The sequence below is a fragment of the Triturus cristatus genome, chromosome 5_2 (assembly GCF_964204655.1).
Source record: "Triturus cristatus chromosome 5_2, aTriCri1.1, whole genome shotgun sequence".
Lineage (NCBI taxonomy): Eukaryota > Metazoa > Chordata > Amphibia > Caudata > Salamandridae > Triturus > Triturus cristatus.
In genome coordinates, this window is record NC_140588.1 from 1,101,861,940 (window position 1) to 1,101,934,028 (window position 72,089).

Genomic DNA, 72,089 nt, shown 5'->3' on the forward strand with positions numbered 1-72,089 from the left:
GGGAGGCCTTCTATACTGCCAGGGCCTGCTCTGCCACTGCCTGATCCTTTGCTGGTTTTGTCTTGAGAGATCTGCATTTGCACCACCTGAATTTGGGCTCCAGAGAGTCTGCGCACTCAAGTCCTCGGGTGGAGTGCATACCAGATCCTTAGCATAAAGCCAGGTCCATACATATTTTTGGGAGTGGAATATGTAGGTCACTCTGAGTTTTGCTGGAAACAGAAAGGCATATTTAAATGACAACTCTCAGAGATGTTGCTTAAGCTTAACCTTAACCTAAGAGCCCTGGGGCCGCTGTACCTCCATATTAAAATCAGGAAGTGTGGTCATGGGTTGAGGGCAGATATTACTCTCCAGGGTGCTGTTAGGGAGTAGGAAGGGCCTGTACAGCCTGTCTTCAATGGGCAGGACATATGGCATGCTAACGCTTGGGGAGCGTGGGCCCTGACGGTCTCATACAATATGACTTCTGGGCAACCAGTTCTTGAGTAACAAGGCAGGCCCAGCTAGGTCTGGACTCACCTTGCCTGAGGCAGCTCCTCGCAACTCTGGGCCGACAGCCCGGGGGGAACCAAAATTACTGCATCCCTTCACAACAGTGCTGAGTCCAGTCCTAGCTGAGGCAGGGGGGCAACCATGGCAGAGTTGGGGGCCCCATAGCAGGGAATCAGAAAAACAGCAGCGGGTGTCAGTCCCTCAGGACTCACTGGCATGCCCGCAATGGTACAGAGGCAGGCGGGCACATTTACTCTGACTCCAGGACAGATGTCACTCTGCATAGAGGGCAGGTCCAGCCAGGCCGGCTCCCTTGCCAGTAGACTCAATTGGCCTTCAGGGCTCCACGTGCTATGGTAGTGAAGGGCATGGGCATCTCCATCTCCAAGGCGCGCTCTGCTGCTGCTGATGGTAGTGCTAGTGCACAATGCTCATTGGGTATGGAGATCACGTTGTTCGAGGCTTCCCACAGGGCCTGCTTCGCCACGTGGCACACCGAACCAGGGCTGCCCCTCAGCATAACCAGTGTCAAGCAGTTCCTCTTCACTGTGCAAGGTGCCTGGGTTGCTTTTTGTATAGAATTTCAGTTGTATGGGACGGATGATTGCAGGATAATAGATGGGTCAGCAGGAGAGCTCTTACAATGCCTCCGACCATGTTGGCCATACTGGATGCCTCTTATGATTATCACAATATGTTTAATGCACTAGTGAGAGTACCATCTACTTCACCAGTCAGTGTGATGCTTTATAAGGGAGAATTTCAATATTCACCAGGTCCTTTTGAGATAAAATCGAGAATTCCTTAGAGTTCATGAAGTCATTAGCAAGTAGACAGCCCAGACATTACATTTCTTCATCCCCTTATTGTCAGATTGTTTATTCCTTATGTTTAATTAACCTGTAAACATCAAAATCACATTGAATTTAGCTTCTTCTGAATCTGTGCCAATCAACCCCATAAAACAGAATAAAATTAGAATTTGGCAGTACATCAACATCTGCGACTATAGAGAACACTAATGCATCTTTCTACAGAGCTTTCAACAATAGATTTGTAGAGTGCTGCTTGGCACCCATGAGGGTATCCAGCTGCCGAGGAGTTGAGGGTAGTTGTGTGGTGAGGCTGGGCCTAAATACAGTCAGTCTCAATGGTTCTGCAAGAAGGCTAATTGAACAGAGAGGAGTTCCGCTTCTTGCAGAATTTAAGACGTGAGGAGGCTGCCCTGATGTGTTAGGGTAGGTTGTTTGAAAATGATCGACCTCCCATTCTCCTTCTGTTGATGTAGGATGTGTGTGTGTGAGTGAGTGATGCTGAGCAAAGTTGTCTGGTAAGTTGGTGGAAGTGAAGACAGTGATTGAGGTATGCGGGCACCATGTTGTGTAAGGAATTGAATGCATGTGTGAGAAGTTTGAACTGGCAGTGCATCTGGACAGGGGGGCCAGTGATGCTCAGTGAGGAGTGATGTGGTGTGGCTTCAGTGCAGGAGGTCAAGGAATGGAGTTTTAGATGGTTTCAAGTCTCTGAAGAAGATGAGTTGGGTTACCGGCATAGAGTACGCTGTCATAGTCCAATCTTCTCGTGAATTGGGTGTGCGTGATGGTACATCTGGTGTCCAATGGGAGACACTTGAAGATTTTACATAACATGCAGAGGAACTAGCTGCCCTTCAAAGATTGTCATCCAACATTCAGACTATCCTATTTAATCATCCATAGAAACCTATTCAGCTGCCATCATGCACACTCAGTTATCAGTCCCTCCTCCACCCTCAGAATCCTGCCTGCTCCTCATCCCTGGTGGACCAGTGGGAGAGCACTCTGCTCTTCTGCTGTTCCACCTCTCTTGTCATTTTCTGTGCCCTCTTTTCTCTTTTCTCTCTTGCTCTCTTTGGAACAGCAGAACAGCAGAGTGATCTCCCACTGGACCACCAGGGATGAGGTGCAGGCAGGATCTTGCGGCTGAAGGAGGGCCTTGAACACCCAGCAAGAAGGAGAGCTCAGGACCTCAGAGGGCAGCAATTACTGGTGGAGCTGCTTGAGGGATAGCAGTCACACTGACTGGTGCATTCCAGGATGACATAATACATGGGGATATCTGGTCTGTTTTAATAGTCTCATGCAGGTGGTGTTAAAAAGGTAGCAAATATTTGGAATAGTAAACAATGAGAAAACATTTGAGATTGCCACAAGTACGATAGAGTATTAAGGCAATGTAATTTCTGAAAAAGGGGTAGAGCCTATTCCTGGGTTGGTGGAAGCAATCCCAAAAAGCAAAGAGCATGCAGCATAATTTCTCAGAGTTTGTAAATTCTGTGCTAAGTTTATAAGACAATTATCTGTGAAAACTGTAAATCTGAGAGAACTACCTAAACAGAGAAAGAATAATGATGGGAATGATGCCTATCAAGATGAATGTGTTGCTCTGGGGAAGTACGCTGCATCTTCAGGAGTGTTGACTCATTGCAATCCCACAAGGGAGTGTATCATAATAGTAGATGCAAATAATGATGGACTGGGTGCTCTGCTGGCACAAAAGTGCTATGCTGGAAATTAAGTAACTGTGGGATTTGCTTCCAGGTCATTGAAAGAAAATTAGAAGGTATTGTCTGTAATAGAAACAAGATTGGCTGACTTTTGTTTGGCTGGGAACATTTTAAATGATTTTTTCTGGGGAAGAAGGTTTTCTCTTAAAAAATATCAAAAGCCTTTGGTAAATACTCTAGGAGTCAGAGTCATTAGGGACCACAATCATAGATTTGCCAGATTGACATCTACACTTTTGCAATATGATTTTGAAATAGAATACATCCTACTGGATAAGAATACTAGAGCACATTACTTGTCATGCTCCCCAGTCAGATTGGAAGAAAGTACAATGTTGTGCGAGGAGGTTGATGAGGAATGTTTAGTAGCTCCCATTGATGTTTGCCATGAAAATGCAGGACGAGTGGAATGGCAAAATGTTGGAGGATGAAGATTTATGGTGAGCTTGAAAAAATATGTGAAAGAGGAAGGGCCCAGGCAGAGAGTTTGTCTGTAAGGATGCAGGCTTATGTCAAGGGGGCAGAGGAGATGTCAGTTGAAAGGAATGGGAAAAGATAATTGTAAGTGAGCATGAAGGACACCTAGGAAAGCCATCACCAAAAAGAAGCTCAGGGAAAGTTAGTGTTGCCCAGGAATGGACAGCCAAATTGTCACCAAGGTTGAGGTGTATGTTATATGCAGCAAGAGTCACAAAGGCATACAAACAGAGGTGACGCCTCTTCAGTTCCTTGGAGAGCCATGGGTCAAACAGGTGATAGACTTCATAGGCCCACTCAACACTGGGTGGTAGAGTTCATGGAAGACCCCAACACTTTCAGTTCTAAAACTTTTAAAGAAACTGTTTTTGAGGGAAGGTTGCACAAAAGAAATTGTATCTGACAATGGGAAGCAAATTGCAGCGAATGAAATGAGGGGAATTTTGCAAAATAAAATTGAATAAACAGAAATATGTAGGATTGTATCACCCCTAGGCCAGTGGCCTTGTGGAAAAAATGAAACGTACATTGATAGAGTGCATTCAGTGGGCTGTTCAAAACAAAATTGAGATGAAGGAAGCAGTATTGAGTATGGTATGGTGTCATTGGTGAAATTTAAATGCAGTCACAGGTGTGTGTCTCTTTGAAATCAAATTCTATTATATTAAATTTGCATAAGCATATTATGATAACGTGGGGAAATAAAATCACACTCAATTTCAATGCGTTTGCAATTTAGCAATACATGAACATTCTATACACACTTTTGTTCTCAAAGTTTTGTAAATTTAATATAATAGAATTTGCTAATTTGGGCATAACCATATACTTTATATCAATTCTGTAATGGGGATGTACTCAAAATGAAAATGTCGCAATTTAAGACTATCCATTAATTTTGAGATTGACATGATTGCGAACAATGTAATAACAGCTGAGCCATTTTCTACTATTTTTATGACTTTAATTGTTGTGACCACAAATCAATTGCTAGTTATTAATTATCTAAGCTTGAATTGCTTTTAAATACAGCAGAAGCTCCATAAAACAAATTGTAATGCAGGTTGTCTAAGAACTACTAGTCTGTCTTCTTATGCACTAGGGGGCAGATTTACAATAACTGGCGCATCCCTGCATATCAGCGGGGATGCACCAGTTATTGTGCGACACGGCTCCGCCACCATGGATGCGCCACATTTACAATGCGGTGCACCATGGAGCAAAAATGGACAGATGCGTGACGCATCTGCTGCCGTAAAGGCGGTGTATTGCTGGGGCTGTGTCGCAAGCGCAACGCAGCTCCAGCAAGGTTTGGGGGGTGCCCTATCTTTAAAATGCTGCTTCAATCCTTATGCCTGCTTCAAGCAGGCACAGGGTTTTGATGCAGCACGGCCTTAAAACTGGCTGAGTGAAATCTTGTAGATTTCACTCAGCCACTTTAGGAGGCAGGCGTTCCTGTGCTGGAACGCCCCCCCCCGCCCCGGAACGCCTACATGTGGCGCAGGGCTTTAAAACGTGATGCATCTCCCAGATGCGTCACGTTGTAAGTACCCCGCACCATGGCGCTGGCTTTGCGCCACCACTGCGTCACAAAAGTGACGCAGCGGCGGTGTAAAAGAGGCGCAAGGGGCTTGTAAATCTGGCCCTAAGTTTGTATTTTCACGAATGATGATTCACGCACTGCATTTAAAATGGCTGAAAAACTTTATTAGTTTGTTGGTGAGCAAGCCTGCAGGTCAGGTGAAACACGTCCAACAGCCGGCTGATTAGCCAGAAACCGGTTCCAGGATGCTTGTTTCCGGTCCAGGGTAGACATGGCTTAGCAGTTCGGGCTGGACTGTTCCCATGAGGCACAGGGTCAGACTGATTTGCATATGGCCATGTCTGAACTGGGGTGGCGGAGTGAGCTAAAGAATGATGATGGATTAAACCCAAATCAGTTGACTGGGGGTGAGTGCTTGCAATGTTCAACACTTCGTCCATCATCCCCTTTGGTTTTGCTTTGCTCACTCTAAGTTGGCAGGGTATGCCCAGACGTGGGTCCCTTGCTTACTTTGCCACTGGATTCAAGCTAGCCTGGCTGATGACGGCTGATTAGCCAGAAACTGGTCCCAGGATGCTTGTTTCTGGTCCAGGGAAGACATGGCTTGGCAATTCCGGCTGGACTGTTCCCATGAGGCACAGGGTCAGACTGATTTGCATATGGCCATGTCTGAACTGGGGTGGCAGAGTGAGCTAAAGAATGATGATGGATTAAACCCAGATTAATTGACTGGGGGTGAGTGTTTGCAATGTTCAACACTCCGTCCATCATCTCCTTTAGTTTTGCTTTGTTCACCCTAAGTTGGCAGGGTATGCCCAGACTTTGTCCTCTTGCTCACTTTGTCACTGGATTCAAGCTAGCCTGCCTGATGATGGCTGATTAGCCAGAAACCGGTCCCAGGATGCTTGTTTACGGTCCAGGGAAGACATGGCTTGTCAGTTTGGGCTGGACTGTTCCCATGCGGCACAGGATCAAACTGATTTGCATATGGCCATGTCTGAACTGGGGTGGCGGAGTGAGCTAAAGAATGATGATGGATTAAACCCACATCAATTGACTGGGGGTGAGTGCTTGCAATGTTCAACACTCCGTCCATCATCCCCTTTGGTTTTGATTAGTTTTTAAAATGTGCCAATTTCTTCGGAGAATGTTTTTAAGAGAGTCAGCATCCTCTAAATAGGTAGTGATCATAGATAATTTGCCCTCATCCTTTCTCATTTCTCCTTCTTTCATGTCTTTGCCTTTCAATAACTTTTCTCTCGAGATATTCTCTACTTTCTTCAGGGTATTCTCTAGCAGATCGATTTGAGAAGTTATCCTGATATATGCTGTCCACTAGTTATAGTGGGCACCCTGTTTCAGTCCAAACAACCCCTTATTGGTGTTAGGTTAAAGACAACCTTTATTGCAAGCTATCCTAGTGGTAGCTATGGAGAGGAGCCTTCAGGTTAAATCTTGAAGGAATGCAAAGCAGCTTGTTTTACCAGTCTATAATTCCTTAAGTCACTAAATGAAAGATATCCACACCAGGTATAAATATAAAATATATGTATTTATTACTACACACACCCTCCTAGTCTCTTTATGAGACTAGAGGTCAAAAGTTACACTTCAATAATCACAATAAAATAGCACAAATACACGTCAGGCCCTAGGGGTGAGCCAAACCATATACTAAAATAGTGGTATAAGAAACACGACTTAACTAGACACAAGGACTAGAACCTCTAGAATCGCTGGGACCCCAAGGAACCACCGAAGGTAGTGACACAGGGGACCCACGGGGGCCGTGTGCAGTGTGTGAACCCAGCCGCGAGCTCCTGTTAGCTTCAATGGGGAAAGTCACAGTTAGATTTTTAAAGATTAGGGACACTTAGAAATGAGTCAGGACCAAACTCTTTTGGACTTAGGAAGTTCTAGGGCTAGCACCCATGGGAGCACTGGAGTACTCGTGTTACCTCACCCAGGGAAGCCGGGTGCATAGGTGTCTTTTGGTGTCAGGTCACATCGTCGATTTCAATGGGAGCTGGCAAAGAAGTGCTGCTGCCGTGAAGATGCGAAATGTCCGAAGAGATCCAAGCCTGGATCGAAGATGAGAAGAACCTGAAAGCAGAGGGGACAGAGTCTGGGTCACTTGCCAGCGACCAGGAAGGTGATGAGCAGATGCCCACCGATGTCGGGTGATTTCAGGTGAAGGAGGTGAAGTTTGACTCTTCAGCCACGAAGTCCAGGAGGCATCGAGGATGACCAGGAGCTGGATTTGAGCTGTCCCACAAAGGTTGTCGAGTGGTGCAGCGTCCGTGCCCTGATTGGACACAACAAGCTTTGGCAACAGCAACCCACTCAGAAATGAGAAAGATGCTTTGGTGCAGACCAGCAAGGTCTGTGGGACTCACCACTTGGTTGGGAGTCAGTGCACATCTGGAGCAACCAGGAAAGCCCAAGGAAATGCAAAGTTACCCCCTCAGGGACTCACCAGTCAACCGACCAGGGATCACAAAGGGACCTCCTTGACCCCAAGTGAGATTTATTCAGTCCTCTGATCTTGAGCAGAGCTTCGATGGTCCAGGATTCAGCTTCAGAGTTTGGTCCAGGGTAATCTAAAGTCCTAAGGACAGGGGTCCCATACTTATACTAAGGTAGGGGGTTGGACATACTCTGGGGACCCACCTATGGGAGGCTTTTGAAGAAGTGGTGGCTACACCCATTTCCTTTGTCCAGTTTCACGCCAGAGCAGGGGCTGGAAGCCCCTGAACTCGTTTGAGTTGGACTATGCACAGGGACACCACATGTGCCCCCAGTGCAGGACTTCAAAGCACTCAGAGAGTGCTTCTACCCAGCCCCAATACACATAAGTCTTTCTGGGAGGTGGTTACACCTCCCTGTGACAGGAAACGTATTGTTCAGGCCTCCCCTGCCGGAGATTCGGTCAGCAGCAGAAGGCCAGACCCATGTCTGTGGCTGCAGCATCCATTTTGTGATGCCATGGCTCTATTAAGTTTCTAACGGGTATACCAGTGCTGTCATGTCTCTCCCTCTAGAAGGGCGGGATCATACTCCCACACCAGTTACTGGTGTTTGGGGTTTGATTCCAAGGTGTTTCACACCAAACACAACATGTTTCCGTGCATCCAGTCCAAAGTTAGCATTTACCGTTTGCTTATAATGCACTTAAGAGTATATGGTCAGGCTGCACTACCAACAGCATCAGAGAAGGGTCTCCAAACGCTGCAGAGGGGCTTTGCTCATGCAGGGGCACCCTCTCACATACGAGCCAAGAACTCTTGTCGGGGATCTTTAGAAGAAGCCGTATGGGTGCGTGTGGGTGTGAGGGCTAGGTAGTGCACAAGGTAAGACGTGAATAAAATAGGTATAGAGCCGTCCTACTTGATTCAATGATTTAATTGTTGAGGTTGCTCCAGCCTAATTAAAACTATATGGAAGCCTTTGTATAGGAGTAATGTTCCAAAAAGGGCTAATCAGTGGTGAACGTGGTCAACATGTTTCGTGTTCCGGGGCCCAGAGTGAGGGTAGGACTCCAGCAAGTTGCTTCGCCAACTCATATATCGGAGCAACCAAAGTGCTTAATTAGGCTGGAGCTACCTCAACAATTAAATCATTGAATCAAGTAGGACGGCTCTATACCTATTTTATTCACTTCTTACCTTGTGCACTACCTAGCCCTCACACCCACACGCACCCATACGGCTTCTTCTAAAGATCCCCGACAAAGAGCCCCGGTTTCTGGAGCCCGTCAGGCATTGCAGCGCCGGCTTGACGAGGGGCAAATGCCCAAATGATGAAGCATGACATCCCTTGGGGTGTGTGAGGGCATTTTGAAGAAAGACCTGTTCTCCCCCCCCCTCATAGTCTGTTATTCCTAGGAACTGCTCACTTCTTACATAGTACTCTCCTTGGTGCCTGTAGGAGAGTAGGGTCTGCTATCCTATGGTCACCCCAAATTTTTGCTTTTTGCTTCACTGGTTTTTGACATCTTGAGGCTCTGGGCCTGCTAATCTGACCCCCAGCCTGCTGTTCTCTCTGCTAAATTGACACTATGCACTTTAGGTGCATAACCCATTGGGACTAGATCACCCTGTCAGCCCCTGTACTAGTGTACACTAGGTACCCAGGGCATTGGTGTATCTAAGGCCTACCAGGGGCTGAAGCATGTATTGTGCCACCCCTGGACTGGCCTAACAAATTTGACACAACTGGCTGATCACTCAGCTGGGGTAAGTTGGTGTAGCCACCTCTTACTTAGGTGTAGTACACCTATACCTAACCTTAAATGGGACACATGTTAACCTATAAGTCACTCCTATGGCAGGCCTTAACAATCCTGAAGGCAGAGTGCTTGGTTTCATGTGAGATGGTGCTCTGGCATGAGCTGAGCCTGTCTGCAGTGGTCGGAACAACTTCCTTCTACCGTTTCCAGATATCGCCAAACCATAAACGCTTAAGTGCATTATGAACCTCGCGGTTAAATGCTATCTTTGGTTTGGCTTTATCAAAACATGTCGAGTAAGGTGTCATACGAATTGGAATACTAACCCCTCACCAATTCTGGTGACGGGGTTAGCATTCCACCCTCCTAGAGGGACACGACATGTACAGAACCTGAAACCCGGGTAAAATCAGACATAGCCTCAGCTCCACAAAATGGACGCTGCCACCCCAGACACAAGTCTGCCCTCCTGCTGCTGGGAGTCCTTCCAGCTTGGGAGACGTGGACAAAGGGTTTCCTGCCAGGGGAGGTGCGAGCACCACCCCAGACAGGATTTTGTGTATTGGTCAGGTAGGGCTTGAAAGGAAACAGACATGCCTGAGGCTCACAAGGAGCCTCGGTGCATATGCCAGTTCAAACCGGTCCTGGGGCACACCAGCCCCGGACCTGGGGCGAGCTGGACAAAGGATTGGGGGTGTAACCACCCCCCTTCCTTTTCCCACCCTTAGGGAGGGACCTAGCAGGTAGTCCGGCCCCTAGAATCCGCTTAAAGGTAGGAGCTGTGTCCTAAGACTTCAGACATCCTGGAATCAACTTAACTAAGAAGAAGACGGGAACTTCGACGTTCTGCTGCACAGAAGACTGAAGGAAATCTCCCCTATGGTCAGGGAGTGACCATCTTGCTAACGCAAGCACCATCCAGCAACTCGACGTCTGCTTTGCCGCTGCCTCCCACCAGAGCCCGAGCCCAGAGACCGACAAGAACTGGACCTCCAGACCTCTCACAGCCCGATCCACAGTCCCTGCAAAGAAGTAACCCATGGAGGCACCGAGACACGTGGAGCCAGCCATCTTGGAAGGCACTCGACAAGCTGCAAGCGCAACAACAGAGGCTCCCTCCGAGTTGTGCTTTGGGTCCTGAGAAGCCCAACATCCAAGCAGCATCTGTACCAAAGGTGAGCCCTCCAGCATCTCCACGATCTGCGTGGGGCCCCTCTGCACTTTGCAACTCGACGCGCCTAACCGGTTACTGGCCCGTTGGCTAGTGGCCATCTTGGTGACCCTTTTGAAAACTACAATGCTGGTCTGGTGGCTCCAGACTGGCCCCTGCTTCCCTCCAAAGGAGCAGCCCCTCTGACCTTGCTGGTCAGAGCTAGAAGCTTTCTTTGATTCCTGCGACTCCTGCTTTTGCCAAGGCTTGTTTGCTTCCTTTGAGTCGCCGACACCGCCGACAGCGAGAGCCTGCATGGGACAGCTCGTGAACCGACTCCTGGACATCGTCGACCTTCAGGGACCACGTGGCTGCCGAGACAAGCTACATCTCTTCACCTGTTTGCACCCGACATCGCCTGGTACCTACCTGGTGCCACGCCGGTCACTGGCTAGTGACTGTGAACACTGTCCCCTCTGCTTACAGGTCTTCTACACTTCAGATCCACCCTTGGATCCACCGCATCTCTTCTGATCCGACCGCCTGCAGCATCTTTGTCATCATGCTCCATTGAACAGATAGACGAAACCCGACGCACTTCGAGCCCTATGCACCCGCTTCCTGTGGGTGAGGTAAAGCTGGCACTCCAGTTCACAAGTGTAGAGTAACATCTCTAATGTCTAGGTTTGAAGTCTAGAGTTCGTAGTCCAACCAGAAGACCCTTCTAGCAGTAACTTTTGAACTTTTACGCACCATTTGAAAACCTATGGGCGCCCGCGTGTAACTTTCCTGACTGCACACGCGACCCGTGGACCTCCTGGTCACTAACTGAAGTTAGCTCCTTGTAGGCCCTGCGATTCTAGAGGCCCTAGGCCTTTTCCCTTTCCTGTCCGTGGTACTTATACCACTATTTTAGTATATGGTTTGAGTGGCCACCAGGGCCTATCCATATAAAGTGCAACTTCTGTATATTGTGATACTTTCTTGTTTAACGATTTGTGCTCCTGTGCTCATAAAGAGTCTAGGGGATACTTTGAGTAATAAATACATATATATTTTGAATATATACCTGTGTGGTGTCCTTTCATTGGTATAAAGGGGGGTTACATATGGTAAAACAGCTTGCTTCACATGCCAAAACGAGTTTAGCCTGAAAGACTGCTTAGCCTACGCTACCACTAGGGCAGCTGGTCCGAAAAGGTTGACTTACAACCACACCATAAGGGTTGCTTGGCATGGTACAAGGTGGTCACTTTAAGTAGTGAACATCATATACCAGGCCAACTTCTCACATTGGTGAGCAGCAGTTGGATTTGAGCTTGCTGTGTTTTACCTCTGTAATCTCTTTGTTACCAATTGAAAGATCATACAGGTACATTTAGGCACATATAAAACAAGATTAGTTATATACTTAAGTTCTACTGAACTTAGTTGTTGTAGAGCAAAGGGAGTAGCACACCCTGACTACAACTACTAGATGGGAAAACCCAAGTGTAGGTAGTTGCAACACATCCACCCACACTTAAGAGCAATGGCTGGGGCAGAGGGGTCCAAGGTACCCATCTCTGTCGAGAGTGACCCCCAGAGGGCACCATCCATCTTTGCTACCCTAAACCAAAATGAGCTCAGGCAGTTGGCTAATTCCAGGGGCCTTAAACAGCCCAGGAACCCTACCTCTGCTGAACTCAGAGAACTCTTACAGACTGATGAAGATCAGAGAGCTCTCAAGAAAGCCTCCCAGTTAGGCCCCTTAGGGACTGGAACAGGAGGCCCTCCTTCTGAAGATGCTACTGAAGCACCCCTTCCTAACAGTCACCCCTTAGGTGAGAATCAGACTACAGATGATGAGGATCAGCATAGGGATGAGAATGACAAAGGGGGTGAGTCTGATAGTAGTAGCAATTCTGATGGGAGAAATAGCCCAGTGCCCAGTGTTATACTTAGCACAGCTAACTTAAGGCTATTTGGGAATGACGATGGGTTCCCCCCATTGAATCTCCCCAGTGGACTTAACCAGGGGTTTGGGAGGCAGAGGAATCGCTCAGGTGACTCTAAGGCTTCTCATACCTCTAGAGGCTCTCAGGGTCACTCCAGAAGGAGAATGACCAGCCCTCAGAGGAGGGAGCATGAGGCCAGAATGCAGGAAGCCCAGCTGAGGATCAGGAAACAGGAGCTAGAAGTAGCCCTGATGGAAGAGAAACTGAGCAAGGCTAGGCAACCTAGAGAGAGTGGGTCTATGCCCACTGGTGGCAGCATTGTCCCAAGGGACAAAGATAGGGTCTTTGATAATAGGAACCTGTCCAAGGTTGTGCCCCCCTACAAAAGTCAGGTTGATATCCACAAGTGGATGACTGCTCTTGAGAGAGCCTGCAAAGTGCAGCAGGTTCCTGAGGACCAGTGGGCAGCAATCTTATGGCTCTCCTTTGAAGGTAGAGGCAGAGATAGACTCCTCACTGTTAGAGAGGAGGATGTCAGAAACTACAGAGTCCTGAAGAGTGTCCTGGTTGATGGGTTAGGCTTAACCACTGAACAGTACAGGTTAATGTTCAGAGATACCCAGAAGACACAGACTCAGGACTGGTCTGAATATATTGAATGTGCCACTAAGGCTTTGGAGGGTTGGTTGCTGGGAAGTAAGGTGTCTGATTATACAGGATTGTACAATTTGATGATGAGAGAACAGCTTTTAAATAACTGTCAAAACCAGCAACTGCATCAACACTTGGTTGACTCGGATCTGACCTCTCCCCAAGAATTGGGAAAGAAGGCAGACAAATGGGTCAGAACCAGGGTTAAGCAAAAGAACCAGAACCAGGGCCAAGGGGGTGATCAGAAGAAAACAGACCAAAAGGGTGGTGATCAGAGATCCAAAGACCAGAAGTCTTCAACAGGGCCCCAAACTAGTACTAATGAGGGTGGGTCCCAACAATCCAAAGGGAAGAAGAAAGAAGGTCCAAAGAAACCCTGGTGCAAGTCTTGCAAGAATACAACTCACTGGACTAGTGATTGTAAAAAGGGTGGAGCCCCCAACACTGTTGCCCCTAAGGCACCTGCTCCCAGTAGTACTGTTAGCAGTGTTGGTCCCCAGACAAAGGGTGTAGTGGGAATCACTATGGGAACTGAAGGAGATTCTGACTTAGACAGAACCCTTACACAGGCAGTCTTGATCTGTGATGGGGACATGGATTTGTCCCTGACTGTGAGCCCCAGTAACCTGGGCAAGTACAGACAGACTCCATTGATAAATGCAAAAGTGGCTCAAGCCTACAGGGACACATGTGCCAGTGTCACCATGGTGACCCCAGGCTTTGTGGATCCTGGACAGTACATACCAGGTGAAAATTACCTGGTGACCAATGCCAGCAATGCCACTACTTCACATAGTGTGGCTGTTGTTAACTTCTCATGGGGAGGGGTAACTGGCCTCAAAAGGGTTGTGGTTAGTGCAGACCTCCCAGTAGAATGTTTGTTGGGCAATGACCTAGAGAGTTCTCTATGGTCAGAAGTGGAGTACAGGACACATGCAGAGATGTTAGGTATATCACCACATGTCCTTGCTGTGACCAGGTCACAGGCCAAAAAGTGCCTTACTGAACCTCAGGTCTTGGATCCTGGAACAATGGACCAAGCACCTTCCAAGAAGAAGAACAGGAGGGTTAAGGCTGTGCCTTCCCCCCTGCCTCCAAGTGATGATCAATCTTCCCAGGAGGATGATCTTGAGAACCCTGAAGGAACTGTCCTTGAAGAGCTTGAACCTGACCAGGTTGAGTTTCTGGGGACAGGGGGACCTTCCAGGGCTGACTTGGGGCAGGCTCAGTTATCCTGTCCATCTCTTGAACCCCTCAGACAGCTGGCTGCTGCTGAGGCTGCTGGGAATGCTCAAGGTACCCATAAAGTGTATTGGGATGATGGGCTCCTTTATTCAGAGGCAAGAGACCCAAAACCTGGTGCAACCAGGAGGTTGGTTATACCTCTGCAATTTAGGGGCTTCCTTCTTACCTTGGCCCATGATATTCCTCTAGCAGGACACTTAGGCCAGAACAAGACTTGGGACAGGCTTGTCCCTCACTTTCACTGGCCTCACATGAATGAAGATACCAAGGAGTTTTGTCGCTCCTGTGTGACCTGCCAAGCCAGTGGCAAATCAGGTGGCACAACAAAGGCCCCCCTAATAACACTACCTGTGGTGGGTGTTCCCTTTGAAAGAGTGGGGATAGATATAGTGGGTCCCATGGATCCCCCCACTGCATCTGGGCACAGATTTATACTGGTGGTAGTGGATCATGCCACCAGGTATCCAGAGGCAATTCCCCTTAGGACCACAACAGCTCCTGTTGTGGCCAGGGCCTTACTGGGAGTATTCTCCAGAGTGGGGTTTCCTAAGGAGGTGGTTTCTGACAGAGGTACCAACTTCATGTCAGGATACTTGACAGCTATGTGGAAGGAATGTGGTGTCAACTACAAGTTCACCACCCCTTATCACCCACAATGCAATGGGCTTGTTGAGAGATTCAACAAGACCCTAAAGGGTATGATCAAAGGATTACCTGAAAAGCTCAGGCGAAGATGGGACATCCTTCTACCCTGCCTTCTGTTTGCTTACAGAGAGGTCCCACAAAAAGGAGTTGGCTACAGCCCCTTTGAATTGTTGTTTGGGCACCCTGTAAGAGGCCCACTGTGTTTAGTGAAGGAAGGATGGGAGTTACCTCTCAAAAAGCCTAAACAAGACATAGTGGACTATGTACTTGGTCTCCGCTCCAGGATGGCTGAGTACATGGAGAAGGCATCCAAAAACCTTGAGGCAAGCCAGGCCTTACAGAAAGCTTGGCATGACCAAAAGGCTGTCTTGGTTGAGTTTCAGCCAGGACAGAAGGTATGGGTGTTGAAGCCAGTGGCCCCAGCAGCACTCCAAGACAAATGGTCTTGACCCCATACAATCCTGGAAAAGAAGGGAGAGGTTACCTACTTGGTGGACCTAGGCACTCCCAGGAGTCCCCACAGGGTACTCCATGTTAACAGGTTAAAGGCATATGTTGACAGGGCAGACATGGGCTTGCTCATGGCTACAGATGAGGGGCAGGAGGAAGAGAGTGACCCTCTCCCAGACCTGTTGTCTCAGAACCCTGAAGATGGTTCAGTTGAAGGACTGACCCTTGGAGGCAACCTCACTGAGCATCAGCAAATTGAATGTAGACAAGTTCTACAATCATTTCAGCATATGTTCTCACTGATACCTAGTCAAACTGACTGGTGTACCCATGTGGTGGACACCGGTGACAGTCTTCCTGTGAAGAACAAACTTTACAGGCAACCTGACCATGTCAGGGACTGTATAAAGGCTGAGCTACACAAAATGCTGGAATTGGGTGTCATTGAGCCCTCAGAGAGCCCCTGGGCTAGCCCAGTGGTTCTGGTCCCCAAACCTCACACCAAAGATGGCAAGAGAGAGATGAGGTTCTGTGTGGATCACAGAGGACTCAATGCTGTCACCAGGACAGATGCACATCCTATTCCAAGGGCAGATGAGCTCATAGATAAACTGGCTTCTGCTAAGTTTTTGAGCACATTTGATTTGACAGCTGGCTATTGGCAAATCGGATTAGCTGAGGAGTCTAAGGCCAAAACAGCATTTTCAACCCCAGGAGGGCACTACCAATATTTGGTGATGCCCTTTGGTCTGAAGAATGCCCCTGCCACCTTCCAAAGGTTGGTGAATCAAGTCCTTACTGGGTTGGATGACTTTTGTGCAGCATATCTTGATGACATTGCTGTCTTTAGCTCCACCTGGGAGGATCACCTGATCCACCTGAAGAGGGTACTTGAGGCTCTGCAAAAGGCAGGCCTCACTATCAAGGCTACTAAGTGCCAGATAGGGCAGAGTAAGGTTGTGTACTTGGGCCACCTTGTAGGTGGAGGCCAAGTTCAACCACTGGAGAGTAAGATACAATCCATCAAGGACTGGTCTCCTCCAACCACCCAGACTCAAGTTCGAGCTTTCTTGGGCTTGACTGGGTACTACAGGAAGTCTGTTAAGAACTATGGGTCCATTGTGACTCCTCTTAATGATCTGACATCCAAAAAGATGCCCAAAAAGGTTCAGTGGACAGTAAGCTGTCAAAAGGCATTTGATGACCTGAAGAAGGCCATGTGCTCTGCACCTATCCTGAAAAGTCCTGACTACTCCAAAGAGTTTATTGTCCAAACAGATGCTTCTGAGTTGGGTGTGGGAGCTGTGCTGTCACAACTTAATGTAGATGGTCAAGACCAACCCATTGCTTTTATTAGCAGAAGGTTGACCCCCAGAGAGAAGAATTGGTCAGCTATTGAGAGGGAGGCCTTTGCTGTGGTGTGGGCCCTGAAGAAGCTGAGGCCATACTTGTTTGGCACTCACTTCAAGATTCAGACCGACCATAAGCCCCTCTTGTGGCTAAATCAGATGAAGGGTGAAAACCCCAAACTGCTTAGGTGGTCCATTTCCCTACAGGGGATGGACTTCACAGTGGAGCACCGGCCAGGTACTGACCATGGGAATGCAGATTGTCTCTCCAGGTACTTCCACTTAGGACATGAAGACACGACTGGTCCAGGCTAGTTTAATGTCCCTGCGTTTGGGGGGGGGGGGTTGTGTAGGAGAGTAGGGTCTGCTATCCTATGGTCATCCCAAATTTTTGCTTTTTGCATCACTGGTTTTTGACATCTTGAGGCTGTGGGCCTGGTAATCAGACCCCCAGCCTGCTGTTCTCTCTGCTAAATTGACACTATGCACTTTAGGTTCATAACCCATTGGGACTAGATCACCCTGTCAGCCCCTGTACTAGTGTACACTAGGTACCCAGGGCATTGGTGTATCTAAGGCCTACCAGGGGCTGAAGCATGTATTGTGCCACCCCTGGACTGGCCTAACAAATTTGACACAACTGGATGTTCACTCAGCTGGGGTAAGTTGGTGTAACCACCTCTTACTTAGGTGTAGTATACATATACCTAACCTTAAATGGGACACATGTTAACCTAAAAGTCACTCCTATGGCAGGCCTTAACAATCCTGAAGGCAGAGTGATTGGTTTCATGTGAGATGGTGCTCTGGCATGAGCTGAGCCTGTCTGCGGTGGTCGGAACAACTTCCTTCTACCGTTTCCAGATATCGCCATACCATATACTCTTAAGTGCATTATGAACCTCGCGGTTAAATGCTATCTTTGGTTTGGCTTTATCAAAACATGTCGAGTAATGTGTCATATGAATTGGAATACTAACCCCTCGCCAATTCTGGCGACGGGGTTAGCATTCCACCCTCCTAGAGGGACACGACATCTCCAGAGCCTGAAACCCGGGTAAAATCAGACATAGCCTCAGCTCCACAAAATAGACGCTGCCACCCCAGACACAAGTCTGCCCTCCTGCTGCTGGGAGTCCTTCCAGCTTTGGAGACGTGGGCAAAGGGTTTCCTTCCAGGGGAGTTGCGAGCACCACCCCAGACAGGATTTTGTGTATTGGTCAGGTAGGGCTTGAAAGGAAACAGACATGCCTGAGGCTCACAAGGAGCCTCGGTGCATATGCCAGTTCAAACCGGTCCTGGGGCGCACCAGCCCCGGACCTGGGGCGAGCTGGACAAAGGATTGGGGGTGTAACCACCCCCCTTCCTGGTCCCACCCTTAGGGAGGGACCTGGCAAGTAGTCCGGCCCCTAGAATCCCCTTAAAGGTAGGAGCTGTGTCCTAAGACTTCAGACATCCTGGAATCAACTTAACTAAGAAGAAGACGGGAACTTCGACGTTCTGCTGCACAGAAGACTGAAGGAAATCTCCCCTATGGTCAGGGAGTGACCATCTTGCTAACGTAAGCACCATCCAGCAACTCGACATCTGCTTTGCTGCCGCCTCCCGCCGGAGCCTGAGCCCAGAGACCGACAAGAACTGGACCTCCAGACCTCTCACAGCCCGATCCACAGTCCCTGCAAAGAAGGAACCCGTGGAGGCACCGAGACACGTGGAGCCAGCCATCTTGGAAGACACTCGACAAGCTGCAAGCGCGACAACAGAGGCTCCCTCCGAGTTGTGCTTTGGGTCTTGAGAATCCCAACATCTGAGCAGCATCTGCACCAAAGGTGAGCCCTCCAGCATCTCCACGATCTGCGTGGGGCCCCTCTGCACTTTGCGACTAGATGCGCCTAACCGGTTACTGGCCCATTGGCTAGTGGCCATCTTGGTGACCCTTTTTGAAAACTACGATGCTGGTCTAGTGTCTCCAGACTGGCCCCTGCTTCCCTCCAAAGGAGCAGCCCCTCTGACCTTGCTGGTCAGAGCTAGAAGCTTTCTTCGATTCCTGCGACTCCTGCTTTTGCCAAGGCTTGTTTTCTTCCTTTGAGTCGCCGACACCGCCGACAGCGAGAGCCTGCGTGGGACAGCTCGTGAACCAACTCCTGTATGTCGTCGACCTTCAGGGACCACGTGGCTGCAGAGACAAGCTACATCTCTTCACCTGTTTGCACCCGACATCGCCTGGTACCTACCTGGTGCCACGCCGGTCACTGGCTAGTGACTGTGAACACTGTCCCCTCTGCTTACAGGTCTTCTACACTTCCGATCCACCCTTGGATCCACCGCATCTCTTCTGGACCGACCGCCTACATCATCTTTGTCATCAGGCTCCATTGAACAGATAGACGAAACCCGACGAACTTCGAGCCCTATGCACCCGCTTCCTGTGGGTGAGGTAAAGCTGGCACTCCGGTGCACAAGTGTAGAGTAACATCTCTAATGTCTAGGTTTGAAGTCTAGAGTTCGTAGTCCAACCAGAAGACCCTTCTAGCAGTAACTTTTGAACTTTTACGCACCCATTGAAAACCTATGGGCGCCCGCGTGTAACTTTCCTCACTGCACACGCGTGGACCTCCTGGTCACTAACTGAAGTTAGCTCCTTGTAGGCCCAGCGATTCTAGAGGCCCTAGGCCTTTACCCTTTCCTGTTCGTGGTACTTATACCACTATTTTAGTATATGGTTTGAGTGGCCACCAGGGCCTATCCATATAAAGTGCAACTTCTGTATATTGTGATACTTTCTTGTTTAACGATTTGTGCTCCTGTGCTCATAAAGAGTCTAGGGGATACTTTGAGTAATAAATACATATCAATTTTGAATATATACCTGTGTGGTGTCCTTTCGTTGGTATAAAGGGGGGTTACATATGGTAAAACAGCTTGCTTCACATGCCAAAACGAGTTTAGCCTGAAAGACTGCTTAGCCTACGCTACCACTAGGGCAGCTGGTCCGAAAAGGTTGACTTACAACCACAGCATAAGGGTTGCTGGGCATGGTACAAGGTGGTCACTTTAAGTAGTGAACATCATATACCAGGCCAACTTCTCACAGTGCCTATGAGCAGGACCTCATAAACTTGGCTCCTTGTCCCTCCTTTGGTAATAATAAAAACTATGAATTCCTTTGCCATGCTCACCGACCCCTTCCATACCAGGAAGAGGTTGTCAATGTACCTGTGTCAAGCTACTATTTCCTTTACCCATGTTGCATTGGCTGGGGACCAGGCTACCTGCTCCTCCCACCAGCCCACGAATAAATATGTGTACCTGGGGACGAAGCAGGTACCCATTGCTGTTCCAGATATCTGTCTGTAATGGTCCCCCTGAAATCGAAAAATATTTTTCAGCAGGCAAAATTCAATGAGTTTAATCAACATAGTGTTATGTTCCACAAATTTTAAGGGTGTCTTTTTCAAAATGAAGTCAATTGCATTGAGTCCGTGTTTGTGATCAATACACGTGTATAGACTCATGATGTCCAGTACAATCAACTTGTATATTAATTCCCACCGTAGGTTTTCAATGTGATTGATAAATTCCTTTGTGTCCTTGATGTAGGAGGACAGTTGCAGAACTGATTGGAAAAGGAAGTGATCGACAAAGATAGACAGATTTTCCGTGAGGCTCCCTTGTGATGACACTATTGGCCTGCCCGGCAGATTAACACTATCTTTGTGTATTTTTGGGAGATGGTAAAACTTTGGTATCACTGGATTGGTGTTTCTGAGGATGAAATATTCCTCTGTGTCAAGCACTGATTTGTCATGCCATTTATTTAACAGTAGATGATATTGTTTAATGCAGTTGTATCTTTCTCTGGTTGTTAGCTCATAGTATCTACTATCTGTTAGTTGTTTTAAGGCTTCGCTACAATATTTATCCCTTGTCATTAGGACGATGTTTCCCTGTTTATCCGAGGGCTTACATAAAATAGTGGTGTCCTTTTGTTGATTCTCCAGAGCTCTTTCTTGATCTTTTGTCATGTTGGTTCTTCTACACGTACATATATATGTACATAGCAAATCTCTTCAGACAATTCCAAAAAGAAAACAACGGCACACCAGAGGACAACAAAAATAGTTTAATTTGCCCACAAACGACGTGTTTCGGTGTTTCTTAAGTCTCAAAACTTGAGAAAGGCTTCGCTGAAACGCGTCATTTCACCGCTGATTCAGGTTAGTTTCTCCATCATTTATTAGCTAAGTTGCTGTGCTGTTACGAGTTTTGACAGGATATCATATGTTGCTCACACATTTTTTCACTGAAAAAAACTCACGTTTCAGTGATGTTATAGTTAGGGATTAGCATTTAAGAAACCTTAGAAATTCATTGAAAAAACAACAGGTTTCAGGGACGTTATAGTTAGGCTGACATTTCACTCATACAAAATTCATCTGTTATAGTTAGCTGAGCTAACTATAACTCACACCCCTGCAATACACTGCTGATGACATCACATATTACATCACTCATGACATAGTCAGTGACATCACTGATGACATCACTGATAACATCTCAAATGACATCACTAATTACATCACTAATTACATCATCCAGGAACTGAGCGTTGTTTTTTTAAAATTAAGAATTATATATTACCTACTGGCGGTCGCCAGTAGGTAGTTATAGTTAGGACCACGTTTCCATAGGAAATCCGCAACATTCTATTTTGAATAACTTTGGCGCCGGTCGACGAATCCTCGCGAATTTCTCAAAATAGGTGGGGCGCTACGCTCCGCTCCTACCCTGAAAGTCTCGGGGGGATCCGTCAAGCGGGGGCTGAGATAAAAGGGGGGTCCCAAAACGCGTTTTTCCCATGCATTTTTCCATAGGACCTTTAGAACGAGCTACAGCCCGAACGGCTGAACAGAATTACTAGAAATTTGGCAGAGAGGTAGTCCGTAGGTCAAGGAAGTGCCTTTTGTAGGTTTGGTGTAAATCAGTTCAGTTGATTTTGAGAAAATAGCCTTTAAATCAATATATATATCTGAGCCAGCTTACGGTACGCTTACCGTACGCTTACGGTAAGCGTACGGTGGCGTGCGCGAGCGCGATTCTGATTGGCTCTTAGATCTTAGTAAACATTCGAATCGGCCGAAACCAGGAAGCGGCGGCCGCCATTTTGTGTATTTCACTCTGAAAAAAAAGAGTGAAAACAAGGAAAGGGGGCAATGAGGAGAGTTACAGACCCCCTAACAATTGTAAGGGGGTCAAAGAAGGACAGAAAAGTACAAAAAAAACATTTATTGATTTTAAAAAAAATCACGGGGTACGCGTACGGTAAGCTCACGGTAAGCGTACGGTAGAAAAAAATAAAAATAAATAAATGAAAATCAGATTTAAGAGTTTAGAAATTAGGGAGCTCTAAAAAGAGCTGTTGTGTTTATGGAGTCATTTTTTTAGTGGTACCTACAAGTAAGTACCGATGCAGAGTCTAAGGTTCAAGAGGAAGACTCTGTTCCCTTCATCATTGAAGTGCACACCATCTCCTCTATAAATGTCTTGCATGTCGTAACGCAAGTTGTTGTGGTAAATGGCACCCATACCATAGTCACGGAGGAAAGCAGAAACAGATTTGTTGACGTGCTTTCTTGCTTTGTCAATCTGTGGACAGAAATGATTGGACCAGTTCCATTTTTGCCTTTGGCATATGTTGGAAAACACAAAGGCAGTTTTAGGGAAAAGTGTAAACAGTTGTGCAAAGGTGTCCTTCATAAGCATTTCCAGACCTACCCCAGTCAAAGTGCCTAGGTCATTGCCACCACAGTGCACTATTATGAGGTCAGGGTGTTGGATTTGCATGAAGGATTTCACCAATGGCATCAATTGGTGCCACTTTAACCCTCTCTGACCAATCCATTTAATGTCTACATTTGGCAAAGCAAGGTCTCTCACCATATCTGTTTTCTCTGCAAACTTTTCACTCCAGAAGACATAGCTGTGCCCTACAATCCACACTGTGAACATCTTCAAAGGAGAACTGGATGCACTCAGGAGGTGTCTTTCAGTAGAATGGCAATATGAAAAGAAAGACAGTTTGGAAATGGAGGCATACATATTTTTTACAAAACAAAAAGAACTGATTGGCTGTTTCATACCATTCTAGAAAAAAAACTAGGCTGTATGTGAAAATTAATAGAAGCATGTTTTGTATTGGTACAAAAAAATGTGTAACCAAAGAACAGTACTATGGATTTGCAGTTAGGTTTGAAAAGTCAAGCACTCTTGCTCTGTGGAATTGAAACATTGTGTGTCGAACTTCTGACCTAACTGCACACAGCAGTGTTCCATGAGCTGTTGCTATGGTAGCAGGCAGAAGTCAAGTTGGGGGAAGGGTACTAGGCAGAAGTCAAGTTGGGGGCAGGGTACTTTTGGAAAAGGGTTGGTTTTCAACCAATAGAAATGTGTCATTACATTTGAAAAAAAGGGGGAAGCACTGAGATTTGAAACTTACATGTATATGTGTGGAAAAATAGAGGGAAAGTTTGCCATTATCTGGTTCTGCTGAGAGGAGAGAGGTGTACAGAACAGAGATCCTGGCTCTGATAATCTGCTGTTTGAGTGACACATTTCTTTCACAACTAACTAATTTTAAAGGTGAGTTTACAGTTTGAGAGGGGATGTATGTGGTAACTTAAGAAATGAATAATAGAAATGGGAATTGTTTTTGTTGTAGTTACACATGGTGGATTCATAATGTGTCAGTCTGTAAAAGAGATTTTCACTTGGCCCGAAAAAAAAAGAGCAGTAAGTGTGCTTTCAAATTGGCAAAGAAATTTCGTTTTGGCACTAATGTGAAAACATGACTGTGTGTGCATAGAAGAATTATAGGCAGAAATGTATTGCGTCTTGCTCTGGTGATTTCACAGTTGCAGTAGATGGAAAAGAGGAGCGAATTTTTGGGGGAAGAAGCAGAGGTTTAGCACACACCCATGTGCTTGCCATGTATAGTCATGCACAGTAATTAGAAGCGAGTGGGGTTTTCAGGTTTAAGTCTGTAATGCAAATACATTCAGCATCACTAAGGCTGGTTGCCCCTGCTGGAGTGTAGGCAGTCACAGAGAATACACACGGTGGTGGTCTGAAAAAAAAACTGCTTGGACATGTGCATTTAAATAAATTAAAAAAAAAGGTTTCAGAATGTGTCAGTCTGTAAAAGTGATTTCAAATTGAAAAAAGAGATTTTCACTTGGCCCGAAAAAAAAAGAGCAGTAAGTGTGCTTTCAAATTGGCAAAGAAATTTCGTTTTGGCACTAATGTGAAAACATGACTCTGTGTGCATAGAAGAATTATAGGCAGAAATGTATTGCGTCTTGCTCTGGTGATTTCACAGTTGCAGTAGATGGAAAAGAGGAGCGAATTTTTGGGGGATGAAGCAGAGGTTTAGCACACACCCATGTGCTTGCCATGTATAGTCATGCACAGTAATTAGAAGCGAGTGGGGTTTTCAGGTTTAAGTCTGTAATGCAAATACATTCAGCATCACTAAGGCTGGTTGCCCCTGCTGGAGTGTAGGCAGTCACAGAGAATACACACGGTGGTGGTCTGAAAAAAAAACTGCTTGGACATGTGCATTTAAATAAATTAAAAAAAAAGGTTTCAGAATGTGTCAGTCTGTAAAAGTGATTTCAAATTGAAAAAAGAGATATACACTTGCCCCCGAAAAAAAAAGAGCAGTAAGTGTGCTTTCAAATTGGCAAAGAAATTTCGTTTTGGCACTAATGTGAAAACATGACTGTGTGTGCATAGAAGAATTATAGGCAGAAATGTATTGCGTCTTGCTCTGGTGATTTCACAGTTGCAGTAGATGGAAAAGAGGAGCGAATTTTTGGGGGAAGAAGCAGAGGTTTAGCACACACCCATGTGCTTGCCATGTATAGTCATGCACAGTAATTAGAAGCGAGTGGGGTTTTCAGGTTTAAGTCTGTAATGCAAATACATTCAGCATCACTAAGGCTGGTTGCCCCTGCTGGAGTGTAGGCAGTCACAGAGAATACACACGGTGGTGGTCTGAAAAAAAAACTGCTTGGACATGTGCATTTAAATAAATTAAAAAAAAAGGTTTCAGAATGTGTCAGTCTGTAAAAGTGATTTCAAATTGAAAAAAGAGATTTTCACTTGGCCCGAAAAAAAAAGAGCAGTAAGTGTGCTTTCAAATTGGCAAAGAAATTTCGTTTTGGCACTAATGTGAAAACATGACTGTGTGTGCATAGAAGAATTATAGGCAGAAATGTATTGCGTCTTGCTCTGGTGATTTCACAGTTGCAGTAGATGGAAAAGAGGAGCGAATTTTTGGGGGATGAAGCAGAGGTTTAGCACACACCCATGTGCTTGCCATGTATAGTCATGCACAGTAATTAGAAGCGAGTGGGGTTTTCAGGTTTAAGTCTGTAATGCAAATACATTCAGCATCACTAAGGCTGGTTGCCCCTGCTGGAGTGTAGGCAGTCACAGAGAATACACACGGTGGTGGTCTGAAAAAAAAACTGCTTGGACATGTGCATTTAAATAAATTAAAAAAAAAGGTTTCAGAATGTGTCAGTCTGTAAAAGTGATTTCAAATTGAAAAAAGAGATATACACTTGCCCCCGAAAAAAAAAGAGCAGTAAGTGTGCTTTCAAATTGGCAAAGAAATTTCGTTTTGGCACTAATGTGAAAACATGACTGTGTGTGCATAGAAGAATTATAGGCAGAAATGTATTGCGTCTTGCTCTGGTGATTTCACAGTTGCAGTAGATGGAAAAGAGGAGCGAATTTTTGGGGGAAGAAGCAGAGGTTTAGCACACACCCATGTGCTTGCCATGTATAGTCATGCACAGTAATTAGAAGCGAGTGGGGTTTTCAGGTTTAAGTCTGTAATGCAAAAACATTCAGCATCACTAAGGCTGGTTGCCCCTGCTGGAGTGTAGGCAGTCACAGAGAATACACACGGTGGTGGTCTGAAAAAAAAACAGCTTGGACATGTGCATTTAAATAAATTTAAAAAAAAAGGTTTCAGAATGTGTCAGTCTGTAAAAGTGATTTCAAATTGAAAAAAGAGATATACACTTGCCCCCGAAAAAAAAAGAGCAGTAAGTGTGCTTTCAAATTGGCAAAGAAATTTCGTTTTGGCACTAATGTGAAAACATGACTCTGTGTGCATAGAAGAATTATAGGCAGAAATGTATTGCGTCTTGCTCTGGTGATTTCACAGTTGCAGTAGATGGAAAAGAGGAGCGAATTTTTGGGGGAAGAAGCAGAGGTTTAGCACACACCCATGTGCTTGCCATGTATAGTCATGCACAGTAATTAGAAGCGAGTGGGGTTTTCAGGTTTAAGTCTGTAATGCAAATACATTCAGCATCACTAAGGCTGGTTGCCCCTGCTGGAGTGTAGGCAGTCACAGAGAATACACACGGTGGTGGTCTGAAAAAAAAACAGCTTGGACATGTGCATTTAAATAAATTTAAAAAAAAAGGTTTCAGAATGTGTCAGTCTGTAAAAGTGATTTCAAATTGAAAAAAGAGATATACACTTGCCCCCGAAAAAAAAAGAGCAGTAAGTGTGCTTTCAAATTGGCAAAGAAATTTCGTTTTGGCACTAATGTGAAAACATGACTCTGTGTGCATAGAAGAATTATAGGCAGAAATGTATTGCGTCTTGCTCTGGTGATTTCACAGTTGCAGTAGATGGAAAAGAGGAGCGAATTTTTGGGGGAAGAAGCAGAGGTTTAGCACACACCCATGTGCTTGCCATGTATAGTCATGCACAGTAATTAGAAGCGAGTGGGGTTTTCAGGTTTAAGTCTGTAATGCAAATACATTCAGCATCACTAAGGCTGGTTGCCCCTGCTGGAGTGTAGGCAGTCACAGAGAATACACACGGTGGTGGTCTGAAAAAAAAACAGCTTGGACATGTGCATTTAAATAAATTTTAAAAAAAAGGTTTCAGAATGTGTCAGTCTGTAAAAGTGATTTCAAAGTGTAAAAAGAGATTTTCACTTGGCCCGAAAAAAAAAGAGCAGTAAGTGTGCTTTCAAATTGGCAAAGAAATTTCGTTTTGGCACTAATGTGAAAACATGACTCTGTGTGCATAGAAGAATTATAGGCAGAAATGTATTGCGTCTTGCTCTGGTGATTTCACAGTTGCAGTAGATGGAAAAGAGGAGCGAATTTTTGGGGGATGAAGCAGAGGTTTAGCACACACCCATGTGCTTGCCATGTATAGTCATGCACAGTAATTAGAAGCGAGTGGGGTTTTCAGGTTTAAGTCTGTAATGCAAATACATTCAGCATCACTAAGGCTGGTTGCCCCTGCTGGAGTGTAGGCAGTCACAGAGAATACACACGGTGGTGGTCTGAAAAAAAAACAGCTTGGACATGTGCATTTAAATAAATTTAAAAAAAAAGGTTTCAGAATGTGTCAGTCTGTAAAAGTGATTTCAAAGTGTAAAAAGAGATTTTCACTTGGCCCGAAAAAAAAAGAGCAGTAAGTGTGCTTTCAAATTGGCAAAGAAATTTCGTTTTGGCACTAATGTGAAAACATGACTGTGTGTGCATAGAAGAATTATAGGCAGAAATGTATTGCGTCTTGCTCTGGTGATTTCACAGTTGCAGTAGATGGAAAAGAGGAGCGAATTTTTGGGGGAAGAAGCAGAGGTTTAGCACACACCCATGTGCTTGCCATGTATAGTCATGCACAGTAATTAGAAGCGAGTGGGGTTTTCAGGTTTAAGTCTGTAATGCAAAAACATTCAGCATCACTAAGGCTGGTTGCCCCTGCTGGAGTGTAGGCAGTCACAAAGAATACACACGGTGGTGGTCTGAAAAAAAAACAGCTTGGACATGTGCATTTAAATAAATTTAAAAAAAAAGGTTTCAGAATGTGTCAGTCTGTAAAAGTGATTTCAAAGTGTAAAAAGAGATTTTCACTTGGCCCAAAAAAAAAGAGCAGTAAGTGTGCTTTCAAATTGGCAAAGAAATTTCGTTTTGGCACTAATGTGAAAACATGACTGTGTGTGCATAGAAGAATTATAGGCAGAAATGTATTGCGTCTTGCTCTGGTGATTTCACAGTTGCAGTAGATGGAAAAGAGGAGCGAATTTTTGGGGGAAGAAGCAGAGGTTTAGCACACACCCATGTGCTTGCCATGTATAGTCATGCACAGTAATTAGAAGCGAGTGGGGTTTTCAGGTTTAAGTCTGTAATGCAAAAACATTCAGCATCACTAAGGCTGGTTGCCCCTGCTGGAGTGTAGGCAGTCACAAAGAATACACACGGTGGTGGTCTGAAAAAAAAACTGCTTGGACATGTGCATTTAAATAAATTAAAAAAAAAGGTTTCAGAATGTGTCAGTCTGTAAAAGTGATTTCAAATTGAAAAAAGAGATATACACTTGCCCCCGAAAAAAAAAGAGCAGTAAGTGTGCTTTCAAATTGGCAAAGAAATTTCGTTTTGGCACTAATGTGAAAACATGACTCTGTGTGCATAGAAGAATTATAGGCAGAAATGTATTGCGTCTTGCTCTGGTGATTTCACAGTTGCAGTAGATGGAAAAGAGGAGCGAATTTTTGGGGGATGAAGCAGAGGTTTAGCACACACCCATGTGCTTGCCATGTATAGTCATGCACAGTAATTAGAAGCGAGTGGGGTTTTCAGGTTTAAGTCTGTAATGCAAAAACATTCAGCATCACTAAGGCTGGTTGCCCCTGCTGGAGTGTAGGCAGTCACAGAGAATACACACGGTGGTGGTCTGAAAAAAAAACAGCTTGGTTTCATAATGTGACAGTTTGTTATACAGATTTTCACTTGCCCAAAAAAAAAGAGGAGTTTGTGTGCATTCAAATTGGCAAAGAAATTTCGTTTTGTGACTATTGTGAAAAGAAATGTAGTAATATATTTAAATACAATAAAGAATTTTTTTTTTAGTTTTTTTGCAGGTATTGCTGAAGAACAGTGAACAAAATTTAAGATGCCTACAAAATCTCGAGTTCAAAAAACGCTAAAAAAAAAACTATATTTGAGGACAACTGGAGGACCAAAGTTAGTAGAAGATGCTGATGTTGGGAAAAAGAAAAAATCTTCTGGTAAGCAAAAAAGACAATTCCTAAACAAAATATTGAAAACAAACAAAAATGTACAAAATGTCTGTTCTCGGAAAAATGTAACAAAACCTACAGAACAGCAAAAAATTGAGGATTTAGTTAATGCAAATATACCTTCTGCAATTGAAAAGTTTAACATAAACAGAAAAACAGCATTTAAAGAGATACGTAGAAAAATGTTTCAGAGAAGAGTTATGTCCAATTTGATAAAGGATATAAAGAAATATAAGCAAAAGGCTAAATATTATAAGAGAAAAAAAGAAATTGAAGCCATTGCAGCAAAGGCATTAGAATTAAAAAGGAAACTATTCATATTAATTTTGAATAGGATGCGTACATTAGATAAAATGGTTAATGTACTGAAATCACAAAGCAAAAGCAAAAGAGTAGTGAACAGAACAAATTTTTGTAAAGTGTTTTTAGGAAAGTGGATGCATAGCTCAAGTAGTGAACCTTTTTTTAATGAAGAGAGCTATTTTCAAAGTAATAGTTTGCTGCATGCAGTTGACACCAGAGGTCGTTCATATGAAGTAAAAAATGGTTGCATAATGGAGAAGGAGATAATGGTTCCAAGAGATGAGGTACAAGTGATGGCAGATGAGGCAATGGGGAGACGTCCTAAAGCCCCAGTGTACACTTGGAATTGTAGTAGTATTTGCACTGTGCGTCAGGAATCTATTGACAGATTTCGAGAGTTTCTAAGAGAATATAGTAAAAAAAGTGTAAAACAAAAGATTAAGGTGCTTCAAAGTCTGGATCCATGCAGAGTGAGAGAGAATACTGGTTTGCAGGGTCATTCTCTTGCTTGTCTATCTAGAAAAGTGTGCAATAGTGTTTTCCATCATTTTAGGATGCTGGCTGTTCATCATACTGAAATGAGAAAGTTTGTGAGACGGTTGTATTTTGCCAAAAGTCCAGCAATAAAGTTAAATGAATTGAATAGGGCTCTGTTCCGAGGAACGGTATCAGATGTAGAGAAGGTTGTTGATGAAATTCAGTTTTGTTACTTTGGTCCTGAACAAAACAGTGCAGAGAAGGACACAGTAAATGAGGCAGAAGTGGAAGAGAATGTAGAACCTTGTGTAAGTAAGACATTTAATGATCACATAACAAAATTTGCAATAGTCTCTAATGAAAGACCAAATGTTACTTGTATTTGTTGCCGCAGAACTCATTATAGAAAACAAACTAGGAATGTTGATCTCTACAGAAAGAGTGAAAATGAAGATAATTATAAGTGGATGGATTTTGCAACATATATATTTCTTGAAAATTGTTTTGAATTGGGTGAAGATCAGCGTATTTGTAAATACTGCTACAACAAGTTAGAGGAAAATAGAATGCCGACCAGAGCTGTACATAATAATTTAGAATTGGATGCTATTCCTGCTGAACTTTCTGAATTAAATACATATGAGTCTATACTCATTCAATGTGTTCATCCGTTCCAGACCATAGTACGTATGGAGCCCAAAACTGGTAAATTACCTCCTTCAGATTTACTGAGAGGTTTAAAAGGTAGAGTGGTGTATTTGCCCTTGGATTTGAAAAAAAATATGGAAACTATTGATGCGGATACTTTGGAAACTGAACCATTAATTATTCTGGTTAATGGTGTACCTACAAAGAATAAGAAGATTTGGCAGGAGCTGGTAGATGTGCGGAAAGTACAAAGAGCAAATTTGTATTTGAAAAAAAATAACAAATGGTATGAATCAATTTATATAGTAGAAGAAGAAGAAGAAGAAGATTTACAAGGAGATACAGAAACACCAAGTGGACAAATTGAAAAAGTGGACAAGTCAAAGGAAGAAGAAATTTATGAACATTTTAGCATACATCCTCTCCATTCGAAAGAAGTTATGGGAGACAATATTGATCTCTTTCAGATGAAGAAAGCAAAAGGAAATCCCGTGAGTGTATGGGAGGAGAGCTTGGAAGCTCGATGTTTTCCCCAGCTGTTTCCTAAAGGAAAAGGAGGACGATACGATGAACGTCCGGAACAGATTCCAGCTTCTGAGTATCGGACTACAAGACTATATGCTGAAGATCCCAGATTTCGACAAAGTATCCCTTATTTGTTCCATCTTTTATTTGAAAGCGACTTGTCTGCACTGTCTTATGCAGTAAATCACATTTTAAAAAGTGGAGTACATTTACAAAATGTGTCTGCTAAGGATTTTATGGAGAAAGTGCAGCACCGAGATGATCATTTGGAAACACAACTGATCAATCTGATGGCTTGTCAGCGTGGGACAAATGAATATTGGTACCGACGCCATGGTGAACTAAAATGCATGTTACGCAATTTAGGAACACCAACATGGTTCCTTACCCTAAGCTGCGCCGAGTACGCTTGGGATGATTTAGTGGATTTTCTACGAGAGGCCAATTCAAACATTGAAAACATCGAATACAAGACAGCAGGAGAACTGTGCTCATTGGATCCGGTTAATGTTTGCAGATATTTCAATCATAGATTTGAGGCTATGATGTCCTTCATCTGCAATAAAAAAAATCCACCCCTTGGAGAAGTAGTGGATTTCTTTTGGAGAAAAGAGTACCAGGCAAGAGGTGCTCCTCATATTCATATGCTGCTGTGGATCAAGGATGCCCCAAAGTTTGGAACAGATACTGATGAAGCAGTGTTATCTTACATTGAAGAATATGCAACATGTGCTATACCTAAAAGCACAGAAGAGTACAAGTTAAAGGAGCAAGTTCTACGTTTCCAAAGTCATCGGTGTGGAAAATACTGTCGACGGAAATACAAGAGCAAAGAAAAATACTACACTAAATGTCGATTTGGATTTCCTAGACCTGTTCTTACAAATGGAAGAGTCAACAGTTTTATGTCAGCTGTGAGACATACTATCACAAGAAAATCACCTAAGAATACCTACAACCTTAAAAGAAAAGAAGAATCAAAAAATATAAATGACTACAACCCAGTCATTTTATCCATGTGGAACGCTAACATGGATATACAGTATGTTGCTGACAATTCCATTGCTGTTGCTCGATATGTAACGTCTTACATTACGAAATCAGAAAAAACAGAATTGAAGGAAATGTGGGAAGAGATTTCTCACGAGAAGACTGTCAGTAAGAAGCTGTACAGTTTCAGTTTGAAGATGTTATCGCATCGAGAAATTGGATCCTACGAATGTTCAGATAGATTATCTTCTGCAAGTCTCTACTCGAAGTCAAGAAGAATAATTTGGGCAAGTTTAGCCCTTGCAGCAATGAGAAATCGGGTACTGAAATCTGTTGGAGAAATTGAATATTTGGCACAGTTCGAACCTGAAAGTACAGATATATTGAAAACAAACATGTTGGACACATATTATCCCAAGAGAAGTCATCATCTGGAGAACATGTGTCTCTATGAAGTGCTGCAGAACTACATTTATTCACGGAAAGCTGCAGAAGACATCAATAATGGAAAATATAAAGTCGTTGGTGAAGAAGGATGTTTGGTGAAGCAAACCAAAGGAAGTTTGATAAATCACCGGAAGCTGAGTTGCGACACTACCGACAAGAAAGAATTTTACTACTTGGCTCTTTTACAGTTGTTTAAACCATGGCGTTCAGAGGATGAACTACTGGGAGAATTCCAGAGCTATGAAGATTCTTTTAATGCTTGCAAAGACAGCATACAATGCAGTACATTCTCAACTTATCTGCAAATGTTAAATGAAGAAATTGAACAGGAAACTACAATTGCAGCAGAAATTGCTAGAGACAGTTCTCAGGACAGCCAAAGTTCAGGAACATACAGTCAAGATCCCCTAGGACAACCAATCGTTGAAAATGAAGCATCAATAGCCATGAATGAAGTGGAAACGGCTATGAATCAAGCTCAAGAAGAATTTATAGACTTAGAAAATTTGGAAAGACAACTGAATCAAGAGCAGCAACAAATTTATGAAGAGATCAAAAACAAAATTGATCACGGATTTCTACATGAAAAAAAAGAGTGCTCATGCACATCATTTCATCCAATCAGGATGTATGTAAGCGGACAAGCTGGCACTGGAAAAAGTTTCCTAATTAAAGTCATCAGAAGCTACCTAAAGCAAAAAACAGATTCTACTTTGTCTTGTGTGGTTACTGCTCCAACTGGGTTAGCAGCATATAACATAAAAGGAATCACCTTACATCGTTTGCTAATGTTACCAGTGGAGCATGAGAACAAAATACAATTCAACAAGCTAACTGGAGAAGCATGCTTGGAAGTTTCAAGAGTATTGAAGAAGATGCAAGTTCTCATTATTGATGAGGTGAGCATGGTATCAAACTTAATGCTTGCCTTTGTGCATTTAAGAATGCAGCAAATTTTGAAGACAGACTATGACGTGTTATTTGGTGGAAAACACGTCATAGTTTTTGGGGATCTTTTGCAACTTACTCCGGTTAAAGGACAACCAGTGTTTAATACTGTGACACATGAAGACACGAAGAAGTCATTGGGAAGCATCGGTAATACAAATATTTGGTCCTTCTTTGAGTACAAGGAACTTACAACTAATATGAGGCAAGCAAACGATGAAGAATATGGAAGTATTCTGAAAGATATCAGGATTGGACTACTCACAGAAGCTGGCAAAAAAGCATTACAGACTCGGCTGCTACATAATTTATTTCCAAAGGAAGAAATAGTTGCAGAGAAGATATACAAGAACATTGCAGAAAACAAAAGTGTCATCTGCTTAATGCCAACTCTACGTGAATGCTCAATATTCAATGAGGAGCTTTTGAAATTGGAAAAGGAAGAGATCAGGAAATTGGAAGCAGTGGACAAAATTGAGGATGGAAGAATTACTGTCACAGTAACAGGCAAACTGAAAAATAAATTGGACTCACTAGAGAAGAACATCTCCAAAACAGCAGGATTAGAAAAAAATCTATATGTTTGCATGAACTGTAGAGTGTTTTTAAGGAGAAATTTGGATGTTGAAAAAGGCTTAATAAATGGAGCGATGGGAAGAGTTGTGGGTTTTATTAATTATCAGAAAAAAGATGGAATTGAATGGTTAAAAATAAAATTTGATCAGATAGAGGAAGTTAAAGACATTTGTCGTTGTTCAGTTCGTTTCATGCTTGTGAAAGACTTATATGTACGTAGGAAGCAGTTTCCGTTTTCTCTAGCATATGCTGTAACTATTCACAAGTCTCAAGGATTGACTGTAGATTGTGCATTTGTGAACATTGGATCTAGTGTGTTCAAAGAAGGTATGGCATATGTTGCTTTGTCACGAGTCAAAACATTATCAGGTTTATTCATGATAGACTTCGATGACTCAAAAGTTAGTGCTGATACAAACTGTGTAAAGGAGTATAATAGATTAAGAAGAAGCTATGCTCCTCATTTAGGTCAGTATCCTGTGTTGGAGAAACGTGTAGTTTCTCGTAAAAGGAGAAATGAGAATATCTGTAATGAAGATGTAGAGAAGAGGAAAAAAAAGAGGAGTGATGTAATTGCAAGCAAAAAGAATAAGGAAAATGAAGAACAGGTTGTAGGATGTCATTTTGAAAATAGCTCTGGTGTCAACTGCTACGCAAATGTAGTGCTGAATGTTGCTTTTTATCTGGAAAGTTTGCAAGAGCAGATAATAATAAATCAGGGAAAAAGATTCTGTTCAGAGCTCAGTCTCCTTTTTCAAAAGCTGAGTAAAGATAAAACTCAAATAGAAAGTGCTACTGATATTAGAAAACTTTTAGATGTATGTTCAGGACGAACACAGTTTTCTCAAAATGAACAGCAAGATGCTCACGAATTTTTGATGTATTTTCTTCAGGTAGTGGAAGAAGAAGGAGTTCCCATTGACATTTTTTTTGGTCTCTCTTATAAATGGGAACATAGTTGTGATAATTGTTATAATATAAGTGGTTCTATTGTTGATAATGAAAGGTTTATTTATTTGACATTGCCAGAGAGTAAAACAGTCACTTTTGCAAACTTAGTTAAAGATGCTAATCATAGCATGAAATGTGGTGAGTGTAATTCTGACATGTTATCAACATTAATTTTAAGGGAATACGGACAGTATGTAATTTTAATGATGCAACGATGTAGAGCTGATGGATCAAAATTGGATACTTTAATAAAGAAGTTTACAGGACAGCAATTATCAATTTCAGGAAAAACTTTTGTAACTGTTGCAATAATTTTCCATGATGGACCTACTGTTACTTCTGGACATTACACAGTTTATCTAAAATGTGAAAAAGGATGGACACTGTGTAATGATTCCCAATTGATTTTCAAACAACGTTTGCCTTTTGATTTAGCAAATTCCTATCTAATCTTCCTGAAACCTAAATTTTAGAGAGACTTGGCAAGATCTGGACAAAATAATTTTACCATTTTACAGGATTACCATTGCAATTTTGTAGAAAAAAGATTTTTAAAATTATCATTTGGCCTAAAGGAAAGATAACCAATTGTAATGTGGACTTTTTAAATTTTTAATGCAATTTTGAAAAACCAATAATTTAGAGATTATCGGTAACTTCTGCACATTTTAAATTTTGGAATGCTATTGGACTGCCATTGGAAATTTTTACAAAAATGATTTAAAAAATTACTATTTGGCCATGTGGAAAAGTAAGCAATTCTATTGTGGACAAAATAAATTATTCGAAAAATTTTCGTGAACCAAAATGTTACAGAGAATCGGAGAGATCTGGACAGATTAAACTTTAGAATTTTAATGGTTTTCCCTTGGAAATTTATTCCAGGGAAAGAATAAAAAATACTATTTGGCCTAAAGGAAATAAAATCAGATGTATTTTGGAGTTATTTGAGATATATTATTGTGAATGTACTTCTGAAACAAAAATATCAGACGGTATTTTAAAGAAAAAAGTATTGTTTTTAGATGACATTTTTTAAGAATAATATGCATTTCTGTAATGATAAGTTTAAGTGAGAAGAGATTCTGGGCTTTTTTAATACAATCTTTGAGATTGTTATTTTTTTTTGCCCGCTGTAAAATGATGAATGCAATTGCTTTCACAATTTATAGTGAAATGCAATATATTCTGAAAACAGCAAAAATAAGGCAAAAATATTTTTTGGGAAAAAATATAAATATGTGTACTGTATTATAAAATGTTTTAAAAATATTAATACTTTTTTCTTTTTTTTCAGATCGATATAGAAAATTTTCGTAAACTACAACCATTTTAAAAACTATTTTTTAAAAAAACAAATGAATAAATATTTTTTTCAGTGAGTATGGTAAGTCAATAGTAATAATTGTAGTCTTTCAAGGACCTTGTAATGTGAAAAATGATTTTTAGTGTTTTTTTTTAAAAATAAAAAAAAGGTACGCTTACCGTACGCGTACGGTAAAAAAAAAAAAAAAAGTTTTTTAAAAAAAATGTAAAAAAAAGATGAAAGATAAGGTTGGCTCTTAAAAGAACCGTTGTGTTCATGCAGGGACAGAGGAAAGGAACCATGGGAAAATCATTCAAAGCTACAAATGTGCTGATCTATTTTGTTATTCACTAGGGAAACACTGGTCTCCCTATAACAAATTAGAGCTTTACAAAATGTGCAATGAATATCAACCTTCCGAAATCGAGGGTTCATTTCCAGAGGGCCAGCAAAAGGAGATTCTCCCCCCACAGATGAAGGGCTCACCTGAGCTGCAGAAGAAGGAGTAAGCTCTGCAGGTGATGGTCCAGGCTGAGCTGCTGTGGATGTACTGGCTCGTCTTTCTGAAGAGTTACCTCCAAAAAGATGACCATGTGTCCTTCTGTGTACATCCTGGAGGTGTCTCTTCATGGTGTGATTCCCAAAGGAATACTTCCTGTTAGGATTACCTCTAGAAAGTACACGCTGACACAGCTTGCAAGTAACTAAGGGTGCATTCACCTTTTGCTGGCCTTCTGGAAAAGTAAAATAATCCCAAACATAAGAAGGTTTTACTTTCCTCGCTCTCTGCCTCAAGACAGTGCTGCTGGTGCTAGCCTCACTCTCAGAAGAGCTCTGCTGTTCTGCCATCGTATCCCAAAGACAAACCAGCTCCTTCTCCCAAGGGATCACAAGCAGAAATGAGGGGAATGGGTGTGGTGTAGGAGAGTTCTAGAACTGAAAGTAGTTTCAACCAATCAAAAGTTGTGTTTCAAGATCACATGACCTACCGTACGCTTACGGTACGCTTACGGTGCGCTTACGGCAAAAGTGCGCATGCGCGTAAAAAAGACACGCGCTTGCGCGCATGCGCATAACAGTCACTCCCCGGCACTTCCGCGTAACGTGCGCGTGTGGCGTAAGCGCGCACGCGTCCCACGCGCAGTACGCGCGGCTACGCAAAGTGCGTAACTATACGCAAGCAGCGTAGATAGATTACGGACGTTGCGTAAACCGTACGCTTACCGTGAGCTTACGGTACGCGTACTATAAAAAAAAAAAAAAAAAAAAAAAAAATCTGGAAATAAATTTTACATGTTTATTTTAAAAAATATATATAAAAAAAATATTTAAGGATTTTAAAAATTAAAGCATAGTCTTTATAAAAGATAAGAAAATTAAAATAAAAATATGTTTGAAAAAAATGAAGAATATAAAAAAAAAATAGCATTTAAAAAACCTTGCAAATTCACTGAAAAAACCATGGGTTTCACACACGTTATAGTTAGGAATTAGCATTTAAAAAACCTTGCAAATTCACTGAAAAAACCATGGGTTTCACACACGTTATAGTTAGGAATTAGCATTTAAAAAACCTTAGAAATTCACTGAAAAAACCATAGGTTTCACACACGTTATAGTTAGGAATTAGCATTTAAAAAACCTTGCAAATTCACTGAAAAAACCATGGGTTTCACACACGTTATAGTTAGGAATTAGCATTTAAAAAACCTTAGAAATTCACTGAAAAAACCATAGGTTTCACACACGTTATAGTTAGGAATTAGCATTTAAAAAACCTTAGAAATTTAGTGAAAAAACCATAGGTTTCACACATGTTATAGTTAGCTGGACATTTTACTCGTAAAAAACCAATGAAATTGCCCCGTTATAGTTAGTTCAGCTAACTATAACTCGCGCGCCCGCAATGCACTGCTGATGACGTCACATATTACATCACTCATGACATGGTCAGTGACATCACTCATGACATCACTGATGACATCTCAAATGACATCACTGATGACATCACTGATGACATCATCCTTGTGATAGAGTGGCAGACCTCCTCTCACCTTAATATAAGCTTTGATACACACATTCAAAAATAGAGACTAAAAATTTCAAAACAATGGACATACCAATACCAGTTACAACAACCTCTTCAGTAATTCTAAGATCCACATACACATCCACTCATTCACCAACAGTCCTATACAGTCACTCATACGTGTACTCACTCATCATATGTACTCATACATCTATACATCCTGTTACACAATGCCACTCATCCATAGAGTTACTCACACACATAGTCACTCATGCTAAAAAAGAATCAAACATACATTTACTTGCATATACAGTTATACACACACCACCACACTTACTTCTACGGAAACTTACACATACTTAGTCTTTTAAACAATCACTTATAGAAACACATACTTATTCATACAGGAACTCTTTCAATCTCTCACTTTCACATATACTCACATATATACACCAATAGTCACATATACTAGTTTAAAACGTATGTAGTTACACCTGAAGACACTATTGAGACAGTCATTCACTCACTAACACACCCATACACACACTCATCCACCCATACAGTCCTGCACACATGCTGTGTTCAACACATACAAACAGTGAGTCACTCATTCATGCACCGATGCACTACGTAATACCCCCCACCGAACCATGCAGACACTCAGACTGATACTCAAAAAAACAACTAATAACCTAAATAGGCACCCATGTAGCTACTCACCAACCCATGCAGCCACTTATACACAAAGTGAGAGACTGATACAGATATTTACATATTTAAACATTACTCACTAAGCCATGTATTCACTATGATACACTTAATCAGTCAGTTACACAATCAATTTTTCAAAAACAAATCATCCATTTAGACACTTATATACCCATTTATTCTTCCATCGACCATGAGATATACATATATAAAACATATTTAATTTTCAGAATAACACACATTCACTGGATGATGTCATCAGTGAGGTCATCAGTGATGTCATTTGAGATGTCATCAGTGATGTCATGAGTGATGTCACTGACCATGTCATGAGTGATGTAATATGTGACGTCATCAGCAGTGCATTGCGGGCGCGCGAGTTATAGTTAGCTGAACTAACTATAACGGGGCAATTTCATTGGTTTTTTACGAGTAAAATGTCCAGCTAACTATAACATGTGTGAAACCTATGGTTTTTTCACTAAATTTCTAAGGTTTTTTAAATGCTAATTCCTAACTATAACGTGTGTGAAACCTATGGTTTTTTCAGTGAATTTCTAAGGTTTTTTAAATGCTAATTCCTAACTATAACGTGTGTGAAACCCATGGTTTTTTCAGTGAATATATATATATATATATATATATATATATATATATATATATATATATATATATATATATATAATAGAAACAGTCTTGTCCGCTCTTTTCTCTCAGCGGATCCTTAGGCACGGACCTCTCACCTCCAGAAATCAATTACAAAGTCCCACAACATGGAAAGTGGGTGAAGCAGTGATGGTTTATTGGCAAACTTAAACCAGGAAAATCACAGGACCAGTGTCCTCCATGACGCGTTTCGCTCCACGCAGTGAGCTTGATCACAAGAGATATATATATATATCTATATATATATAACCTACTGGCGGTCGCCAGTTGGTAGTTATAGTTAGGACCTATTATCCATAGGAAATCAGCAACATTCTATTTGGAATAACTTTGGCGCCGGTTGACGAATCTTCGCGAAACCCTCAAAACTGGTGGGGGGCTCCGATCCGCTCCTATCCTGAAAGTCTCGGGGTGATTCATCAAGTGGGGGCCAAGAAAAAAGGGGGGTCCCAAAACGTGTTTTCCCCATGCAATTTTCCATAGGAACCTGTAATCGCAGCTACAGCCCGAACTGCTGAACGGAATGGAACCAAATTTGACAAAAAGGTAGCCCTTGGTTCACACTCGTGCCTTTTGGTTAAATGGTGTAAATCCGTTCAGTAGTTCCTGAGAAAATCAAAAGTAAAATCATAGATATATCTGGGCGGAGCCTATCCACACATCTCATCGTGAGCTCTGATTGGCTGTCAGCACTTCATCCAAGGAGTGTTGGCAGCCATCTTGGGACCAATATACATGATAGCACCTCATTAAAAAGCCTTGCAGCTAATAGAAGGTTTTATGACTTTAGTTACATTATAAATCATTTGTTGATGGTACCATACTCATTTTAGGAATTGTGGTGTGTTCTAAGGTGATTTTACCATGTGAAAAAGCATTCTGCTTGGATATCATGAATCATGTTTGAGAGAAAACTATTTTCTCATGCTTTTCCCACAGAGGTTTGGAAGGTGATCTATAAGCTAAACTGAGAGCATATTTTCTGTAAATTCACATTATCTTTCTCAGTCATGTGAGAATGAAGTCTGACATTCTCAGTAAAACATGTACATCCAAAAAGGGCAGAGACTGTCAGTTGATTCCTTTGTGTTCTACTGCAGCTTCCCAGAGTGTTCTAAAGAACAACTAGAGCACTAACAGTCCTACTTATGACAAACGTATGGCACACCTGAAGCCATCTTGATTGGAATAAAGTGGTAACTCTTAAAACATTAATTTAAAAAGTAACACAATGAGGGGGTTCATTTTGCCATAGAAAGTATGATTAGTGCTGCAGAAAGAAATATTAGGGCACACTTTGAGTGACTTCTCAAATCCTCTTCTATTTAATTAAAAAATTCTGACATGCAGATTGAAACATGCACTTTCAATACCAGCAGCAGACTTCCCTGGTGAGCAGTAGCTTTACTACAGTGATCTAATGAGCAACTAGAGTGCTAACATTCTGAATTTATGGCAAAAGTGTGACACATCTGAATGCCTTCTTGATGGAATCAAAGTAAAAAACTGAAAGTATTCCTATTGAGGAGACAGTAGTAAATGAGGAAATTAGGAAACTTCATAACAAATAAGTCTCCCAAGATGGCCACAAGAGACACAAGAGCCCAAATGTAGCACAAATATCACCCAGATGTAGCCCAAGTATAGCCCAATGACAGAATGTCCCAGAGTGTTCTAAAAAATAACTAGAGCACTAACAGTCTTACTTATTACAAAGGTATGGCACACCTGAAGCCATCTTGATTGGAATAAAGTGGTAACACTTAAAACATTTAATTTGCAAAGGAACAAAACGAGGGAGTTCATTTTGCCATAGGAATTATGATTAGTGCTGCAGATAGCAAAATTAGGGCACATTTTGACTTCTCAATTCCACTTCTATTTCATTAAAGAATTCTGACATGCAGACTGAAACATGCACTTTGAATACCAGCAGCAGACTTTCCTGGTGAGCAGTAGCTTTACTACAGTGATCTAATGAGCAACTAGAGTGCTAACATTCAGAATTTATGGCAAATATGTGACACATCTGAATGCCTTTTGATGGAACCAAAGTAAACAAGCATTGAAAATTCAATAGGTCTCGCCCTGTTTTAAGTTAAAGCAATTCTGTTTGTAATTAGGTGGTTTTTTAGCTTTGCTTTTATTAGTGTTTTTCAAAAATTCATGTACATAACATGCATATGTATGCATATATGTATATGTATGCATGCATTTATATTTGTATGTATATAGATATGCAGATTATATATATGATTATATTTGTATGTATATATATATTCCCACACACGCCACAAAATCTGCCGAACTCCTTCGATGACGGGTGCTTCCTACGTGCATGTGGCATGCACGATTTAAATTGACCACAATTGTCCCTCCATTCAGGAACACCATTGGAGCACTCACAGGCTTTGCAAAAACATTTATTCCATCTCGCATGACGCGTTTCAGCCGCCAGGCCTTTATCAAATGCTGTTGAGTGAAGACGTAGTCAGCAGGCACATTGTTTCCTTGGCTAGGGCGGTTCAGGCAGATTAAATTTCAAATTCCCACACACGCCACAAAATCTGCCGAACTCCTTCGATGACGGGTGCTTCCTACGTGCATGTGGCATGCACGATTTAAATTGACCACAATTGTCCCTCCATTCAGGAACACCATCGGAGCACTCACAGGCTTTGCAAAAACATTTATTCCATCTCGCGTGACGCGTTTCAGCCGCCAGACCTCATGGAAAAGCGCTGCTTACTCAAACCAGCGTTTTCAGGTACAGGAAATCCAATGTGCACTAAGTGGCTGACGAAAAGGCTTGCAATATCAATAGCATCACGAAACATCGATGCTCTTGGAATATAACAAATAATGGCATAGACACAGTGCAATCTACGAGGTATGAATATTTTCCCATTACGATAATGGAAGCTTACTTAAAGGTGTGTTTATTATGGAATTGAAAGATACCACTATGGGACCGTAATGCAATATTCATACACTCAATGATGGCGGCGTGCAATAATGAACGGACTATGGGGAAAGTGCAGTCCTTCTTTGCTTGCCACTACGGAGGGAGAGCGAAATGAACTATATAAACACTTTTAATGCTACTGATTTGTTTCACTCAACAGCATTTGAGAAAGGCCTGGCGGCTGAAACGCGTCATGCGAGATGGAATAAATGTTTTTGCAAAGCCTGTGAGTGCTCTGATGGTGTTCCTGAATGGAGGGACAATTGTGGTCAGTATAGATATATATATATACACATACTTATATATAAATGCATATGCATATATATGCATATACATATGTGCATATGTGTGGGTGGAGAGATAGGTAGAGAGGTAGAGGTGTAGAGGTAGAGAGGTAGAGGTAGAGAAGTAGAGGTAGAGGTAGAGAGGTCGAGAGTAGAGGATGAGTAATAGAGGGTTGAGAGTGAGTAGTAGAGAGTAGTAGAGAGTAGTAGAGAGAGTAGCAGAGAGTGAGTAGTAGAGTGTAGTAGAGTGAGTAGTAGAGCGTGAGTAGTAGAGAGTGAGTAGTAGAGAGTAGTAGAGCGTGAGTAGTAGAGAGTAGTATAGAGTGAGTAGTAGAGTGAGTAGTAGAGAGTAGTAGAGAGTGAGAAGTAGAGAGTGAGTAGTAGAGAGTGAGTAGCAGAAAGTAGTAAAGAGTGAGTAGTAGAGAGTGAGTAGCAGAGAGAGAGTAGTAGAGAGTGAGTAGTAGAGAGTGAGTAGTAGAGAGTGAGTAGCAGAGAGTAGTAGAGAGTGAGTAGTATAGAGTAGTAGAGAGAGAGTAGTAGAGAGTAGTAGAGAGTGAGTAGTAGAGTGAGTAGTAGAGTGAGTAGTAGAGAGAGTAGTAGAGAGTAGTAGAGAGAGAGTAGTAGAGAGTAGTAGAGAGTGAGTAGTAGAGAGTGAGTAGTAGAGAGTGAATAGTAGATAGTGAGTAGTCAAGAGAGAGAGGTAGAGAGTAATAGAGAGTGAGTAGTAGAGAGTAGTAGAGAGTGAGTAGTAGAGAGAGAGTACTAGAGAGTGAGTAGTAGAGAGAGAGTAGTAGAGAGTAGTAGAGTAGTAGATAATGAGTAGTAGAGAGTGAGTAGTAGAGAGTAGTGGAGTAGTTGAGAGTGAGTAGCAGAGAGTAGTAGAGAGTGAGTAGTAGAGAGAGTAATAGAGAGTAGTAGAGTAGTAGAGAGTGAGTAGTAGAGAGTAGTAGAGAGTGAGTAGTAGAGAGTGAGTAGTAGAGAGTGAGAAGTAGAGAGTAGTAGAGTGAGTAGTAGAGAGTGAGTAGTAGAGAAAGAGTAGTAGAGTAGTAGAGAGTGAGTGGTAGAGAGTAGTAGAGAGTAGTAGAGTGAGTAGTAGTAAAGAGTAGTAGAGTAGTAGAGAGTGAGTAGTAGACAGAGTAGTAGAATAGTAGAGTAGTAGAGAGTGAGTAGTAGAGAGTGAGTAGTAGAGAGTAGTAGAGAGCGAGTAGTAGAGAGTAAGTAGTGTAGAGTGAGTAGTAGAGAGTAGTAGAGAGTGAGTAGTAGAGAGTGAATAGTAGAGAGTGAATAGTAGAGAGTGAGTAGTAGAGAGAGAGTAGTAGAGAGTGAGTAGTAGAGTGAGTAGTAGAGTGAGTAGTAGAGAGGGAGTAGTTGAGAGAGAGTAGTATAGTAGTATAGAGCGAGTTGTAGAGAGTAGCAGAGAGTAGTAGAGTGAGTAGTAGAGAGAGTAGTAAAGAGTAGTAGAGTAGTAGAGAGTGAGTAGTAAACAGAGTAGTAGATTAGTAGAGTAGTAGAGAGTGAGTAGTAGAGAGTGAGTAGTAGAGAGAGAGTAATAGAGAGTGAGTAGTAGAGAGTGAGTAGTAGAGAGTAGTGGAATAGTTGAGAGTGAGTAGTAGAGAGTAGTAGAGAGTGAGTTGTAGAGTGAGTAGTAGGGTGTAGTAGAGAGTGAGTAGTAGAGTGAGTAGTAGAGAGTAGTAGAGAGTGAGTAGAAGGGAACAAGTAGTAGAGAGTGTATAGTAGAGAGTGAGTAGTAGAGAGTAGTAGAGAGAGAGTAGTAGAGAAAATAGTAGAAAGTGCGTAGTAGAGAGAGTAGTAGAGAGTAGTAGAGTAGTAGAGAGTGAGTAGTAAAGTGAGCAGTGGAGAGTAGTAGAGAGTGAGTAGTAGAGAGTGAGTAGTAGAGAGTAGTAGAGTGAGTAGTTCAGAGTGAGTAGTAGAGAGAGAGTAGAAGAGTAGTAGAGAGTGAGTGGTAGAGAGTAGTAGAGAGTAGTAGAGTGAGTAGTAGAGAGTAGTAGAGTGAGTAGTAGAGAGAGTAGTAAAGAGTAGTAGAGTAGTAGAGAGTGAGTGGTAGAGAGTAGCAGAGAGTAGTAGAGTGAGCAGTAGCGAGTGAGTAGTAGAGAGTGAGTAGTAGAGAGTAGTAGTACAGAGTAGTAGAGAGTGAGTAGTAGAGAGTGGTAGAGAGTGAGTAGTAGATAGTGAGTAGCAGAGAGTGAGTAGTAGAGAGTAATAGAGAGTGAGTAGTAGAGAGTAGTAGAGAGTGAGTAGTAGAGAGTGAGTATTAGAGAGAGAGTAGTAGGGAGTTTTAGTGTAGTAGAGAATGAGTAGTAGAGAGTGAGTAGTAGAGAGTAGTGGAATAGTTGAGAGTGAGTAGTAGAGAGTAGTAGAGAGTGAGTAGTCGAGTGAGTAGTGAGGAGTAGTAGAGAGTGAGCAGAAGAGAACAAGTAGTAGAAAGTGTGTAGTAGAGAGTGAATAGTAGAGAGTAGTAGAGGGTGAGTAGTAGAGAAAATAGTAGAGAGTGCGTAGTAGAGAGAGTAGTAGAGAGTAGTAGAGTAGTAGAGAGTGAGTAGTAGAGTGAGTAGTGGAGAGTAGTAGAGAGTGAGTAGTAGAGAGTGAGTAGTAGAGAGAGAGTAGAAGAGTAGTAGAGAGTGAGTGGTAGAGAGTAGCAGAGAGTAGTAGAGTGAGTAGTAGAGAGTAGTAGAGTGAGTAGTAGAGAGAGTATTAAAGAGTAGTAGAGTAGTAGAGAGTGAGAAGTAGAGAGTGAGTAGTAGAGAGTAGTAGAGAGTAGTAGAGTAGTAGAGAGTGAGTAGTAGAGAGTGAGTAGTTGGGAGTAGTAGAGAGCGAGTAGTAGAGAGGGAGTAATGTGGAGTGAGTGGTAGAGAGTAGTAGAGAGCGAGTAGTAGAGAGTGAGTAGTTGAGAGTGAGTAGTAGAGAGTGAATAGTAGAGAGTGAGTAGTAGAGAGAGAGTAGTAGAGATTTAGTAGTAGAGTGAGTAGTAGAGTGAGTAGTAGAGAGGGAGTAGTAGAGAGAGAGTAGTAGAGTAGTAGACAGCGAGTGGTAGAGAGTAGTAGAGTGAGTAGTAGAGAGTGAGTAGTAAAGAGTGAGTAGTAGAGAGTAGTAGAGAGTGAGTAGTAGAGAGTAGTAGCGAGTGAGTAGTAGAGTGAGTAGTTTAATTTAAAAGGAACACAATGAGGGGGTTCATTTTGCCATAGAAATTGTGATTAGTGCTGAAAAAAGAAAAATTAAGGCACATTTTGAGTGACTTCTCAAATCCTCTTCTATTTCATAAAGCAATTCTGACATGCAGACTGAAACATGCACTTTCAATAGCAACAGCAGACTTCCCTGGTGAGCAGTAACTTTACTACAGTGATCTAATAAGCAACTAGAGTGCTAACATTACAAATTTATGGCAAATGTGTGACACATCTGAATGCCTTTTTGATAGAATCAAAGTAAAAACTGAAAGTATTTCCTACTGAGGAGACTGTAGAAAATGAGGAAATTAGGAAACTTCATAACAAATAAGTCTCCCAAGATGGCCAACAGAGCCAAAAGAGCCCAAATGTAGCACAAATATCACACAGATGTAGCCCAAGTTTAGCGCAATGACAGAATGTCCCAGAGTGTTCTAAAGAACAACTAGAGCGCTAACAGTCTTACTTATGACAAAAGTATGGCACACCTGAATCCATCTTGATTGGAATAAAGTGGTAACACTTAAAACATTTAATTTGCAAAGGAACAAAATGAGGGGGTTCATTTTGCCATAGAAATTATGATTAGTGATGCAGAAAGAAAAATTAGGGCACATTTTGACTTCTCAAATCCTCTTCTATTTCATTAAAACATTCTGGCATGCAGACTGAAACATGCACTTTGAATACCAGCAGCAGACTTCCCTGGTGAGCAGTAGCTTTACTACAGTGTTCTAATGAGCAACTAGAGTGCTACCATCCAGAATTGATGGCAAATGTGTGACACATCTGAAAGTCTTCTTGATGGAACCAAAGTAAACAAGCATTGAAAATGCAATAGAGCTCACCCTCGTTTACGTTAAACCAATTCTGTTTACACATGCATATATATAAATGCATATGCATATATATGCATATATATATATGCATATGTGTGTGTGTAGAGAGAGGTAGGGAGAGGTAGAGAGGTAGAGGTGTAGAGGTAGAGGTGAAGAAGTAGAGAGGTAGAGGTAGAGAGGTAGAGGTAGAGAGTAGTAGAGAGAGAGGTAGAGAGAGGTAGTGAGAGGTAGTGAGTAGAGTGTGAGTAATAGAGAGTAGTAGAGAGTAGTAGATAGTAATAGAGAGAGTAGCAGAGAGTGAGTAGTAGAGAGTAGTAGAGAGTGAGTAGAAGAGAGTACTAGAGAGTAGTAGAGTGAGTAGTAGACTGAGTAGCAGAGTGAGTAGTAGAGAGTATTAGAGAGTAGTAGAGAGTGAGTAGTAGAGAGTAAGTAGTAGAGAGTGAGTAGTAGAGAGTGAGTAGCAGAGAGAGTGTAGTAGAGAATAGTAGAGAGTGAGTAGTAGAGTGAGTAGTAGAGAGTGAGTAGAGAGTAGTAGAGAGAAAGTAGTAGAGAGTGAGTAGTAGAGAGTAGTAGAAAGTGAGTAGTAGAGAGTGAGTTGTAGAGAGTGAGTAGTAGAGTGAGTAGTAGAGAGTGAGTAGTAGAGTGAGTAATAGAGAGAGAGAGTAGTATAGAGTAGTAGAGAGTAATAGAGAGAGAGTAACTAGTAGAGGGTAGAAGAGAGTGAGTAGTAGAGAGTGAGTAGTAGAGAGTAGTAGAGAGTGAGTAGCAGAGAGTAGTAGAGAGTGGGTAGTAGAGAGTGAGTAGTAGAGAGAGAGTAGTAGAAAGTAGTAGAGTAGTAGAGAGTGAGTAGTAAAGAGTGAGTAGTAGAGAGAGTAGTAGAGAGTAGTAGAGAGTGAGTAGTAAAGTGAGTAGTAGAGAGTAGTGGAGAGTGAGTAGTAGAGAGTGAGTAGTGGAGAGTGAGCAGTAGAGAGTAGTAGAGAGTAAGTAGTAGAGAGTGAGTAATAGAGAGTGAGTAGTAGAGAGTGAGTAGTAGAGAGTAGTAGAGAGTGAGTAGTAGAGTAGTAGAGAGTGAGTAGTAGAGAGTGAGTTGTAGAAAGAGAGTAGTAGAGAGTGAGTAGTAGAGTAGTAGAGATTGAGTTGTAGAGAGTAGTAGAGAATAGTAGAGTGAGTAGTAGAGAGTGAGTAGTAGAGAGAGTAGTAGAGAGTAGTAGAGTAGTAGAGAGTGAGTAGTAGAGAGTGAGTAGTAGAGAGTAGTGGAGAGCGAGTAGTAGAGAGTGAGTTGTGGAGAGTGAGTAGTAGAGAGTAGTAGAGGGTGAGTAGTAGAGAGCGAGTTGTAGAGAGCGAGTAGTAGAGAGTGAGTAGTAGAGCGAGAGTAGTAGAGAGGAGTAGAGTGAGTAGTAGAGAGTGAGTAGTAGAGAGAGAGTACTAGAGAGTGAGTAGTAGAGTAGTAGAGAGTGAGTGCTAGGGAGTAGTAGAACGTAGTAGAGTGAGTAGTAGAGAGTGAGTAGTAGAGAGTAAGTAGTAGAGAGTAGTAGTAGAGAGTAGTAGAGAGTACTAGAGAGTGAGTAGTAGAGAGTGAGTAGTAGAGAGAGTAGTAGAGAGTGAGTAGTAGAGAGTGAATAGTAGAGAGTAGTAGAGAAAGAGTAGTAGAGAGTGAGTAGTAGAGAGTAGTAGATAGTAGTAGTAGGGAGTGAGTAGTACAGAGTAGTAGAGAGTGAGTAGTAGAGAGTGAGTAGTAGAGAGTGAGTAGTATTGAGAGAGTGGTAGAGAGTAGTAGAGATTGAGTAGGAGAGTAGTCAGTCAGTGTCAGTCAGTCAGTGTCAGTCAGTCAGTGTCAGTCAATCAGTGTCAGTCAAGTCAGTGTCAGTCAATCAGTGTCAGTCAGTGTCATTCAGTCAGTGTTAGTCAATCAGTCTCAGTCAGTCAGTCAGTGTCAGTTAATCAGTGTCAGTCATTGTCAGTCAGTCAGTGTCAGTCAATCAGTGTCAGTCAGTGTCAGTCAGTGTCAGTATCAGTCAATAAGTGTCATTCAATGTCAATCAGTCAGTGTCAGTCAGTCAGTGTCAGCTAGAGCAGCTCTGCTGATCTGGTTCTCTGGCTCTAAAGCAGCTCTGCTGACCTGGTTCTATGGCTCTAAAGCAGCTCTGCTGACTTGGTTCTCTGGCTGTAGAGCAGCTCTGCTGACCTGGTTCTCTGGCTCTAAAGCAGCTCTGCTGACCTGGTTCTCTGGCTCTAAAACAGCTCTGCTGGCCTGGTTCTCTGGCTCTACAGCAGCTCTGCTGACTTGGTTCTCTCCCTTTAATGCAGCTCTGCTGACCTGGTTTCTTTGGCTCTACAGCAGCTCTGCTGACCTGGTTCTCTGGCTCTAGAGCAGCTCTGCTGACCTAGTTCTTAGGCTCTAGAGCAACTCTGCTGACCTGGTTCTCTGGTTCTACAACAGCTCTGCTGACCTGGTTCTCTGGCTCTAAAGCAGCTCTGCTGACCCGGTTCTATGGCTCTAAAGCAGTTCTGCTGACCTGGTTCTCTGTCTCTAGAGCAGCTCTGCTGACCTGGTTCCTTGGCTCTAAATCAGCTCTGCTGACCTGGTTCTCTCCCTCTAAAGCAGCTCTGCTGACCTGGTTCTCTTGCTCTAAAGCAGCTCTACTGACCTGGTTTCTCTGGCTCTACAGCAGCTCTGCTAACCTGGTTCTCTGGTTCTAGAGCAGCTCTGCTGACCTGGTTCTTAGGCTCTAGAGCAGTTCTGCTGACCTGGTTCTATGGCTCTAAAGCAGCTCTGCTGACCTGGTTCTCTGGCTCTAGAGCAGCTCTGCTGACCTGGTTCTCTTGCTCTAAAGCAGCTCTGCTGACCTGGTTCTCTCCCTCTAAATCAGCTCTGCTGACCTGGTTCTCTGCCTCTAGAGCAGCTCTGCTGACCTGGTTCTATGGCTTTAAAGCAGCTCTGCTGACCTGGTTCTCTGGCTCGAGAGCAGCTCTGCTGACCTAGTTCGCTGGCTCTAAAGCAGCTCTGATGACCCGGTTCTCTCCCTCTAAAGCAGCTCTGCTGACCTGGTTTCTCTGGCTTTAGAGCAGCTCTGCTGGCCTGGTTTCTCTGGCTTTATAGCAGCTGTGCTGACCTAGTGCTCTGGCTCTAAAGCAGCTCTGCTGACCTGGTTCTCTGCCTCTAGAGCAGACCTGGAGACCTGGTTCTCTGGCTCTAAAGCAGCTCTGCTGACCTGGTTCTATGGCTCTAAAGCAGCTCTGCTGACCTGGTTCTCTGGCTCTAGAGCAGTGCTGCTGACCTGGTTCTCTGGCTCTAAAGCAGCTCTGCTGACCTGGTTCTTTCCCTCTAAAGAGCTCTGCTGACCTGGTTCTCTGGCTCTAAAGCAGTTCTGCTGAGCTGGTTCTCTGCCTCTAGAGCAGCTCTGCTGACCTGGTTCTATGGCTCTAAAGCAGCTCTGCTGACCTTGTTCTCTGGCTCTAGAGTAACTCTGCTGACCTGGTTCTCTGGTTCTAAAGGCTCTGAACTGTGCCTAAAGTACATGGAATCATTTTAGAGAGGAAGCAGCTAGGCTGGGGCCCTGATTTGCAGGGTCCCAGCCAGACTAAAGTCGAAACACAGTGAAACACAAGCAAAAAGTGGTGGTAAACATGTGAAGTAGATCCTTCTCTCCTACACAACCCCCCCCAAACGCAGGGACATTAAACTAACTTTGACCAGTTGAGTCTTCATGTTCTAAGTGGAAATATCTGGAGAGTCCATCTGCATTGGAATGGTTACTCCCAGGTCTATGTTCCACTGTATAGTCCTTCCCCTATATGGAAATGGACCACCTGGGCAATTTGGAAGTTTCACACTTCATCTGTTTTAGCCATAAGAGGGGCTTATGGTCTGTCTGAACAATGAAGTGAGTACCAAATAAGTATGGCCTCAACTTCTTCAGAGCCCAAACCACAGCAAAGGCCTCCCTCTCAATGGCTGACCAACGTTTCTCTCTGGGGGTCAACCTTCTGTTTACGGAAGCTACTGGTTGATCTTGACCTTCATCATTCAACTGTGACAGTACAGCCCCTACCCAAAACTCAGATGCATCTGTTTGGACAATGAACTTCTTGGAGTAGTCAGGACTTTGCAGAATGGGAGCAGTGCACATGGCCTGCTTCAGGTCATCAAATGCCTTTTGACAGCTAGCTGTCCACTGAATCTTTTTAGGCATTTTCTTAGAGGTTAAGTCTTTCAGGGGTGTCACTATTGATCCATACCCGTCAACAAATCATCTATAGTACCCAGTCAGGCCTAAGAAGGCTCTCACCTGAGTCTAGGTAGTGGGAGCAATCCAGTCCATTATGGTCTGGATTTTGCTCTGTAATGGTTGAACCTGGCCTCCACCTACAAGGTGGCCCAGGTACACAACCTGACTCTGCCTTATCTGGCACTTAGTAGCCTTGATAGTTAGGCCTGCTTTTTGCAGGGCCCCCAAAACATTTCTCAGGTGGACCAGGTGATCCTCCCAGGTAGAGCTAAAGACAGCAATATCATCTAGATATGCTACACTATAGTCTTCCAGGCCTGTAAGGACTTGAGTCACCAATTTTTGGAAAGTGGCAGGTGCATTCTTCAAGCCAAAGGGCATTACCAAAAATTGATAGAGTCCACTAGGGGTAGACAATGCTGTCTTTGGCTTTGCATCATCAGCTAGTCTGATCTGCCAGTAGCCAGCTGTCAGGTCAAATGTGCTTAGAAACTTGGCTGAGGCCAAAGTATCTATTAGCTCATCTACCCTGGGGATGGGATGGGCATCAGTCCTAGTGACTGCATTGAGACCCCTGTAGTCTACACAAAACCTCATCTCTCTCTTGCCATCTGTGGTGTGAGGTTTAGGTACCAGGACTACTGGAGTAGCCCAAGGGCTAACTGAGGGTTCAATAACTCCCAAATCCAACATATTTTGGACTTCTGTCCTTATATAGTCCCCGACATGGTCAGGTTGCCTGCAGATCTTATTCTTCATAGGCAGACTGTCCTCAGTGTCCACTTAATGAGTGCAATAGGTGGTCTGACTGGGAGTCAGAGAAAACATATGTCTGAACTGTCTGAGAAGTTTTCTGCAGTCAGTTTGCTGCTGGGCAGTGAGGCTGCCTGCCAAGGCTACACCATCAACTGACCCATCACCAGGGTTCTGAGAAAGCAGGTCAGGGAGTGGGTCACTCTCTTCCGCCTGTCCTTCATCAGTAGCCATGAGCAAGCCCATGTCTGCCCTGTCAACATATGGTTTTAGTCTGTTGACATGAAGTACCCTGTGGGGACTCCTAGGGGTTCCAAGGTCTACCAAGTAGGTAACCTCCCCTTTCTGTTCAACAATTGTATGGGGGCCACTTAATTTGTCCTGGAGGGCTGCTGGGGCCACAGGCTCCAACACCCACACTTTCTGTCCTGGCTGGTAAACAGTCAGAACAGCCTTTTGGTCATGCCAGGCTTTTTGTAATTCCTGTCTAGCCTCAAGGTTTTTGGTCGCCTTTTTCATATACTCAGCCATCCTGGAGCAGAGATCAAGTGTAGGAGAGTAGGATCTGCTTCACATGGGTACCCCCACTTTTTGCTGGTGTTTCACTGTTTTTCAACCTTAGTCTGGCTGTGGCACTGCTAATAAGGACCCCAGCTTAGCTGCTTCCTCTCTAAAATGGTTTCCATGTACATTAGGTACATCTCTAATTGGATTCTGGAGTGCCTTATAAGTCCCTAGTATATGGTATACTATGTACCCAGGGCATAGGTACCTCAGAGGCCTACCAGGGGCTGAAGCAGGTATTATGCCACCCCTGGGAAGCCCTCCAAAATGACACCACAGGTCTGCTACTGCAGCCTGGGTAAGGTGGTGCATGCACCCCTTACTGTGGAATAGGCTACCGATATCACTACCATTGCACAGACATATAAAACCTATAAGTCACTCCTATGGCAGGCCTTAACAATCCTGAAGACAGAGTGCTTGGTTTTTATGTGAGAGGGTCCCCCTGCATAAGCAGAGCCCCTCTGCAGCGTTCGGAGTAACTCCTCTGATGCTGTTTGTGGTGCAGCCTGACCATATACTCTTAAGTGCATTATAACCTTGCGGCAAATGCTAACTTTGGACTCGCTGCACGGAAACATGTTGTGTTTGGTGTCAAACACTTTGGAATACTACCCCCTGTCAGTTCTGGCAGCGGGGCTAGCATTCCACCCTTCTAGAGGGAGAGACATGTACCCACTGGTCTATGCGGTAACGACTGTCTAGAGCCCTGGCATCACAAAATGGATGCCACTGCCACAGTCACGGGACTGGCCTCTTGCTGCTGACCGAAACTCTGGCAGGAGAGGCCTGGACAATATGTTTCCTGTCACAGAGAGGTGTAACCACCTCCCCAGACAGGCAGATGTGTATTGGGGCTGGGCGGGAGCACTCTCTGGTGCTTTGAAATCCTGCACTGTTGCACACTTGGGGGCAGATTTACGTTCCCTGGCGCATCAGTAGGGATGCGCCAGGGAAGATGCGTCACGGAAGTGTGCATTTGCGCCACCGCAGATGCGCAGCATTTACAATGCGGTGCATCGTGACGCAAGGACAAGCAGATGCGTGACGCATCTGCTGGCTTAAGGTTGGCACAGTGCTGAAGCTGTGTCGCAAGAGCGACGCAACTCCAGCACTGTTCCAACCTGCCCTACCTTAACATGGTGAGTCACGCCTTACGCCTGCTTGAAGCAGGCGTAAGGATTTGACGCACCAGCGTCGGAAAAGTGACTGCGTGAAATCTTGTAGATTTCACTGCGTCACTTTTCCGAGGCTTTTTCCGACGTACCGCCCACCCTGCTTACATTAAACCTGACGCGGGTTTAATGTGGTGCAGGGCTTTACAACGTGACGCATCTCCCTAGATGCGTCACGCTGTAAATCTGTCACAGCATGGCGCTAGCTTTGCGCTGCCGCAGCGTCACAAAAGTGACGCAACGGTGGCGCTAAAGTGGGGCACGGGGCTTGTAAATCAGCCCCTCGGTGTCCCTGTGCATAGTCCAGTTCAAACCAGTTGCAGGGGCTTCCTGCCCCTGCTCTGGTGCAAAACTGGACAAAAGAAATGGGTGTAACCACCTCCTCTTTCCAAACCCTCCCATAGGTAGGTCCCCAGAGTATGTCCAAACCCTATCTTAGTATAAATATATGAACCCAGTCCTTGAGACCTTGGATTACCCTGGACGAAATTCTGCAACATATATCCTGGACCTTCAACTTTCTATTTCGACTAGAAGACTGAAGAAATCTCCCTTGGAGTCAAAGAGTGACTCCCCTGCTTGGCAGGCACCAAAGAAGCAACTGTCCGGTCTGCATCTCTGAAGCTCTAGCCGGACGCTGAAGCCTTTACATCACCAGAGGTAGATTTCCAGACTTCCCCGAGGCTACTCTGAGTCCACAGCAAAGCTGAGGCCTGTGGCTATTGTGGGTGACGTGGAACCATGACCCCTAGACACCGTGAACTTTTGCCGGTACATCATCTTCCTGGTCTTCCTCGAAGTTGTGCTTTGGGATCCGAGTAGCCCCAGCTTTGAACACTGACTGCACTGAAGATCTCTGGCCTCCACTCCACGAGTGACCCGTGAGCCAGTATCCAGTGTGATTGCTCGAAGCTCCTTCGCGATCGCTAGCCCGTTGGCTAGTGGGTCTCCACAAAGGCAACTCCTTTTCTGCTTAGGCTTTCCTGGTTGCTCCAGACGTGACCTGACTTACCCTCACTGGGTAAGTCCCCCAGACCTTGCTGGTCTGCACCAACGTCTTTCTTCTATTACCATTTGACTTGCCGTTGCCAAGGCTTGTTGGGTCCATTCTGGTTGTCGACACCGCGGCACTCGACAAACTTTGTAGTACTCGCCTCCTGGACCTCATGGCTGAAGAGTCAAGACACCCATCAACTAACCTGAAGCAGAAGGCCACACAAGGTAGTGGTGGATATACTATCGCACTTCAAAAAAGTATTATCAGACACTGGTATGTTTGGATCGATTTAACATAGTTACATTAGACATCAAAGGTCTATTAGGTGCCACTCAGGGTAAGATACTCCACTACCCAGAGTATCAGTAGACACAAGGCACCAAGTGACTTGTTCAAAGTATACAAAAAAGGGGAACCCCGGCACTCTAATCATTTATATGTACAATTTTGTATCTGAGTCTCTAGAACAAGGAAACACCATAATGGGGGAGATACCTTCTATCACAGGAATCATCTGGGAGAACAAAATTTGGTCATTTATTGCAATGATTTATTTGCTAATAAGTATCGAAAAATATAAATATTGGCACTACATCCAATATCATATCATTCATAAACAGAGGGTTTTGTGATGTGCTCAAAATTCCAGTCCTTTGTCAAGTAGAACAACGGAAACAGCTAACGCGCGTTTAGTCACCGCCGTGACTTCCTCAAGGCTTAAATCATGTTCACACGTGGGCCTGAAAATTTTCTTTGGCTCAGTTGTCCCGTATAAGTGAAAGTTCCTGAGTCCTTACTTGAATCTTTAAATAATTTAATTCTAATAACTGCTTCTGGTCCTTTTCTTTCTTTGTTCTATCTTTGGCACAGAAGCTCAGTCCTCCCAAATGTCTGTTAAGACATATAAAGGAAAAGACACACAATGGATGGACAGAATGCAGAACAAATCAAAACATTCACCCCCAGTCAAGAGATCTGGGTTAAATCCATCATTCTTTTGCTCACCATGCCACCCCAGTTTAGACCTGGCAGTATGCAAATCAGTATTTACCCTGTGCCTCATGGGAACAGTCCAGCCCGAACAGCCAAGCCAGGTCCTTGCTGGACCGGAAACAAGCATCCTAGGACCGGTTTCGGGGTTTCTCCCCTCTTCAGCCAGGATAGCTTGATTCCAGTGGCACAGTGAGCCCAGGACCCATGTCTGGGCATACCTGGCATACTTAGGGTGAGAAAGCAAAAGACACACAATTAATGGGCGGAATGCAGAACAAAGCAAAACATTCAAACCCAGTCAAGAGATCTGGGTTAAATCCATCATTTTTTTGCTCACCATGCCACCCCAGTTTAGACCTGGCCATATGCAAATCAGTCTTGACCCTGCGCCTCATGGGAACAGTCCAGTCCGAACTGCCAAGCCCGGTCCTCGCTGGAACGGAAACAAGCATCCTAGGACCGGTTTCGGAGTTTCACCCCTCTTCAGCCAGGATGGCTTTATTCCAGTGGCACAGTGAGCCCAGAACCCACGTCTGGGTATACTTGGCGCACTTAGGGTGAGAAAGCAAAAGACACACAATTGATGGACAGGATGCAGAACAAATCAAAACATTCACCCCCAGTCAAGAGATCTCGGTTAAATCCATCATTCTTTTGCTAACCATGCCACCCCAGTTTAGACCTGGCCATATGCAAATCAGTCTTGACCCTGTGCCTCATGGGAACAGTCCAGCCCAAACTGCCAAGCCAGGTCCTCGCTGGACCGGAAACAAGCATCCTAAGACCGGTTTCGGGGTTTCACCCATCTTCAGCCAGGATAGCTTGATTCCAGTGGCACAGTGAGCCCAGGACCCACATCTGGGCATACCTGGCGCACTTAGGGCAAGAAAGCAAAAGACACACAATTGATGGACGGAATGCAGAACAAATTAAAACATTCACCCCCAGTAAACCGATCTGGGTTAAATCCATCATTCTTATGCTCACCATGCCACCCCAATTTAGACCTGGCCGTATGCAAATCAGTCTTGACCCTGTGACTCATGGGAACAGTCCAGCCCGAACTGCCAAGCCAGGTCCTCGCTGGACCGGAAACAAGCATCCTAGGACCGTTTTTGGGGTTTCACCCCTCTTCAGCCAGGATAGCTTGATTCCAGTGGCACAGTGAGCCCAGGACCCAGTTCTGGGCATAACTGGCGCACTTAGGGCGAGAGAGCAAAAGACACACAATTGATGGACGGAATGCAGAACAAATCAAAACATTCACCCCCAGTCAAGAGATTTGGGTAAAATCCATCATTCTTTGGCTCACCATGCCACCCCAGTTTAGACCTGGCCATATGCAAATCAGTCTTGACCCATGGTCAAGACTGATTTGCGTATGGCTGGGTTCAAACTGGAATGGCATGGTGAGCAAAAAACAATGGATTTAGGCCCAGATCTCTGTACTGGGGTGAATGTATGACATTGTTCTGCATTCTGTCCATCAACTGTTGTTTTTTCATTTGTTAAGACGTATAAACCTGTTAGTTGACAAAAGATTCAGCAAATAAGATTTTTCTATCCTATTTTCAAGAAGATTGGACTCCAATATTCAGGGTGCTGTGATAAGACCCTGAAATACTGCTCAAAATGGCCCCAGCAGCCTACTTTTCCCTGTCCGTTCCACCAAGACTCTGTCCCCTCTCCTTTCAGGTTCCTCCATCCTCGATCCAGGCTTGGATTTCTTCAGACGCTTGTCCTCTTGACAGCAGCAGCACTTCTTTGCCAGCTTTCATTGAAAACGACGCTGTGACCTGACACCAAAAGACACCTATGCAACCGGCTTCCCTGGTTGAGGTAACACGAGTACTCCGGTGCTCCCGTGGATGTTGGCCCTAGACACCTCTAAGTCCAAAAGGGTTTGCTTGTTGTCGTCCTCTAAGTGTCCTTAACTTGTAATTTTCCAACCGCGACTTTCCCCATAAAAATTAACGGCGATACGCGCCTGTGTTCTAACACTGCACGTGTCCCCCATGGGTCCCCTACGTCACTACCTTGGGTGGTTCCTTGGGGCCCAAACACTTCTAAAGGCTCTAGGCCTTGTGTCTAATTCAGTCGAGGTTCTTATACCACTTTATTGGTATATGGTTTGGTATGCCCCTAGTACTTCGAACTCCAGCCTCATAAAGAGACTAGAGGGGTGTGTTTTATCTTAAATACATATATTTTGAATATATACCTGGTGTGGTTGTCCTTTCATTTGGTCATTCAGGAGATTGAAGACTGGTAAAACAAGCTGCTTTACATTCCTTCAAGACATAGCCTGAAGGCTGCTCTCCATAGCCACCACTAGGATATCTTTCAATAAAGGTTGTCTTAAAACTATCACCATAAGGGGTTGCTTGGACTGGTACAGGGTGCCCACTTTAATTAGTGGATAGCATATACCAGGCCAACTTCTCACACCAAGTACATAGTCCACTATGTCCTGTTTGGGGGGCTTGAGAGGTAACTCCGAGCCTTCCGTAACCAGACACAATGGACCTCTGACAGGGTGGCCAAACAAAATTTCAAAAGGGCTGTAACCAACCCACTTTTGAGGCACCTCCCTGTATGTAAAGAAAAGGCAGGGCAAGAGTATGTCCCATCTTCGCCTAAGCTTTTCTGGGAGTCCTTTAATCATGCCCTTTAAGTTTTTGTTGAACCTTTCAACTAAACCATTGCATTGTGGGTGATAGGGTGTGGTGAACTTGTAGTTCACTCCACACTCCTTCCACATAGCAGTCAAGTTACTAGCCATGAAGTTTACATCCCTGTCAGACACTACCTCCTTAGGAAAGCCTACTCTTGAGAATACACTCAAGAGAGGTCCTGCCACCAAAGGTGCTGTAGTGGTCCTTAGGGGAATTGCTTCTGGGTACCTGGTGGCATAATCCAGCACCACTAGTATAAACCTGTGCCCAGATGCTGTCTGAGGATCCATGGGACCAACAATGTCAATCTCCACCATCTCCTAGGGAACCCACACCACAGGTAGTGGTATCAGGGGGGCCTCTGTGGTTTCACCTGCCTTGCCACTGGCTTGGCAGGTCACACAAGAGTGACAAAACTCCTTAGTGTCTTCAGACATGTTGGGACAGTGAAAGTGAGGAACAATTCTGTCCCAAGTATTGTTATGGCCCAGGTGTCCTGCTAGGGTAATATCATGGGCTAGTGTCAGTAGGAAGCCTCTAAACTTCAGAATTATAACCGACCTCCTGGATGCATCAGGCTGGGGGTCTCTACACTCTGAATAAAGGAGTCCATCATCCCAATAAACTTTAGGGGTGCCACTAGCATTCCCAGCAGCCTCATCAGCAGCTTGCTTTCTGAGGGGTTCAAGAGAGGGGCAGGTTTTCTTCCCCTGGCTCAGATCAGACCTGGAAGGACCCCCTGTCCCCAAGAACTCAACCTGGTCAGGTTCAAGCTCCTCTGGGACAGTTCCTTCTTCAGGCTCAAGATCATCTCCCTGAGGAAATTGATCAGCATTCTGAGTCAGGTGGGAAGGCACTGCCTTAACCCTATTGCTCCTCCTATTGGGAGGAACCTGTTCCATTATTCCAGAATCCAAGGCCTGTCCAGTTTTAGACATTTTGGCCTGTGACCTAGTCACAGCAAAGATATGAGCAGGGATCCCTAACATGTCTGCATATGTCCTGAGCTCCACTTCAGCCCATGCTGAAGTTTCTAGATCACTGCTAGGCAAGCACTGTACTGGTAGGTCTGCACTTACCACAACCTTCTTAAGGCCAGTTATCCCTCCCCAGGAGAAGTTAACAACTGCTAGAGAATGGTCTGTTCTGACATTACTAGCATTGGTCACTGGGTACATTTCACAAAGTATAATCTGCCCAGGATCCACAAGATCTTTTGTCACCATTGTGAAACTTGCTCATGTGTCCCTGAAAGCAAAAGCCTCTATTCCATTTATTAAAGGCTATTGTCTGTATTTGCCCAGATTACTGGGGATCACAAAGGGGGACATATCCATGCCCCCATCGCAGACTAACACAGCCTGAGTTAGAACTCTGACTAGGCCAGAGTCCATCGCAGAACCCAGGGTCAACCCTACTACACCCATATTCTGAATATTACCACCACCAATTGCAGCTGTACTAGGGGGAACAGTTGCCTTAGGGGCAATGGTGGCTGGAGTAAATTCTTTGGACTTGGTGCAATCACTGGTCCAGTGAGTTTTCTGTTTACACATCTTTCACTATGGTTTCTTTTGGCCTTTTCCCTTGTTAGACTGTGAATCCCCACCTGAAGAAGATTTTTGGGGGCATTGTGAAGACTTCTGGTCTTTACCCTTCTCCCCACCCTTATCAGAGTTTTTAGGATCTTGCTTCTTGGGTTCACCACCTTGGTTCTGTACCGTCTGCCTCAATCTGGTTATGACCCACTTGTCTGCCTTCTTTCCCAATTCTTGGGGAGAGGTCAGATCTGAGTCCACCAGGTGGAGGAGTGTGGCTCAATGGTTGGAGCGGCAGACCCTGAAGCAGAGTTCTGGCCAGGGACCAGGGTTCAATTCCCGCCTCGGCGGGGCTCGGGCTCAATTTCCTCGGACCTGTCTATTCTCGCCTCGGTGCCTATTCTAATAACGGGCCCCACGCTGCAACTCTGGGCAATAGCTTGCTTATCCTCCACACCAGACCCAACAGCGCTAAGGATGCCTGGCTTCACCCTGGGGGTGCCCAGGAGTGGACACTTCACAGGGAAAGCCAGGAGGGGTTCCACAGCGGTATGAGTATCAGCGCCAGGAAACCGCAAAGGCGACACCGCAAGGTGGCCGTCTGGTGACAGTGCGCTCTATAAGTACCTTGACATTTACTGGTGCAAGAGCTGATTTTGACAATTATTAAGGATCTGCTCCCTCATAATTAAATTGCACATTCCTTGATAGTCATGCACTTTACTGCCAAGTAACCCAGCTTCCAGAGCCTTAGTAGCACAATCTACAAAGTCTACCCAGTCCTAAGTCTGTGCCTTTTGGGTATACCTGAACTTTAACCTGTATTGTTCAGTGGTTAGGCCAAACCCATCAATTAAGGCACTCTTCAGACTATTGTAATCATCTGACTCCTCCTCTCTAACAGTGAGGAATTTATATCTACCTTTGTCTGCAAAGGAGAGCCATAAGATTGCTGCCCACTGCTCCTGGGGGACCCTTCGAAGTTTACAGGCCCTTTCCAGTGCAGTTATCCATTTGTGGATGTCATCCCCACTCTGGTAGGGAGGGACAATCTTATTCAGGTTTCTATGGTCATGAGACCTCTCTCTATCTCTAGGGATGTTGCTGCCACCATGGGACTCTAGTCCCAACATTTTAATAGCTCTGTAGAGCTCTAGGTCCTCCTTATCTATGGCTACCTGCTTTCTTCTGATTTCAAGCTGAGCTTCCTCATACTTCAGCAGTCTCTCCCTTCTCTCCTGAGATGTTTCCCTCCTATGAGAGGAGATTGAGGTCCCTATAGATGAGTTAGAATGGTTAGACACCACTGCGCCAGATCTTGACCTTCTTGGCCCACCACCAACTCTCCCAGGAGGGACAAAGAGGGGTCCATTTTGGACCTCTCCATCACTGTCTAGGGGAACTGGATTTTCCAGGTTCAGATCATTCTCATCTTCCTGGCCAGCCTCAGAGGTCAGGTCATGGGGAATTACACCCCTAGGCCTTTCCTCATGTGCTGTCCCACCCACTCTGCCTAGCCCTTCAGATCCTAAAGATCTGCTAAGGTCATCCAGCCTGAGAACCTCTCTGAGATGCTGAGTGGTTGGACTTTTGCCTGTCTTCAGTTTCCTAGTTGTACGTCATGCTCTCGGTTCCATGAATGGGAGTCTATCATACTGGGAATCTTGAAGCCCATTGGCTTCTGGCAAGGACCTACTGGTTCCTGGCCTTGAAGACATTACTAGTGTGAATGGTGTATTACACTACCTACTGTAGTGTGGTCTACTAAACTCTCTTGAGTTGTAGAAAGGGTGTGCTATCCCTTAACACACAACTCTAAGTTCAGTAGAACTTACTGTATTCTATAGCTTGTATTATATGTACCTAGGGTACCTTTAGTGGTTTTCAGTTAGTTACTCAATTGAGATTATCTGGTAAAACAATAGCAAGCTGGAATCCCACACGCTGCACACCAATTTGAGAAGTTGGCCTGATATATGCTGTCCACTAGTTATAGTGGGCACCTTGTATCAGTCCAAACAACCCCTTATTGGTTATAGGTTAAAGACAACCTTTATTGAAAGCTATCCTAGTGGTAGCTATGGAGAGCAGCCTCCAGGCAAAGTCTTGAAGGAATGTAAAGCAGCTTGTTTTACCAGTCTATAATCTCTTGAGTCACTAAATGAAAGATATCCACACCAGGTATATATATAAAATATATGTATTTATTACTAAACACACCCTCCTAGTCTCTTTATGAGACTAAAGGTCAAAACACATAAGTTACACTTCGATAATCACAGTAAAATAGCACAAATACACGTCAGGTCCTAGGGGCAAGCCAAACCATATACTACAATAGTGGTATAAGAACCACGACTTAACTAGACACAAGGCCTAGAGCCTGTAGATCGCTGGGACCCCAAGGAACCACCCAAGGTAGTGACATAGGGGACCCAGGGGGGCCGTGTGCAGTGTGTGAACACAGTCGCGAGCTTCAGTCAGCTTCTATTGGGAAAGTTGCGTTAGATTTTTAAAGATTAGGGACACTTAGAAATGAATCAGGACCAAACCCTTTTGGATGTAAGAAGTTCTAGGGCTAGCACCCACGAGAGCACTGGAGCACTCATGTTACCTCACCCAGGGAAGCCGGGTGCATAGGTGTCTTTTGGTGTCGGGTTGCGTCGTCGATTTCAATGGGAGCTGGAGAAGAAGTGCTGCTGCCGTGAAGATGCGAAGTGTCCGAAGAGATCCAAGAATGGATTGAAGATGAGAAGAATGTGAAAGCAGAGGCGATAGAGTCTGGGTCACTTGCCAGTGACCAGGAAGGCAATGAGCAGATGCCCACCGTTGTCGGGTAATTTCAGGTGAAAGAGGTGAAGCTTGACTCTTCAGCCACGAGGACCAGGAGGCGTCGAGGATGACCAGGAGCTGGATTCTAGCTGTCCCATGAAAGATGTCGAGCACTGCAGCGTCAGTGCCCGGATTGGACAAAACAAGCCTTGGCAACAGCAACCCATGCAGAAATGAGACAGATGCTTCTGTGCTGACCAGCAAAGTCTGTGGGACTCACCACTTGGTAGGGAGTCAGGGCATGTCTGGAGCAATCATGAAAGCCCAAGGAAATACAAAGTTACCCCCTCAGAGACCCACCATTCAACGGAACAGGGATCGCGAAGGGACCTTGAGACAAAACACAAAATGGCGGCCCACGGGTCACTCAGAATGACCGGGTGACAATCTTCTGTGGATTCAGTGCTTGAGGTGGGGGCTACAAGTCAGCCCAAGAACAACTTCAAGAGACGTCGAGAGGTCATTGCACTTGCAGAAATGTACGATGACCAGGAGTTTAATTTAATTTAATTTAATTGTGGGTTTATATAGCGCTAGAATCGACTCCCGGAGGAGTATCTCTGCGCTTCGACCGCTGGGGAACCCGTCCTGGCTCACCCTGAGAGATGGCCCCTAATGGGTATCTCCAAGGTGCGACCAAGCATCCCTGGCAGTCTGGGGGGGCCGTTGTGAAGATGAGGCAAGCTAATGCCCAGAGTTGCCAAGTGTGGTCCCTGACTAGAGTAGGCACCGAAGCGAGAATTATCGAGTCCGCTGACCCTGGTCCAAGACCCTGCCGCGTCGGGAATTGAACCCTGGTCCCGGGCCGTCCTCTGCTTACGGGTCTGCCGCCTCTAACCAGTGAGCCACACTTCTCCAGTTCCGGTTCCACGCTACTCACAAGGGCTGTGGGTCTCAGCTCTGCTGGGGACTCGGGTCAGTCTTTGAGATGCCTGTAAATCCTCTTCCTGGGCTGCAAATACTTCAGAGTCCGGAGGGAGCTTCAATGATGCAGACTGGCAAATTGCTTCGTTGGTGCCTGGCAAGCAGGGGCACTCCTTGTCCCCAAGGGAGATTTCTTCAGTCCTTTGGTGTTGAGCAGAGCTTCGAAGGTCCAGGATTCAGCTTCAGAGTTTTGTGCAGGGTAATCTAAAGTCCTAAGGACTGGGGTCCCATATTTAAACTAAGGTAGGGGGTTGAACATACTCTGGGGACCCACCTATGGGAGGGTTTGGAAAGAGGGGTGGCTACACCCATTTCCTTTGTCCAGTTTCACACCACAGCAGGGGCTGGAAGCCCCTGAACCAGTTTGAGCTGGACTATGCACAGGGACACCAAATGTGCCCCCAGTGCAGGACCTCAAAGCACTCAGAGAGTGCTCCCACCCAGCCCCAATACACAAAAAGCTGTCTGGGAGGTGGTTACACCTCCCTGTGACAGGAAACCTATTGTCCAGGCCTCCCCTGCCGGAGTTTTGGTCAGCAGCAGGAGCCAGACCCGTGTCTGTGGCTGCAGCATCCATTTTGTGATGCCAGGGCTCTATTAAGTTTCTACTGGTTATACCAGTGCTGTCATGTCTCTTCCTCTAGAAGGGTGGGATCATACTACCACATCATTTACTGGTTTGGGGGTATGATTCCAAGGTGTTTGACACCAAACACGATATGTTTCCGTGCAGCCAGTCCAATGTTAGCATTTACCGTTTGGTTATAATGCACTAAAGAGTATATGGTCAGGCTGCACTACAAACAGCATCAGAGAAGGATCTCTGAACACTGCAGAGGGGCTCTGCTCATGCAGGGGCACCCTCTCACATAAGAACCAAGCACTCTGCCTTCAGGATTGATAAGGCCTGTCATAGGAGTGACATATAGGTTCATATGTCTGTATATCTATAGTGATAAAGGTAACCTTTATCACAGTAAGGGGTGCAGTAGCAGACCCGTGGTGCCATTTTGGAGTGCTTCCCAGGGGTGGCATAATGCATGCTTCAGCCTCTGGTAGGCCTCTGAGGTACCTATGCTCTAGGTATATAGTATACCATATGCTAGGGGCTTATAAGGCACTCCAGAATCGAATTAGAGATGTACCTAATGTACATGGAAACCATTTTACAGAGAAAGCAGATAGACTGGGGCCCTGAATAGCAGGGCCACAGCCAGACTAAGGTAAGAAAACAGTGAAACACCAGCAAAAAGTAGAGGTACCCATGTGAAGCAGATCCTACTCTCCTACACAACCCCCCCAAACGCAGGGAGATTAAACTAACCTTGACCAGTTGAGTCTTCATGTTCTAAGTGGAAATACCTAGCGACTCCATCTGAATTGGCATGGTTACTCCCAGGTCTATGTTCCACTGTAAAGTCCATCACCTGTAGGGAAATGGACCACCTAAGCAGTTTGGGGTTTTCACCCTTCATTTGTTTTAGCCATAAGAGGGGCTTATGGTCTGTCTGAACAAGGAAATGAGTACCAAACAAGTATGGCCTCAACTTCTTCAGAGCCCAAACCACAGCAAAGGCCTCCCTCTCAAAGGCTGACCAATGTTTCTCTTTAGGGGTCGGCCTTCTGCTTATGAAAGCTACCGGCTGATCCTGACCTTCATCATTCAATTGTGACAGTCCAGCCCCTACCCCCAATTCAGATGCATCTGTCTGGACAATGAACTTCTTGGAGTAATCAGGACTCTGTAGAATGGGAGTAGTGCACATGGCCTGCTTCAGGTCATCAAATGCCTTTTGACAGCTAGCTGTCCACTAAACCTTTTTGGGCATTTTCTTAGAAGTTAAGTCATTCAGGGGTGTCACTATTGATCCATACCCCTTGACAAACCTCCTATAGCACCCAGTCAGGCCTAAGAAGGCTCTCACCTGAGTCTGGGTGGTTGGAGCAACCCAGTCCATGATGGTCTGGATTTTGCTTTGCAGTAGTTGAACCTGGACTCCACCTACAAGGTGGCCCAGGTACACAACCTGACTCTGCCCTATCTGGCACTTGGTGGCCTTGAAAGTGAGGCCGGCCTTTTGCAGTGTGGTACTGTAAATTTCGGAACCATGTTGGAAGCATGGCCCTACCATGCCGATTTTAGTATCAGCGAACCGCAAATGACTAATGCGGTATATATGAGTATTTTCATCATGTTTCACCGATGAATTCACCGAGTATACAACACTACATATCGAACCTTTGGGTTCCATTTTAGAACAGTAGCCATTTTGTGGTTGCCCTCACATAGGCTGCGCACTAAGGCCATGCCTAGGCCTAAAGGACACGTACATCTTCTGTGACTTCTCTATGACCTGTGCAAACTGACTCCGCTGCCCGAGGTCAATCCTGTCCGGCCAGTTCCTTTTCCCACGGCCTAATGTGATTAGCATCAGGGCTCGACCCATCATAAAGTCCTTGTTCCCACACGATCTCTGACTAAGCTATTTCACATCTGACTCTATTTCCTACTTTATGGCTTGTTTTACGAGCAGGAGGTGCCCGTTTTATTGGGGTCCGCTGTTATCTGATGAGGGTTCTGAGCCTTGCTGGGTAAAATGATTGTGTGCTTAATGAACTGAAATGTGGGATTGTCATTATGGCTCTGCTGTTTCTTTGAAGCGAAAATATGCGAATGACCACTTGTAAAATAGGGGCGGTGTTGCCCAGAAGCGTAATATTCTGTATATAAGAAATGACTGGTTTTTGGTTCGAGAGCAGTCTCCTGAGAACATACATCGTGTTGTACTTCTCGGATACCTGTGATTGGTCTGCAGCCAATAAATACGATCATTGACTTCACCTAGAAGACTCTGTGTTTCTGTGGGTCTGAAACAGGAAGAACTCGAAGTCTTCGGGTGTGTTCCCCTGCACCGCTGGGTTCTAAAAACCCGGTACTTCAGTTGGCGCCCAACTCGGGGCGATTTCAGCGGTACCGGTCCAAGCCAGAGGTTCGTGAGGAGCTTCGTGTGGAAATTCTGGAGGAAGGCCGCCACTTCATCGACCCCTGCATGTCGACGTGGTCCGAAAGTCTTTTCTGCGAGGTTCTCCGCGTCCCGACGGCTACAAAGGACTGCTGCCCTGACTATCGCCCTGTTTTGGACCCTTGACGATATGGTAGAGCGAAACAATTGAGAGAGTCTTCTGGTGACGTCATCGATACCTCAGTTAAGCATAAGTGGAGCGTCTCCCAGTTTGTTTGGTATCCTTCGGGATTTTGGTATCCTTCGGGATCGCTTTGATTTGGAACTTGCAAGTGCCAAAGCCGAAGGACTCGTGTATTCACGAGACTATCGTATTCGATAATCCTTTGAAGTTTGAAACTAGACTAGTGAGCGAAGATGCCTGGTTCTAGTATATTTGGAAATTTGTTTTGTTTGGGTTGTAAAAGGGATTCCCGATTAGAGGATTCGTGTCCGGTTCCTCCAATTGGAACTCCAACTTATGAGCTTTATGTGAAACATGGCGTGGGCCCCATTTCGTATAATGAAGTATGGATCCGATATACCAGGAAGGATGGTGTCTTAAAATGGCCCCAAAATGGTAGTTTCGACACAGAAATCCTAGATAACTTAGAAGTTAAATTATTTAAGAAGAAAGCCCGGCCGGCGATGTTTGATTCTTTCCGCCTATGGCGAAAGGAAGCCAAACAGAAAGAAATTAAATTAGCAAAGAAAAAAAAAAAGAGAAAAGTATGTCGATAATGCAAGCAGCTTTGCAGTTTAAAGATAATGAAGAGGACCAAATGAATGAGCAGTTGCACAGGCAACGCAAACTAGTCATTGATAAATATTACCCAGTTTTGCCGCCCCTTCAGCAAGATGCGTCAAAAGAAAAGGAGAAAGATCCCCTAATGTCACATTTGCTAAGTTCGCCACCCCCGTATGCGCAAAATGCTACAGCACCTCCGCAACCTTTAAATGCACAGCCTCCAGTTAATTTGCCGCAAGCTTTCCCACAGCCTCCAGCTCCTCCTCAGCCGGCTCCTATGGTGCAGCCCTCTCAAGGGCCGCCAGTTTCGCTACCTGTCTCTTCTGTGCTTCCTGCGACTTTACCTAGTACATCAGCTGCCTCTCTTGGCATTCTTCCTGATACTACCACTGTACCTGTCTCTGCACCCGTTTTTCTTCCCTCTGTCTTTCCCCCCGTTCTTGCCTCAACTTCTCCTTCTACGCGACAACGAATAGCTAGTGCGGTCACTAGTTTAATATCGCCTCTCTTTGGGTCATCTAGTACGACCCCTGGTTCACAAAGTAAGCAGTTGCGTAGTCTGCTGCCTGATTCTGGAGAGAAAGAAGTATTAGACCATATGGCACGTAGATGGATTGTTTTTCCTTCAAGCTATGATGTAGAGTCAGTTGTTAATGTTTTTCACCAATGGGAAGCCCCAAAACAGAGGTATGTGTTTGAGAAAATGTGTGAATTCCTCTGTGAGGAAATGAAGACCATGGTGTAGATTCAAGCCCGCAGGAGTTGTGTCATGTGCGGTTCGATTTTGAAAAAGGCACGATTGTGGGCCCCGATGTTGATAAAGCAGTTGCGACATTGTTGTCCTTTAGGAATGGGGATTGTCGCCAGTCGTTGTTTGAACAGGAGTTCCCTGTAGGGAAAAAGGAAAAAGCGCGCCAATATCCGATGCGGGAGGTTCCTCCAGTTTGGAGACCTGGTGATTTGGCTGCTAACCCACCTGTTCAGCCATATTTTCAGCGTGTTTGGGTACATGTTCCTTGGAAGCGATCAGAAGTCTTAGCCCTTAAGCAATCATTGCCTTACCCCCGTAAAAACCCTGCAGGATATTATAAGGAGTTATCACAGACTGCAGAATCGTGTGTCATGAATCTAGCTGACATAGATATGTTGTTCGGGAATGTTGTTCCACAGCCTTTATGGGGATCGATTCGTAATATAGATCACGCTGCAAAATTAGGTGGCACATGGGCTAATATCATTGCTACAGACACTAGACAAGCTGGTGGTGCGAAACCTGAGCCCTTAGTAGCAGAACTCCCTGATAGAATTATTACCTACATGAAAACTTTAATGCCCGCGATGCGTCTGAATTGGGATAAATTATCCGCATGCAAACAGAAGAAAGATGAAACAGTGTCCGATTTCTTCACCAGGTTTGAAGAAACATTTATCGACCACAGTGGTCAAGACATGAGTACTGAAGGTGGTCAACGGTTATTTGTTGATAAATTTGTGCATAATTTGCTTCCCGAATTGTGTAAGAAATTAAAAGATTCAGAGAGTTCTTGGGCTGTTTCCTCATCGGCGCAAATACTGGCTACTGCACAGTATTACGAAAATAGGGATAAGGATGAGAAGGATAGAGCAGACAAGAAAACAAAAGAATTAAAGACGAAGGTTCTGTTACAGCAGGCCTACCAACCACGCGGTAGTCAGAGTAACTATCAGCAATCTCAACAGTTCCAGAGAAACATGCAAAGGTTCGAGTATTCCCAACCGCGTGTTCCTGTAGGTCCCAATCAATGTTCGTATTTTAAAGAAGAAGGTCATTTTAAGTATAGTTGTCCTAGATTGTTGCAACGTACTAATAATGCTTATGGCGCAAGAGGTAGAGGTGCTCAGCAAGCTCCTAGAGGTAGAGGGCGTGGAAATGTTCCCCAGGACGCGTGTCCTCTTCCGCCTCAAAATACGATGAATAGCTTTCATCAGCAAGCCAATGAAACTGGTAGGACGGCTCAGTACTATAATAATGACTATTATGCAGAGGACGAAAATGTGGAAGGTAATGATTACTAGGACAGCCATAGACAGAGAGAGGGAGTTGTTTCAGTGCCAGTGGATCAGAGCGGACCGTATGTTAAGGTGACTACAGCGGGTGTGTCAGAGCCCTTTCTGCTGGATACTGGTGCTGCAAAGAGTTCTATTATGCACTCAAAACTCCCTGGCGCGCCTTTGTCTGGCGAAATGAATGTTTCAGTAGGTTTTTCTGGCGCCCCGGTTAGGAACCCGATCTCTAGTCCTATGCCCCTTTCTGTTGGACCTTGTGAGCTGAAAGCACCCCTTATCCTAACGACAGGTTGTGGTGAAAACCTGTTGGGATTGGATTTGTTAAAAAGATTACATGCGACATTATATTGTTCTCCCTCGGGAGTACAACTTACATTGGGTAGGGAAGTGATTTCTCCAATGTATTTGTCGAAGAATAAACTGCCAGCTGAATTGTCGTCTCTTCCGGATGTCCTTTGGGCTACTGGTCCTAATGATGTGGGTCTCTTGGAAATACCGCCATATGTGGTCACTTTGAAAGCCAATGTTAAATTGCCACACATTCCCCAGTACAAGATCTCTAATGAAGGTGAAAAAGCGTTGTTAGCAATCATCTATGATTTGATTGAAAAGGATGTAATTGAAGAGACAAGAGGCAACGTTTGCAATAGTCCTGTTTTACCTGTTTTAAAACGTACTGACCCTTCTCAGCCACCTGTTTACAGGTTCGTGATTGATCTTAGAGAAGTCAATAAGATAGTTGTGCCGCAGTTTCCAGTTGTCCCTGATATAACTGCCTTGTTAACTATGATTCCAGCTTCCGCTGCTTGGTTCTCAGTGATCGATTTAAAGAATGCTTTCTTTAACATCCCGATTGCAGAGGAGAGCAGGGATATTTTTGGTTTTGGTTTAGGAGGTCGAAGCTTCCGTTTTAAACGCGCTCCACAGGGCTACTGTGAAAGTCCATCAATATACAGTCAGGCTTTAAAAGCGCAGCTTGATGCACTTGTTTTACCTAGTGGCGCTACCCTTATTCAGTATGTTGACGACTTACTAATCGCCGCAGATACTGAGGAGATTTGTAAAAAAGCTACATTGGCATTGTTGCGTCATTTGTCCGCCTTTCATCACAAAGTGTCTCTCTCGAAACTGCAATATTGTCGACAAGAAGTGACCTATTTAGGTCATCTCTTATCGAAGGAGGGAAGGAAACTGACCCGAGAAAGAATCCAGGCCATTGCACAATTGAGCGTGCCAAGAACACAGAGAGAAGTGCGTGCTTTCTTGGGCATTACTTCATACTGTAGGCACTGGATCCCGAGTTTTTCTTTGCTGGCAAAACCTTTGATAGCATTAACATGTAAAGATACACCGAATCCTGTCCCATGGTCTGAAGAGTGTCAGAAAAGTTTTTGGGAATTGCGCAAGGCATTATGTTCAGCTCCTGTGTTGGGTACCCCCGACTACAGTAAGCCTTTTACATTGTATGTTCATGAAAAGGAAGGTTGCGCATTATCAGTGTTAACACAGCCTTTTGGAGACAGACCGCGTCCATGCGCGTATTTTTCGTCGACTTTGGATCCGGTAACGAGGGCATTGCCAATTTGTTTGAGAGCTACAGCCACAGCAGCTGTGTCTATTCGACAGTCTGCTGGATTAGTGATGAATAACACATTGATCGTAATGGTTCCTCATGCAGTGGACACATTGCTAAACAGGACCAAGAAGACACAGCACTTAACTAGTGCTCGATTGTCAGGGTATGAATTGACACGGTTAGCGAACCATGTGCTGACCTCTGAGGCGGAAAGCCGGAGGATTTACTCTTTTAAAAATTGTGTTTGATTCTTTTAAAAAAAACCTTATTACTCACTTCACGGGCACTGTGCACCGCGCCGAGCAGTCCCCTGCAGACCCCCTGACACAGCGGATCTTAACGCTGCACCAGGGATTCCCTCCTTCGCAGTTCAAGGCGGAGACACGCCCATACGGGAGGCCACGCCCACCTGAGGCCACGCCCACCCGCGAGCCTACTTAAGCGCCGATCGAAAAGCGCGACAGTAGATTGTGCTGACCTCTGAGGCGGAAAGCCGGAGGATTTACTCTTTTAAAAATTGTGTTTGATTCTTTTAAAAAAAAAACCTTATTACTCACTTCACGGGCACTGTGCACCGCGCCGAGCAGTCCCCCGCAGACCCCCTGACACAGCGGATCTTAACGCTGCACCAGGGATTCCCTCCTTCGCAGTTCAAGGCGGAGACACGCCCATACGGGAGGCCATGCCCCCTACACCCCCTACAAATGTGCCTGCCGCGCAAGCGCAGCGGACAAGCGCAGCGGGAGCACCGTTTGTGCGCCGAAGCCGCGCCTAAGGCAAGCCCGTCTGCGCCCGTCCGCGCACGACCGGGCTTAGGGCCAGAATCTATGCCGGATCCAGCTCCCACAAGGGTAAGCTATTCCCGTTGAGACCTTCTTAGTCTCAGACCCACTAACGACAGCACTTGCAACTATGTACACGATCTAAACGGACCCTTTACTAGCTGCATTATCTGCAACCCAGTCCAGTTACAACTCCCCAAACCCCCAGTCTCACCCCCGGGCCTTAAAATATCCACATTAAACTGCAGGTCGCTACCCATGCATGCCCTGCTCATTAATCACCTCATAGCAGACCACGACCTGGATATACTGTTCCTTACAGAAACGTGGATTACCGACCATTCGAATTCGGATGTAGTCATGGCTCTTCCCCCGGGCTTCCTTATCCAGTCCCAAACACGCCCCTCCGGCAGAGGAGGCGGACTAGCCATTATCTACCGGGATCACCTTTCTTGCAGAGCTAGCGATGCCCAAATCCTGGACTCTGAAAGCTGCCTCTTTACCATCCAGTTAGCCCCGACCAGTACCCTGTCTGGCCTACTGGTATATCGCCCCCCGGCTATTTTGGCCCC

The 72,089-nt window shown here is 44.4% G+C and overlaps 1 long non-coding RNA gene across 1 annotated transcript; it reads left to right on the forward strand.

The window, feature by feature from the left end:
* The first annotated feature begins 22,184 nt into the window (after positions 1-22,184).
* LOC146829768 (uncharacterized) lies at positions 22,185-36,085 on the forward strand. Its single transcript, XR_014962045.1, has 3 exons — positions 22,185-23,354; positions 28,664-28,821; positions 35,996-36,085. It is a non-coding gene; the product is annotated as an uncharacterized LOC146829768 (long non-coding RNA).
* The last annotated feature ends 36,004 nt before the right edge of the window (positions 36,086-72,089 follow it).